Source organism: Eleutherodactylus coqui, chromosome 3 (genome assembly GCF_035609145.1).
Source record: "Eleutherodactylus coqui strain aEleCoq1 chromosome 3, aEleCoq1.hap1, whole genome shotgun sequence".
Classification (NCBI taxonomy): domain Eukaryota; kingdom Metazoa; phylum Chordata; class Amphibia; order Anura; family Eleutherodactylidae; genus Eleutherodactylus; species Eleutherodactylus coqui.
Window position 1 is genome coordinate 139,815,748 of NC_089839.1, and position 71,617 is coordinate 139,887,364.

Genomic DNA, 71,617 nt, shown 5'->3' on the forward strand with positions numbered 1-71,617 from the left:
CTACTCTGCTGGTTGAGTTAGGGCTGTTACCCAGTAGTGTTATTTTTAACGCTGTGATATCACTACATTTTTTTCAATGGGACTTTCTAATGTTAAAATCGCATCGCACAAAAATCGCAAGTTTGTGCATTTGCAATTTTTGTGCAATGCAATTTTAACATTAGAAAGTCCCAATGAAAAAAACACAGCGATATCGCAACGTTAAAAAACGCTAGTAAGTAAAAGCCCTTACTGTGTACATACATTACTTGTCCCATACTGATCCTGAGTTACATCCAGTATTATACTCCAGAGCTGCACTGACTACTCTGCTGGTGGAGTCACTGCGTACATACGTTATATATTCTGAATTACATGTTGTAACTGTAATAGAAGTGAATGGGGAATGTTTTTGGAACTGATTTCTCCATTCCCTTCTATTTGAGGGTCAATATCATGCAACTTTGCCAATCATCATGGGGGTGGGGCAGAATTCTGCACTTCCTGCCACTAATGTCCTGTAAGAGCACTACAGTCTGCCTCTTCCCAGTCAATTTTGTTAGGCTAGACTCCAGGCATGCAGGGGTAATTTTAGTATGTCCTGGTTTTGCCGTCTTTCCCCTCCTGCCAATTCAGCACATACTCAGCATAAAAGTTCCTACTTTATAATCAGACATAAAGTTTTTTGAAATAAAGTACGTGACACGGGGGGTGGGGGACACTTAATTGTAGCTGTGCTTGTCAGAGGCTTCCTTCCTTGCTAGCGGCTGCCCAGGCCTTTGCTTTCAGGTTAGAGCCAATTCCCCCCTGACTGACAGTAATGGCCTTTATGAAGGAAGATTACAGCCGACGCGCGGTCACACGGCACAGGTGACAGCGAGCTAGCCTCCTGCTCCACGAGGGGAAAGTGACAGGGTTGGACGAGGACCAATGCCTGCACAAAGGGGCAGCCTGTCCTCACACCTGCTTGGACGTAGCAGAGCGTGGATGTTAGGGCCGAAAGAATAGAGCAGAGGGGGGAGAAGACGAGCAATGACAGAAGCCCCGGAAAATAATTCTCGCTGAAAGAAACATGTCACAGGGAGATAGCCGGGCGACACTTCAAATAGAGGGGAGCGGCCGCTGTGACAGTGAGCATTCACTGCTGGGAACGTGCAGCTGCACAAGCCCACATGCCAGGAGTATGAAACGCTTTGATTTAGGGAGAGGATTCAGGTAGGAAAAAAATTATTGGAAGTTTGCGCATACTCTGCTAATAAATGACAATTTTATCCCTTTTAAATTGATATATTGTATCACATTTATATAGCAGAGTGCAGGTTATGGGTGTCCAGGAGGAGAAAGCATAGGCTTATTTTTCTTAGAAACAGCGCCACTCTTCTCCTTAGGCTGTGACTTGTACTGCAGCTATTCACTAGAATGCCAGACACAGCCCATGGACAAAATTGTTTCTGGAAAGTAGACACTCTTTTCTAATCTCGCTAATCTAAATAGCTGATCAGTGGGGGGTCTGACTGCTGGGACCCATACTGATCACAAGAACAGGGGTCTCGATTGTGTCCAAATTAACGGAGAGACAGCAATACGTACTGCTACTCCATTCATTCCAATGGGACTACTGGAGATAGCCAGGTGGTTAAAATCCAACAGTCCCATTGAAATGAATTGAGCAGCACTGCAGTGTAAATGTGTAACCATCCCTTTGTTGATGCAGAGACCTTTCGAACCCCTGTCTTAATGATCGATGGGGGTCCCAGCAGTTGGAACCCCACTGATCAACTAGTTATCCCCTATCTTGGAGTTAGGAGATAACTTCTATTGGTTAGACAACCATTATTATTATTATTATTATTATTATTAATAATAATAATAATAACCAAGATGGGAAATTGATGGTTAATGTATAGATAATTTTTCTCTCCATTCTCTCCATTTTCTTAGCCTTTGGCTTCACTTGTAACCACCCCGGCTATGGTCCAAAGGAATACACTGAATTGTATGCCTGCAGTGAACTTGAACTGTCACCATATAGGCACAATCATTCAGTAGTGCTTGAGAAAGTCCCCATGTAGCTAGAACTAAGCATAGGCCTATGCAGCGATTTTGGATGTGATAGGTGTCACAGGTGAAAGCAATATTGTGGTTGTAAAAAAATTCAACCTGGTTGGGTTTTTGCAACGGTAGTGTTGCAGTCACGCCAGCTAACAGGAGGCTTGCACCGCTACTTCATTGAGTTTAATGGCAGTGCAATAAGCTTATGCTACGCAGCAGTTTTGATCCCATGAATCCCGTAATAGCCAAAATTAGTGTACAATCCCAGGCCGGGTCTTGCTGTCTTGTGATTGTTTACGCCAGACAGCTGTGTAGAGAAAAGAGTTGGATATTTGCTCATTTGGAAAATGACACATGGAAATTACCACCACCGTTTGCTAGAAACCATGGGCTTTAGTCACACGGGCATTGCGATTTTTGGCCGCCCCGAATCGCAACCGAAAATCGCATGATCGAGGAAAAGCTGCGACTAAATCTTTCATTTTCTCACCCATTCAGTTGACTGGCTGCAGTGTATATACGCCGCAGCCTGGAATTCCGTCAGCCGGGGGAGATGCTAAACTCTCTTCCCCTCATTCCACCCTACCTTTGCAGGATGATTGTGGCAATAGAAGCTCCCATAGACTCCTATGGGAGTTGCCGGCAAAGGGAGGGCAAGGGAGGGAGAAGTAGAACGCTACTTGGAGGCATCCGGACTCAGGGTCAACTGAGATAAGTGTGAGAGTCTCTAGTTAGGAAAGAGTATGCTACTATTAATCTCCTGGACAACCTTCCAATTCCCACACACTTTGCAAAAGTTCTCGGTATCAAATTTGGCCAGGGGGATTCCCCATGTGAAATTAGGTAGACAGGCTGGATGGTGCCACTCAAAAGGTGAATCAGTGGAAGCGTTGGTACTTGACCCTTTAGGAAAGAGTTAGGCTTCCCACATGTAGGCGTTTACAGAAACGCAGCTTTTTTAACGTTGAGTTTACTGCGATTTCAGCAGCATTAGCATGCGTTTTGCCAGAGTTTTGGCAGCGATTTCAGCACAGCTGAAAATGCAGTCAAGGAAGCTGAAAAATAAAATAGCAATTCTCACCTAGCAGGCACCGTCCAGGTCCCTTAGCCAATTACAGCCAGCACTGGATGCACCAATCACAGCCATATATTGAATGACTGTGATTTGTTCATAGAGCGCTGCCTCTAATTTGCTGAGCCAGCGCTTCAGGAACCAATCAGAGCAACCTCTTACTGGAGAAGGGGTCTTCAAACCAGCAATAGATTCTCTGTTGGCGCTGACAAGTGCCCAGAAGCCTGCCCGGAGCTCAGGAAAACAGCTGCATAAACGATGAGCGATGAAGATCATCGCTCATCGTGCAGTTTAAACAGCCGCCGTTCAATAGCGAATGGGGGCTGTGTTATGTGAATGGAGAGGGGCAGGGGAGCGAGAGGAGAGAAATCTCCTGCACTGCCCCGCCCCCTGCTGGCCGCTCCATGTGCGAGCCAGCTGTGCTAGCTCCTGTGCAGGAGTGCGGGAGCGCGGGGATACAGGGACGAGTGTTGGGCATCGTTTGCCCGACACTCGTCCAGTGTAAATGGGCCTTTAGGCATAAATCAATAGTAAATTTGCCTAAATTGATTTGTGCCAAGAAGAGGGCAACTTACACCAGAATTCTTACGCAACTCCAACTATAAATTTGTGAACCCAGCCTTTAAGGTTGTCTCACTTCTAGCTGTTTTGCTGCAGGAAGCAGAAAGTTCCATACGCTGTGATGTCATTCAGTGAATGACAGTGATGTCATTCACTGAATGGCTGTGAATGATAGAGCGCAGGCTCTGATTGGCATTCAAACCTCCGTCAGCAGAAAAAAAGGAATATCGCAGCACAGAGAACATGGCAGCTTGCTGCAGCACCGGGGACCATCGCGAGGGGCTCAGACGCCGCAGGCCAGGCGAGTATTGATGTTTTTTTTAATGTACTTTAGCTAAGGCTTATTATCGAGGGAGGGCTTATATTGCAAGCCTCCCCAAAATCTGGGGTAGGGCTTACTTTCAGGGAAACATGGTAGAAGTAGGACAACCCCTGTAATGTGTTTTCTTTTCCCATATTCCCAGGAACATTTTTGTCCCTGGGATGGTATTTGCTACTGTAGCTTGACCCCATTTACTTCATTACTGCAGAACCATATGAAATAACATGGAGCTATTTGCTGTTTTTGGACTCTTTTTCTAATTCTGAACATCCTGTTTAATCTTCAGATATGTTCTTATGTATGTAACTGCTCTGGTTGGTTGTTTTTTTCCTTAATTACTGGGTTGATTTTAATTAGTAATCACAATTAGCAAGCGTCTCCATATTATTGGGCTTTTAGTTCTGCTGTTCAAAATCAGGCAGGCTAATGATAATTAAAGCTAAATTCCCCTACATACATGTGTGATACTGTCTGCTGAGCTGTGTATCTAAGCCTTTCATTTGTGATACTGTCTGCTGAGCTGTGTATCTAAGCCTATCATGTGCGATACTTTATGCAGAGCTGTGTATCTAAGCCTATCATGTGTGATACTGTCTGCTGAGCTGTGTATCTAAGCCTATCATGTGCGATACTTTATGCAGAGCTGTGTATCTAAGCCTATCATGTGTGATACTGTCTGCTGAGCTGTGTATCTAAGCCTATCATTTGTGATACTGTCTGCTGAGCTGTGTATTTAAGCTTTTCATATGCGATACTGTCTGCTGAACTGTATATCTAAGCCTATTATGTGTGATAATGTGTGCGGAGCTGTGTATCTAAGCATATTATTTGTGATACTGTCAGCTGAGCTGTGTATAAGCCTATTGTGTGTGATACTGTCTGCTGAGCTGTGTATCTAAGCCTATCATGTGTGATACTGTCTGCAGAGTGGTGTATCTAAGCCTATTATCTGCAATAATGTGAGCGGAGCTGTGTATCTAAGCATATCATATGTGATACTGTAGTGTCCCAGAATAACATCCTGGTCCCCTCCATAATTGTCATACATGTATTGTTTTATGTGGATGCACTGTGCAAAGCTGTCATGTCTATTTTCTGTATGTATGTTGCACATCTGCAGCGTCTGAAGGGTTAACTCCCTTAAAATCATTGCATGTCAGCTCTGTCTGCTGCTGAATGTATCTTTCCTACTGTGTCATATGGTACAAGATAGGTTATAAAAGTAAGTGTCTGAGAGCAGGGTTGGGTCTTCTTCATTTTGTATTGGAGAAGGGTTCCATCTTACCTGCTGCACGGTGCTAACACAGAGCCGCATGGGAGCACCATCAGCTTCCATTTTGGTGAAGATGGAGGAAGAGGAACGACTACCCGCAGCGTTTGGAGTATGGATGCACTAAGAGTGAGTGCTGTCCACAGTGAGAGAGAGCACAACATCCCAGTTTCACACAAACCAGGTACCCATTCACACTACAGGCATGTTCTTCCTGTGTGGCCATCTGTCAATAGGATCCCCACACAGAGGTACGCGATTCTGCCACCCACTCGGAGAATGTGCGGGGTGCTTCTAGGCTAAGCCTTCTTCTAAGTGATTTCTTGCCAGAGAGTATATGTGGAGAGGTTCTTGTCTTTTTACCTCCTCCGGAGTATATAAATATAATGTCCAGTAAAGTAAAGTTTCACCAGGCCTCAACCGTTCCTGGGGACCCGAGGTACGATACACTTGTCCAATGTTTGTTACTCCACCGCACAGTGTGGGAACTGTGATGTCACAACGTGATATTATAGACTTCCACAAGCATTTACCCTCATGTTAGCACTTGGGTACACCGTGGCAAAGACTAGGCCTCCGGCTATACACAAGTCCAGTGGTTTCTGTCCCTGTGAATTACAAGTTCTGGCGTCTCACATGTATATACTACTCTACGGCTACTACTCAGCCACCCCACTTCCTCTGCGCATTGCAATACCGCAGCTAAGCTGTGTATCTAAGCTTATCATGTCTGCTTCTTTATTGATACTGTCTGCTGAGCTGTGTATCTAAGTCTATTGTGTGTGATACTGTCTGCTGAGCTGTGTATCTAAGCCTATCTTGTGTGATACTGTCTGCTATGTCTGTTATGTTATCACATAACCCATAAAGATCAATAGGGCCCTGTCGCGAGTAATACGTGGTAAAATAAAACATGCTGCATTCTTTTTTGCGCATATTATACGTAATGAATATATGCAAGTGTGCATGGATCAATGAAAATAAATGTAATTCTCTCAATTCACCACGTACATTGCGTGCGTAATAAGCAATAAAATTACGCTGGGGGGAACCACCTAACAGACATCCAATAACTTAGAAACTAGTGAATAAAGTTGGTATCGCTGGGAGGAGCCTGAGAAGAAATCTTGGGGGTCAGGCTGCTTTCACATCTGCATTGGGGGGTCCGTTTTCCTGCACTATTCGGGAAGCAGGAGAGGGAAACCCCCAGCCGAACAAATCCAGCTTATGACGGAAGCGAACTTTGACTACCATGAGGCCTGTTCTGTTTCCCTCAGCAGCTCGGCCTGCAGTGTTATTTCTTCTGTATTTTGGGCTTGATCGGCAACGGAACGTCCGAACGAAGGTTCTAGCTCAGATGTGAAATGGCCTGAGATCTGCAGGTTGCCCCTGATGCCTCTCTTGGTAGATGGCTGCATATTTATGATGTGTCCCAGCGCCCCCTAGTGTCTTGTTTCAATAATGATGTAATGTAGGCCGCTGCAGTCCATTGTCACCTCCAGATCTCAGTGCCTGCAAGGAGGCAGCGAGCTTTTCTGTAACCGTCATCTGTGATGTTTAATGTTATCTTAGGAAGCGTTTAATGGAGATCATTACAAATAGCTGTTTCTGGGACAACACAGCGAGGTGCTTCTAGTGGCGTTGTTCAGACTTTATAGCCTGAAGGTAAAAGGTCACAGCCTCGCTTTAAATATTGAGCAGATTGGGCTGTGACCCACTGTAAGCAGACTGTGCACGCTGTTCTGTGGCCATTCTTGGTGCCCATCTTTTGTATATTTTTATGACCTCCCTGAAGAAACTCGTCACACTGAACAAGCAGTCCTGTGTGTGGCCACTAGGTTGTGGAGCAGAAGGAGCCGAGCAGATTGGTATATAGCTCTACAGGAAAAGAGTTAGTAGAACGTGTAATTTATTGCTGGTTCTGGGTTTAGGAGTCCAGTGGGCGGTCCTGTTAGTGATTGACAGCCTTTCCTGTATTGTTGTGCACATAGAAATAGCTGTAAATCACTGATAGCCCCGCCCACTGGACTCCTAAGAACAGTGATATAAATGAATAGAATTCAAGTGATACAGAATCGCTTCCCATAAATCTGTATGTCAGTCCGCTCAGATTGCATTTCGGCCATAATCCAATGACATATACGTCGTATGTAAGGCGCACATATATATGTCCCGTGTGCCAGTAAAACCCTCTAGTGGTAATAATTCTAAATTGCACTTAAGAAAGCATCCAGAAGGGGTAGACACAATATCAAGACTGAATTAGCAGCTGTTATAAAACTACAACTTCCAGCATGCAGCAGCGGATGGATTACCAAATCCGGAGGATCTTGTGTCAGAGGGAGAATTGTCCTCCACATCAGTCGAGCGGCCATTATTGGTACTTTTCCACCCCTGTATGTTGCAGGACTCTACACAAACACATCTGCCATTTTGGGGTCTTCATAGAAGATTACAACAGATATTAGGATATTGTTCTTGTAGTCTCAAGGCAATCATTCACAGCACAGTTTTAATATTCCAAGTGCAGAAGATAAAGTGAAAGCTGCACTCTGATTGGTTGCTGTGAGACAACAAGGACAGTTTTTGTATTAGACCGTTTCATAAATCTGCCTAAATTGGCTTTAACTACTTATTACTTATTGATACTTCTCGCACATATATAAGCCTGTCATGTGTGATACTGTCTGCTGAGCAGTGTATCTAAGCCTATCATGTGTGATACTGTCTGCTGAGCAGTGTATCTAAGCCTATCATGTGCGATACTGTCTGCTGAGCCGTGTATCTAAGCCTATCATGTGCAATACTGTCTGCTGAGTTGTGTATCTAAGCCTGTCATGTGTGATACGTTCTGCTGAGCTGTGTTTTTTTAAACCTATCATGTGTAATACCATGTGCTGAGCCGTATATCTAAGCCTATCGTGTGATACTGTCTGATGAGCTGTGTATCTAAGCCTTTCATATGCAATACTGTCTGCTGAGCTGTGTATCTAAGCCTATCGTGTGATACTGTCTGCTGAGTTGTATATCTTAGCCTGTCATGTGTGATACTGTGTGCTGACCTGTGTATCTAAACCTATTGTGTCTGATAAAAATCTGAATTGAGAGGGACCCCCAATCTTTGTCCATGAACAACAATCGCTTTAATCTTCGCTCTGCAGTAATGGTTTTTAGGTGGGTTTTGAAGGGTTAATCATGTTGCTGCCACAGGGGGGGTACGAGGCCACGCAGGATGACTACTGGTGCCCGCCTGACCCCTGGCATCTGACGGTATGAGAGGAGATTAGGCGATCCTGGGGATGCCGGTGCGGATTAGCCTTCCCTTCATCTACTGAACCAGCGGACACATATGAAGAAGCGACTTCGCTGACAGACGCCTCGCTGCAGATTTTGGGGACAGAATCCATCCTCACCCTCAATGTGCCATCAAAAAGACATTCTTAACTCCCCTTGATCAGTGTTTAATATGGGACAGCGCCCCGCCAGGCTCTATGCATTCCACATGTGACGGGAGAGGACGACGCTGCACAGAACTGTGTATTATCTGGGAATCCTCACCTCCCGTAGCTCAGAATAGTGTGGCCCCAAAATATAAAAGCAATAGTAAAATGGTGGCTACCAGAGGTCATCAGTCGTCTCATCCCTCATCCGGGTACACCAGTGTATTCCAAGGGCAGCACGCCATCCCACCGCAGTGATTATTGCTGGGTCGACCTGCCGGGCTTCTGCACATGACAGGTCGTCCCATGTAAAAGGGGCTTAAGTGATAAATGTCTTTAGTGGGAAACCCTCTAAGTAGTAACGAGCGAATAATGACCTTTAGCCGCCTGCTGGTCGTTCTGTGTACTGCAAACCTCCAACTCAGAGCTGGAACTTGAAGCTTCTGGGCCCCAACACCTGTAAAGTGGGCCCTTGCCTACCATGTTACTGCGGGCATCATTTACGTGGCTATTTCTTCCTCGCTCCATGAGAGCATGACGTCTGCGGAACCTGCAGCTGTAATACACGTTACTGTGTGGTAGCTCTTGTGTCACAATGGGAGGATACTGTGGTCTGCGCCTCGACTGAAAATCACGGCGAATGACTTCCGGTTTGTGGTGAATCTTTAACTGATGGAAGAAATCTGCAGAGCCGCCTGGAAAGCTGCCAGCGGCTCCAAAGTGAACTAGGCCGATATCCCACCTAGTTAATCTGCAACCATGTTCCATATAGAAACCAGGGTTAGAGGAAATGCTCTTACGCCCCGTACACTGGCGGAGCGCAGGTCCTCGATGCAGACATGAGGAACCCATCTGTAGTAATTGGGTATCCCGAGGATCTGTTGTATGAGGCTGCCAAACGTGGTTGAGTGTCGACGACTACAGAGGTCTTTGGGATGACACCATATGCCATACTTTTAGTAGGTTTGGTGCAAAATCTCCAGTTTTAGTCAAATTTTAGCAAATCTAGGCCAAGGACTCTGCCTTCTTATACCATGTGACACATCTTTAAAAAAGTTTTCCCCCCTACAGACAATGAGGAGTGACATGCTATGTCTGCTGCCAAGCTGTTTCCCACTCTTTGCTGTCAGCATCTACTTGTGTAGTCACCCAGAATGGTCATACATGCGCTCCTACAGTTCTGGGACAGGAGACCACGGGGCCTTGGAGATGTGCCTTTAATTGTGTTTTATATTGTAAGCATGTTGTTCTTGGCTCTATTCACTTCTGCGTCGGAGGCTCCATCCAGAGCCTCTGGCGCAGATTCGGCATGAAATACTGGACAAAAATGTTGTACATGTAGTACTTTTTCGCCAGTGAAAATGCCGGAATACTGCAGGAACCAAACGGACGCCCATTATTGTCAATGGAGTCTGTGCGGCACAGTATGATTCTGTTATGAGACGGATCCACTCATCCTAGCACAAATGTGAGTAGAGCCTTGAGGAGCTTTTACACGGAACGATTATTAATTTGACTGAGGGAACGATGACCGTTGAATGATGACAAAGTTCGCTCGTTCAGCCCGTTTATATGGACAGATAAATCGTTGGCTCACAAATTGTTCAATCATTCGCAGTCGCTGTACCAATGAATGAGAACCACAGAACAATTGATATTTAAATCGAACAATTAGCAAATGAGCCAAATTCATTGTTCATTGTCGGACGTGTTTACACTGAACAATTATAAATATTGTTCAAATTTGAACGATCCAGTGATTTTTTAAAAATGATAATCGTTCTATGTAAAAGCATCCTAACTCGTGCTGTACACTGCAATACTTTCACTTTCATAATGTGTTTGTGCCCAGACTTGAAGCTGGTAGTCTGAGGATGATAGAGCTCAGTATAGAGGGAGGTAGAGCAGCTCCAGCGTTTCAGCACTTTGCTATTCTCCCAACCAATCAGCCTTAAGGTAAGGGCAGGGTTTAACGTTATGTAAGTCCCTGTAATGCTCTAGAAGTTTGAGAAGAGAGATTAAATGTAGTGAAATGTCAGCAGATAGCTGGTACAGGGTCCCTGAGCAGTCATTTTCCCGCAAAGGTGCAAGAATTGGCCCATAGTGAAAAACCGAGACAAGCAGTATGGGATTCTACAAAAGGGCAGCAGTACTTCCAGCCACCACCTTCAAACCTGAATGTAAAAGATTGGATTGTAATGGAAGTTAACCCTTTACCACCTGGATGCTAAATAAATGTCAGTTGTTATGTTACCCTTCCTGACTCCTTGGACTATCTTCCACTGGAGGACACTTCACTACACCAGAGAGCAGAGAACAGCTTGTAACATCAAGTGCCTAACCTTTTTACTGTAGTGTCCCTCTCCCACCCAGCTACATTTATCATCATTGCAACCATGACACTAACCTCTCACTCTGGCACCCTACAGTTGTTAGGGATACATTGCCTAACAACCACAAACTTTACCATCAGCTTGTCAGGCAGCGTTTGGCAACAACCAGTCTGTCTTACGTCATTCAGGACAGAATTTTCACTGAACTGAAGGTAAGAAATGGGCGATGATGCTCGGTAAAAGTGCAACGGAATTCGGCTGAGGATTTTGATGCAGATATTCGTGTGGATTTCTGCAGATTTCCCCCCGTCATGCGAAGAGGTGACACCTGTGGTGAAAATCTGCAGCACGAATTGACATACTGTGGATATAAAATCCACACCGCAGGTCAATTTACGCTGCAGATTTTTTCCACAAGGTATGGATGGGATGTCTTAAAATTTGCTCATACTATGAGTGCTGCGGACCTTTCAGGGCTAATTCTACTGCGGAAAATCCACAGCATTTACGCAACGTGTGAGAGGCTCTACAGAAGATTTCACTCTTCAGATGTTGATCAGAATTTTGAAGAGGTGTCCCGGGCACCTCAGGCAGGGACTTCTTTATAATTACTGTAGGCAAGATGGTGGGGTGAGCCGATCCCATCACCAGAAAGCGCAAAGCAATGGCCCAACTAAAGTTTTTCTTTCAACAATAAATGGATACACCAGAAATACGGTTTGCAACACAGGTGCCCATTAAAAACCCCTTACAATTTAACGCAGGTTTTGGTGCATATTTTTTGCTGTGGGGAATCCACACCAAATCCACTATATATAAACACCCTTAAAGGGGTTGTTTCGCGGCAAACCTCAAAATCTTACCTTACCCCATTCCCCCTGTCACCCCCCGGGCATAAAATAGCAAATTAAAGCGGTTTTTAAACCGCTTGCTACTCACCGATCCGATGAAATAAGGACTTTAAAAAATCTTCTCCCAAAGATGGCCGCCGGTCCTTTCCCAGGGATGCACTGCGGTTTTCTCCCATGGTGCACCGCGGGTCTTCTCCCATGGTGCACCATGGGCTCTGTGCGTTCCATTGCCGATTCCAGCCTCCTGATTGGCTGGAATCGGCACACGTGATGGAGCGGAGCTACGATGACGACGCGGTGACCAGCTCTCCGGCACGAGCGGCCCCATTCACCAGGCAGAAGACCGGACAGCGCAAGCGTGTCTAAAAAAGCAAGAAGACATCAGAATTAGACGGATCCATGGCGACGGGGACGCTAGCAACGGAGCAGGTAAGTGAATAACTTCTGTATGGCTCATATTTAATGCACGATGTATATTACAAAGTGCATTAATATGGCCATACAGAAGTGTATAACCCCACTTGCTTTCGCGAGACAACCCCTTTAAGGTTCTTGGATTATTTGGCTGATTCTAAGGGCTCCTTCATACAGATGTATTTGCGCACGCAATTCAAAGTGAATACAACCCATACATTTCAATGGGTTCACTCACATTTTCCGAAATGCGTGCGCAAAAAATAGGACATGCTTTATTTTCCTGCGCAGCAAATGTCCCCATAGAAGTCTGCAATTCTGCTGAAAAAAAGAACATATCTGGACCTCCTTAGGCCAAATAGTTGTTTAAATTAGGTCATGTTGTGCGCAAATGAAAATACCCTGCGTGCGCAATAAGTACATTAAAATGTGCAGACACATGCGCAAAGCAACCTCGTTCATAACGCAACTACGCTGAGCTGAAGCGTGCGCATTTGTGCATTCGCCCATGTGAAGGAACCCTAAAGGTATCCATACACCTTCAATAGCTGTTGGCCGAACGCTTGTATCCCCCATCCAGCCATACACATGTACGTTCAGTCCAGCCCCTGTTCTTGTGTTTTACTTGGGGGTAGGAACGAAAGTGTTCACCAGACATTTTCTCCAGGGAGGATGAAAGGATCCCCTTGATTTGTCAGGTGAAAGTTCAGCCATTCGTTTATATGGGGGATAGCCATTGGACAAACCATAGCTCAGCTGACAGCCACTGAAGGTGTATGGGCGCCTTTAGACAATGCTCATCTGGAAATGCCAATTTCAGCGAGACTGAACGACTCATCTACATATGAGGGCCGTAAACTTCCCATTTACTATGAGGGTGTATTCACATGGGCGATTTTCCCATACAAGTTTGATTCTGGGATAGACAGAACTCTCCCTGGAAAAGAACTCATTCATTGGAATGGGTTAATTCACAAGAATGATTTTTCTCTCAGGCCGACCGTCCAAGTTGGAAAACTGCAGCATGTCCTATTTCTGTGCGATTCTCTTTCAAGAATCGTCCATTATTTTCTATGGGTGCATTAAAAAAAACGCATTGTTATTGCGTGGCATGTCATTCTCATACGATTCTGATGTGTTTTTGACACAGGTTTAGATTTTCGTGGGGGTCTGTGTACCCCAGTTCCTGTTGTTAACACTAATAAGTAGTCGACCCTTGGTGACAAATATGATCATTATGGGATTTGTGCCCACCTGGAACACTCATCTTTTGTACTTCTTTGTAAAGACACGATAACGTGATTTCTACAGCCCCCCATGAGCAGATGCTGGCCAGCAGCCCAACCAAACAGCCAGGGACTCTGGAAGTGCCACTGAGACGTTGGGGCCCGTCGCGCAGGACTCTGTATACATTACCGTCTTCAGAGAGGCTCACAGGACGGCCAGTAGTGAACAAGCCGGGATAATGCCCCATTGATGGATTAGATTGGAGGCCGAGGCATTTGCAGCTCTTAATATCGTACAGTAACCCTACTGTTCCATAATGCTTCCTGCTGCCGCGGGAATGACTCGGTCTTCACTGAAGACTTGAAAGATTTCCTAAAAACTGCCCAGACTGATGGAAGTTGCTTGGAGAAGGTGTCTGCTGAGAGAATTGAAAGGAAAGCCCCGGGGACGAGGCTGTGAGAACTGTGCGCTCTACTGTATCAGCTTCGACCGCACACCATTTACAGGGAAAGGCGGACACTTTTTCCAAAGTTGCTGAGGGCATAAAAAGCTGCAGGGGGTCGCAGTCGGGCTCCGATACCTGCTGGGGCCCCTCTATCAAATAAGAAAGCAGTACTACAAGCGTGTGATACACATTAGAGTCCATTTACAGCTTTGGGACTGAGCTGAGGTAACAATTAGATTTATTTCCATCAGACTGAAGGACCTATGCTCTTAAAGGCAATGATTTTTGCTTATTTTTGTATATTGACCAATAATCTAGAATAATCCAACCTCCACTGGAGGCTGGATTACATATATTACAGAATATATGCCAGGATTGTCACTGGCATATATTCTGCTCTTCTAAAATGGGCATAAAGGCGGCCACAGAAATGAAGCAGCTGCTTTCTGCAAGATTGCCATCTACCTAACGTGTACGTGGTGTCCCTGCTTCCCCCATTGCAGATGTTGGAGGATGTACATTGAGCGATGCGCTCCCGCTGACTAAGTCTGACCTTCATGCAGGCTGTTTAATATTCTGTTGGGGGCCAATTGATACTCTCTGTGGAAGGCCGGGACTCAGGATAGGTCATCAGTGGGGGTCTGGCCCTTCGGAACCCCCACGATTAGCCAACTGAAAAGGCCGCAGTCCTTGGGAGTGCAGTGTGCCCACTTCTCAGGCCTGAAAGCATTTCAGTCGTGTTCAAGAAAATGGCACTGAAGAGCTATACCAGGCAGAGCCACTATACAATGTGCGGTGCTGTGCCAGGCCGCTGCTCACCTGAGCACCATGGCCACTGCAAACAGCTGAGCTGAGCAGTGGACCCCTATCAATCTAACACTGATGACCTATCCTGAAGATAGGTCATCAATATTGAAGTCCAGAGAACCCCTTTAAGATTTCAACATGTTCAATAAATGTGAACATTCCACTTTGAGGTAACATTTTCCTGCACATGTTCGTAGTGTTATTATTCAGTTGTAGCCTCACCCGTCTGGAATCTCTGAACCAGCAGTGGCCCCTAGTGGATGTAACATGCACAGCGGACTGCTTTGGAAGGATGTCTGATACTTCTGGGTCCCACACTTACTGAATACATCTGGGTGCCCAGTGAATTAAAAGGTGGCTGTGGCTCCCCACATTGAAGTCCCAGAAGCAGCGAAGAAAGCTACAGTACATGAGGATAATACAGCTGAGCCTATAGAGAATCATAGCGATTCTCCACTCGCGGGATCTAAATCTCGGCATGCCGTGATTTGCCGCAATTCTCCGCCAGATAGGCTCAGCACAGAGAGCTGTCAGCTCTCACCTGCTCCCGGGTGGCGGCTCCCATGGCGGCGATCTGCCGCAGGATATCGCTACGCCCGTGGATAGGCAGCCTTAAGCTGCAGTTATCAGAATTTAGAGATATGCTTTACAGCCATAGGAGACAATGGACAGGAGGAGGAGAAGGTGATCTGTGACATCACCTATTGTGAATGGTGGATCCTGTGTTATCTATATTTAGGTGTCACCTCTCAGTGTAAAGGCCCATTTACACCTGACGAGTGTCAGTCAAACGGTGCCCGACACTTTCCCAGACATACTAGCTCCCGTGTACCTGCACGGGACCCAGTATCGTTAGCTCTCAGTGGGGCGGCTGCAGGAGATTTCTCTCCTCGCTCTCCCTCCCCCCTCGATTGACATAACATAGCGGATGTTCAGTACTGAACAGCTGCTATTTACACTGAGTGATCAGCTCATCGTCCATTGTTTATGCTGCATAAATGATGGATGATCAACTGATTGCTCAGTGTAAATAGCAGCCATTCAGTACTGAACAGCCGCTATGTGAAGTCAATGGAGAGGAGCGGGGGGAGAGCGAGGAGAAAAATCTCCTACAGCCTCCCCACTGTGAGACAGTGATACTAGCTCCCATGCAGGTTCACGGGTGCTAGCATGTGTAGAGACTGGTGTTGGGCATCGTTTGCCTGACACTCGTCTCATGTAAATGGACCATTATCTTGTCTGATGATAATGAGATGATGGCTGAGATGTTTCCTGTATAGATGAGGAAGTGTCAGGCTATTATTAGTCTTGGTGGTCAGTGTGCAGGGAGGCGGAGGAGGTGAGCTGTGACATCGCCCATTGTAAATGGTGGATTCTGTGTTATCTATATATAGGTGTCACCTCTCAGTGTAATACTGTCTGCGATAATAATGAGATGACAGCTCAGAAGTTTTCTCTACAGAATAGGAAGTTGCAGACTATTAGTAAGACTAATGGTCATTGTAAGAAATGCAGGATTTTAGGATTGCTCTTTTTAGAATCATAGAATGGTAGGGTTAGAAGGGACCTCCAGGGTCATCTGGTCCAACCCCCTGCTCAGTGCAGGATTCACTAAATCATCCCAGACAGATATTTGTCCAGCCTTTATTTGAACACTTCCATTGATTAAGAACTCACCACCTTTCGTGGCAACCTGTTCTACTCATTGATCACCCTCACTGTCAGAAAGTTTTATTCTAATATCTAATGTGTGTCTCCTCCCTTTCAGTTTCATCCCATTGCTTCCAGTCTTTCCTTGTGTAAATGAGAATAGGGCTGATCCCTCTGCACTCTGACAGCCGAATTTTAAATATAGATTATCACATTGAAAAAAAATCTCCAAAAATTCTTTCAAAAAATGTTTCATCTAAAAACTTGATTTATATAAGAGTTTGTTTTGATGACACCTTCCATTTAATATATTTCTAGCTGCAGCAAAGAAAAGAAAATTGTATTCATTATACACATTTCCAAGGGGAGAAAATCTTGGTTTGCTATAGCAGAAAAATGTATATATAATAAATTTTAGATTTACGAGAAAAAAAAGATATATTTATAATTTAAATAAATAATTTCAAAAATTTCCGAAATAATTTTGTAAAAATACATATATTTTTAAATCAAATTATAAAAAACTATAAATAAAAAAAATGGAGACTTTAAAAATGAGAAACTTGCAGGCACAATGACTTTGTTGCCCAACTTACAAAGTGTAATTTTTATTTAGAGGTGTGTCTGGCATTTAAAGGGTTCTTCTATTTATGATTCCGTTAAATGCCACGTTCCCCGCTCCTACATTTTTTAATGATGTATGGTTTGTATATTTGCGGTTGACCAAAGTACTGAAACATACGCCTGTAGACCGGAATTGAAGCAGATTCTGTATCCTGATGTGGTAAGAGCTCCATATCATGTGCCTGGGGAGGGCGATGGGTGACTGGAGTCTGTTGGTGATGAGACAAATGGCTTGTAGGTCTTTGCCAAGTGGAGGTTAGACAGGAGGAAGGGAACTTTTCTACTTATTCTGAGCCACCGGAAGGTATGGCCTGTCTTTAACGGAACTGTGATAAAACTGATCTTGTCTTGCACATGTGGAAATAAAAAAGCTTTAAGTTCAACTGTCAGGAAGAGAATGACTGCAAGCTAGCACATCACAGCAAAGACGTCCACTAGGTGCTGTCCCCAAATGTGTCACACTCAAGGAGAGAGCCAAGAGGCCCTATGGACTCTTTGATCTTGAAAAAGGTCGTATGTAAAGAGTCCAGCATCTGAGTGCGGCCCTAAAAGTCTACTGACTTTGTGGTGTAAATATGAACTACAGCTCTATAGACGTAATACATTTTAATTTCTTGTTTGGCCCTCGGTGAGCATTTTTGCTCAGTTTGGCCTTACAATAAGCCATCCCATGCAGACGTCTCCCAGCTTCCTGAGCTCAGTGCACACAGCAGGACAATCACTGGGGAAATTCACTAAACAAAACCGAAGCCTTTCCTCTTCAGAATCTACTTCCTCAAACTTATAGTTGGTCCGATGAGCAACATTAAAAGTGACCTACAGTAACTTGTTATCAGGTACTTAATAGCTGCAGATGAATGCAAACGTATCCAGTAGGCAAGCATAAGGGTAAAGCTCTTTATATCGCATCTACTCAAGGAAACCCAATTCATGTTTAATGGGTTTATCCCACAAAAAAAAATTTTCTATCAGCAGGAGAGATGATGAATGTCTGATAACTGAGAGGTCCACTGCACCCACTACAATGGGTGTCCTAAGCTCCTGTGCGCATGCACACTGCTGCTTGGGACTGACTGCGAGAGCTGAGCATAGTACTCGGCTATGTCCAGCAGACCCATAGTGGCCACCACTCCAGACTCCTCTGACACAGGGGCTAAGGACACCCATTGTGGTGATCTAACATGGACCCCCCCCAGGGATCACACATTTATAACCTATGCTGTGGATAGCTGATGCATGTTTTTGTGGGATTATCACATTAAAGGAATCTGGTGTACCGTAACAACAGACCCCTTTAATGTGGTTGTCTCATCCAGACTACTTTTTCTCATATGCTCTTTTAGGGCATATAGACTTCATAGAGGGGGTCCCTTCTTGAGACAGCCACCTCTGTTGGTCCGAGCATTGGCCGGTGAGTAATACTACATTTTCCTTTCAGTGGCTCATGTATGGCTTGTTGCAGCGGGTCTCTGTGAGAGAAGGACCTGCAGCAATCAGAAAAAGGGTTAGTGCTTCTCACAAGTTATTGGGAAGTTGGGAGTGTAGGTTTATGTAAATTATGACCACCATGTGACCATATCAGTGGTCAGGTGCCATCGATGTGGTCACATGGCACTTCTGACCCTCTGTAGTTTATGTACATCACTTGCTTGGCTCAGGAGCCCAGGGAGCAATATTGCTGCTCCATTTAGCTGATGCAGCTGCTAACCAACTTGTTTTACTGTAATGTACAAAGGTCTGTCATCTTGACAAATGCCCCTTAAAGTATCACATTGCAGGCATCTCTTCCAAGACGTATAGAAGCCGTATTTGGGTGGTAGGGTGCAGCTCCTCTAAAGGAGAATTCATGGAGCATTGCTGCCTTTTAGATATTTCACTATTTGGGTCTTCCATCCTGGAGCCTTAAGTCATGTGCCTCACTTTGCCTCCATCTTTGTTCTTGCTGTACCAGTATAGTCCTCTGTATTCCTCTGGTATTCATGGGGAAATCCACAAAGATCCCATGTACAGTAGTATTAATGGAGCTGTGCACCAAACGCCTGGAACGTGTCTTCAGTATCCCACAGATGATGTCACTAATGTCACCACAGCAGTAATTATCATGGGTGAGAGTTATCATATCATGACCCATTGAAGACTGGATTTGGGAACTAATATTAGCAGCAGTAATTCTGTTACAGTTGCTGTACAGAGATGCTTACACCAGACGGAGTGCTACATTGTGTCTGATGGCAGAGACGAGTGGAAGCGAGGGTTCCTACACATATTTCCAGGGTTTAAGGGACACCTTGTGGCTGAACTGTATATTGACTTACTGATCTTACAGACATAAAGTCTCCTTTGTCTCATTTTCTATTTCTTTATTTTCTATGTGAAATTTCTCCAGGTCTCTTTGCACAAAGTGATTGGTGACCCTGAGTACTGATAGCATGTAAATGGTCCAAGTTCTAAAATAATTCCACGCAGTCTACACGTGAAGCACGCTCATTCCTATGAAGCACAATGATTCCAACTTATGCTTTTATCTTTATAAGATAGCAGTTGGGTAAATCCATGTTCAGGCCACATAGGGATCATGTATGTGCAGATCAACAGCCCAACTTCCATGTTTCAACCCAGCACCAGCCTACTGTGAAGTCTGTAACTAAACTGGAGAATTTATGGTTTTCCTTGTAAAAGGATTTTCTAGGACTAAAATATTGATGAGCTGTTCTGAGGCTGATCCCATCACTAGAGGTCCACCACTTGTGCCCTCCGCCAATCAGCTGATAAAGAGCCCATGGTGCTCAAGTGAATGCTGTTGCCCCTTCTTAGGCCTGTGATGTCACGTTCAATCATCATATGGCCTGAGAGCAGCTCAGTCCTATTCAAGTGACTGGAATGAGCAGCTATACCAGGCACCACCACTACAACATGTACAGCACTGTGTCTGGTATGCAGTGAAGTTTTTACAGTGCTTATCAAAGGTGACTTTTTCAAACACCTTATCGGTGGGGGTCTCAAGCGGCAGACCCCCATTTATTGGATATTGATGACCTACCCTGAAATAACAATTTTAGTCCTGGAAAACCTCTTTAACATTTTTGAGGGGAACTTATCAGCATCTCTAACCTCGTGGATTAAGGGCCCCTACTGGGAAATAGCTACAAATCTGCCTCTTGATTAAAAAAGTGCCTGCTCTGGATGATGAGATCCCCGCAGTGTGTTCTGCTGCTGGGACTCCTGGCACCTAGCTTTGATCTATGAGGGTGGCGTCAGAGAGCAAGTATTCAGCTCCCCTGCAGCGCCACCACAGCAGAGATTAATCATTACAAGTTCCCATTGTAATCAATGGATGGTCCATGTGATGAATGGACAAATTAAGTCCTCCAGAGTGAGATCCACTCTTTGTAGCTGGTGTAATATATTGGTGAGGGTCCTGAATAGTGGACCCCCTCTACTATCGCGGAATACTTTAACAAGATGTTGAAAATGGGTTTTATAAACCATAAAACTCCTTTAATTGTGTCCAATATTCTGAAACCTTTCTTTTCGGGATTTTTGCCTTCTTACCTAAAATAAGTTTTTCTTCCTCTAATGAACAACTTGTTACTTCTTTAGTAAGTGATGAAAGCGGCTGTAACTTCTCTCGGCGTCCTGAAGTTTCCTGTTCGATGCTGTCAATAAAACAGATTGTGTGTATCGGCCCCAGAACGCTGGCAACCGCACATTTCCGGAAGAGCGTACTCTAACCCTCAGTCTCCGCTCAGACTTCATTATCAGCACCGTAGCAGATGCTTTGCCAGGATACTGTGGTAAAACTGTACACATATGGGTGACAATTTGGGGTTTTCTTCTGTGTCAACCTGGAAGACAAATGGGACTGGAAAAAAACTTTGCATGTCATTAATTTCCATTATTTATTTCTTCTATGAATGGAGAAGTTATTGCGTCCTACATAGAGATGGGCCCGGAGTTTCAAAGGAAATGACATGTTATAGACTGCTCCCATGGCCAGTGAGCAGCCCAACCAACATGATCTCCATTTGCCAGGACTACATCGCCCTCTGCAGAACAGCACAAGATATTACAAGAAAAGATATTGCAAAGAAAAAAGAATTCAAAGTGGATTCCTTTTTTTTTCCCACGGCAGATCCAGCTTTATGTATATTGGAAACTGCTTGTATTGGTTTGCCTAATATCGCTCTGCTCTCCTTTGCTTCACAATTAACTACAATCTATTATTCCCTGTTATGGACCATTTCAGGCTGCAGGGAGGCTCCCTGTAGTGTTCATTAATGGCACTGCTGACAGGAAGTCACTGGCTTATGTCATGTGTTGTCTTTAGCATTACTGTCCTTTACACTTTGCCTGTGACATAATAAAGGGAATACAAATGATATTGTCCTATTTTGGCAACCATCCTTTCCCTAATATTCTGCAAAAAAAGAAAGCTCAGTATTGCATTCTTTGCAGCCGTCCTCTTCCTCCGTGTCCTCAACCCTCCCTCCAGCTCAGATGTCTGCTGTGCTTGCAATGAACATCCTTCTTGACAAGGGCGTACTTACCAAGGCAGTAGCCCATGCAGCTGCTGAGGAGGCCCATTTAAGGTTGGCTTTTTGCCCATTTTAGTGTTGCAGCACAGGGCTGTGGTTGTAGACCTGCTGCAATGAGAGGCACCACGATCACAGGTGTGTGTTGGCTGGTGTCAAGCAGCTGGTGAAATGGGCCTAATTTATCTTGACATGGGAGTACCATGTCCACTATGCACCCCACTGCAAATTACCACACGTATTGGGGTATAGACTAGTTGGCTTTTTTTCTCCATGTTTTGGACAATACATAGGAAACCTGATTCCATTTTATGGCTAATGATCTCAGTTGTAAGCATTGTTGTCATAGTAACACATGTATAAGTAAATCCAAGCGTTAATTACTTCTGACATTTTTCTAGTTTTGATTTGATTCCATCTTGCAAATCAGCCTGGAATCTAGAGGAGGGATATGGTCATATCTGACAAAGTTGGGGTAGCCATGTTTGTTCTTCACTACCTATAAGGCCAGGCTCACGCAACCATAATGGTAAAACGCTGCATAAAATTGCAGCGTTTTACCATTGTGTGGGGCTGCGTATCACCTCGTTTGTGAACCCATATGGCAGCATATCGCGCACACACTCTTTCACTGGCTTCCTGGTTTCTTCTTTTTTAACTTTTAACTCATGTTTCCTAGCAATATGCATATAAAATGCTGCATATACAATGTAATTTGGTATATACAGTGTTTTCATAGAGAATAGGGCTGTATCACACTTAATACACAGTAAAATAGAACACGCTGGATTCTTTTTTACGCAGGTGTTATGCGCAATGAATATACGCAATTGTGAATGGATCAATGCAAATCAATGTACTTGCATTGACTAGTGTGAGCCGGCCTGAAGCTGTTAGCTCCACCCCTCTTGTGGGTCTCCATTGCTTGTCCATCGCTGCAGTACAATGTAGGATTACAGCCCCTGTTAGTGATTGTACTTTTCTACTTTGCCCATTAGATGGCAACAGACGGTCACTTATAGTCATGTTTGATCTCGGTCCGCTGCTTCCTGTCTGGTATATGAGAACCATATAATTGTAGCGCTCCCTGCACCTCTGAATTATATTTTTATTATTGCAAATGGTTAGAATTGACGCTATAGATCTTTGCTGGGTGACAAAACTAATCATAAAAAGATAACTTTTCAGATTCCATCAGCAGCAGAAGTGTTGGCAGAGAGGATGACTGTACTAGTGATAGAGCGGGGTCTCTATAGCAGCGGGGGGCCACACAGCTGATAGCACGACCTGTCTATCCGGCTACAAGTGTCCGTGGAGGCATGATATATACTGGGCTGGTGCTACATAAGTATCCAACAGTCAGTGATTTATTGCCGTTGTTGAGTTTGGATCTGCTGCACTTGAAGGATGTCAGAAGTATTCAGACTGCAGTCGTGTCCTGGTGCCTGAGGGGGACAAAAGATCTATCTGCTATATATGAAGACACCAGTGTTATACCCTGAACTGCCCCTTTATTAGAGTCCCCATCTAGTAGAGTGTTGGACTCCTGTGGACTTCCAACCTGTAGCAATTTAGCAATTCCACTAAGTGATGAAATTGTTCTGCAGGAATATCGGCCCCTGTGGACAGGAAGCTTCTTGTAGTTGACGCAGATTAGTTGGAGGTGCTGACATGTTCTGTCCAGCTGACAGGAAGGGGTCATCGATTCATGCTCCTTGAGACAAATTCTGGCTTCCCATTAGCACGGTGCAACAGAAATCTGGATCTATCTGACCAGTAGATGATTTTCCGATGCTCAGTGATACAAGTTTTGCGCTCTTTTGCCTGCTGGAGTCTGGTCTTTCTGTTTCTTTTACACACAATGGTGCTAGAGCTGGTCATCTGCTGTTATATCCCATGCATATTAATGAGCCGCGAGTTGTGCGTTCGGACACATTAGTTGGAGCACCAGCGTTGTCTTCAGCTGACTGTGCAGATCCTGTTGGTTCCTGACATCCTCCTCTGACCCCTTTCGAGGACTAGTTGTTCCTCCCCACAGGATCCCCTCTCGCTGGATGTTTTCCATTACACAAAAAAATCTCTTCTGATATAATGTGAACAGTTCTGATTGAAGTCTGCGATGGCTCCCGCCATGTCACAGAGGATATTATCAGAACCCTCCTGATATTGTGCTTTGTTACTGAAGTGACATCTTGGCTGAAGCTTAGTACAGATATGTCAGAAGACCTGAATCGCAACCTTCTCCTTTTGAATAGTTCAAAGTCCAGCTGATAACTTTGTCCTTCTCTGCAGATTTTAGGAAGAGTCGCTGCTGAACTGGGACAAGTCTTTGAAGCGCACGTGCTGCTCCTTCAGTCAGTCATCTTGTGAACTTTGTCTTTCATCTGACGGGAACTTCCTCAGAACTGACAAATCTTTCCTCCTGTTCTCTCCATCGTCTCCTCTCTGCTTTATGCTGTATTTGTTTCATGTTAGTAGGCACATAAGAGTGCGTTGACAGGTGCAGGGAGGCGAGTCAAATCTGGGGGGTCCTCCTATATGGACAGATGTGATGGACCATCGTACTGGCTTCGAAGGTCTCAAACCACTGACGAATATTTATGACTTGTTCACTATGCTTTCAGTTAACGGGTATGTAAACTTTTGCAATCATTTTTATAGCTCTGAGGAATGAAGCAACTTTTCAAACAGTCTAGATTTTAACTCTCTTATTGTTTATGTATACAGCTTCTATGCAGAGCTATGCTTCACCATGGAAACAGACTGCAAACAAGCCCAGTGTGTAGTCTGATTCTGTAGTCCTGTGTCAAGGTACCTCTACATGTGGTGATTATCACACAAATTCTCGCTGGAAACAGTGAATTCAGGCGATAATTGTTTGTGTACACGCGGCCGCCAATGGGCACTGAGTGAGAAATCACTCAGCAGAACTAAAGACCAAGTGCCTGCCGGCTGTGTAAACAGGTCTTGCTCAATGTTAAAAACGACTTCTGTTTGTTGTGAATGGAAGCAGGTGGGCCAGAACGATTCCGTCAGCTCCACGTCCAGTCATTGAAGGACTATCACTCCTGTGTAAAGATACCTCTAGGCTACTTCCTCTGCCCTTTCTTCTTTGATAGCCTGTAACCCATAGACAGCAGAAGAGGAGGAAGATGCAAGAGAGTGACATAACCTATAATGCCAAAGGTATGGACCTCAAATATGCAACTGGATAAATAGTATTTTGGTGTTACCTCATTCAGAAAATCCTATTATGGAATGGATGTCTTTCATTGGGGACCTCTTTCAATAAGCTGGAGCAGAGTGACTACAAAAAGCATCTTGCTCTCTGGAGCACCCAGCCTTTCCTTGATTAGAATTAGAGACCACTGATTTCATTGAGCACCAGGTGCAACACTTTTGTTCCCCTGTGGTGGCACTGCAGAAAAATTAAAGACTTGCGTATTACAGTTGATCAATGCAGGTCGCTGTGATCAGGGGACCCTTGTAATAAAAAGGGATTGTTCTCCAGTTATGGGACTTGCCTTTCTTGATTAAGATGCATTGGTCGGTTAGGAGATTCCTGTGAGAATGAAAGCGACATCATTCAGGGGTGAGACCTGTATCGGAGGCGTGACAGTTCTTGTTTACAGGTGTGAGAAAAAGCAATCTAAGGCCGCCTGCAGATGGGTGGAAATTCCGCGGCGGGATTTCCCACGGAATTTCCGCCCCTGGAAGCTGCCATAGGATTGCGTTAGCAAACACAATCCTAGGCAGACGGCCGCAGTTTGTCCGCGCGAAATCTCGCGTGGCAAACAAACCGCAGCACGGTCTATTTCTGTGCGGGGCTCTACGGGGCTCTGCTCCCCGTCTGCAGGCGGCCTTAATAAAGGTATCATGGATGGATGTCAGTGATGCACTGCCATCGCGGTCCTTCAATTACACACAGCTGAAGACATCACTTAGCAGTTTTGAGGGCATTTTTGGGAGTGTGAAGGGGGACAGAAGCTGGATGAGTTGGGCCATGGAACTGCCCATCGTCCGGTTCAGTGGTCATTTACATACTACATGAGACTCTCCCGACTCTATAATGGTAGTCAGAATAATTCTGGATCAGCATTTGAGTTTCTACCTGACTCCAAGACCCAGATCAATAACCGCGCTGGTTATTTAAGGCCTATATCCTGTAATATCGTAGCGCTCTAAAAAGATGTCTAGTCCCCTCTTAAACTCCTCCAATTTTACCATCACCACATCCTCAGGCAGAGTGTTCCACAGTCAAACTGCTCTTACAGTAAAAAACCCCCTTCTATCTTGGTGATGAAAACTTCTTTCCTCTAGCTATAGAGGATGCCCTCTTGTTACCGTCGCAGTCCTGGGTATAAACGAATCATGGGAGAGATCCTTGTATCGTCCCCTAATGTATTTATACATAGTTATTTGATCGCCCCTTAACTATCTTTTTTCTAGGGTAAATAACCCCAATTTTGATAGCCTCTCTTGGTGTTCCAGTCCTCTTATTCCATTTATTAGTTTAGCTACCCTTCTTTGGACCCCTTCAAGCACTGCTAATTCTTTCCTGAGCACCAGTGTCCAGAACAGTATTCCATGTGAGGCCTTATGAGTGCCTTATATAGTGGAAGAATAATGTTCTTGTCCCTCGCCTCTATACCTCTTTTAATGCACCCCAAGACTTTAATTGCTTTTGCAGCAGCTGATTGGCATTGATTGCTCCAGTAAAGTCTACAGTCTACTAGTATCCCTAAGTCTTTTTCCATATCACTTTTCCCTAGCAGTACCCCATTTAGTGTATATTGGTGACATCCGTTTCTCCTGCCCACGTGCATAACCTTACATTTATCAATATTGGACTTCATTGGCCATTTTTCTACCCTAAGCCCTCAGCTTATCTAGGTACTTTTGTAACCGTACATTGTCCTCTGTTGTATTAATTATGTTGTATAATTTAGCATCATCTGCAAATATTGATATTTTACTGTGCAGTCCCTCTATCAGGTCATTGATAAATATATTGAACAGAATGGGGCCTAATACTGAACCCTGTGGCACCCCACTAGCAACAGTGACCCAGAGTACAAACCATTTATTACGACCCTCTGCTTTCTATCTCTGAGCCAGTTCTTTACTCAGATACACGTTTTCACCCAGATTGAGCTGTCTCATTTTATATATCAACTCTTATGCGGCACAGTGTCAAATGCTTTAGCAAAATCCAGATATACGAGATCAATAGACTCTCCAAGGTCCAGCCTAGAACTAACTTCATTGTAGAAGCTGATCAAATTGGTCTGACATGATCCACGCCTCATCAATCCATGCTGATGAGGAGTTATTCTGTTGTTCTCCTTGAGGTATTCTGGGATGGCGTCTCTCAGAAACCCCCCGAATATTTTTCCAATTATTGAAGTGAGACTTACCGGCCTGTAGTTACCAGGCTATCTTTTAGACCCTTTTTCGTATATTGGAACCAATCCAGTGGTACAACCCCAGTCTCAATAGTGTCCATAAGAAATAGCGGTCAAGCTATCATGTCACTTAGTTCCCTTTGAATCCTTGGGTGTATTCCATCTGAGCCCGGAAATGTATTGATTTCGATCCTCTTTAACCGGCTCTGCACCTCCTCGTATTTTAGGAATGCAATATTTAGCAAGGGGGTGGGTTTTATTCCCCTGCATCTCGTGTGACATTTCTTTTTCATTTGTGAATACACTTGAGAAAAAAATCTTTAATAGATTTGCTTTCCCCTCATTATCTTCTATGGTTTCTCCTGCATTATTTGCTAAAAGGCCAGTGCTTTCAGTGCAAATCCTTTTACTGTTTATATAATTGAAGAATAGTTTAGGGTTATTTTTGTTCTTTCTGGCAATCAGTCTTTCTGCCTCCTTCTTGGCAGTTTTGATCTTTTCTTTACATAATTTGTTTTTTCCCCTGTATGATTTTAGGGCTTCTTCGCTGCCTTCTTGTTTTAGTAATTTATCCACATTAGTTTCCTTCTACTTGTAGTTCTTTTATTTTTAAAGGGTATGAACTGCACACATGAGGTAATTAGGAGGTTTTTAAACTTCTCCCATTTGTCGTCTGTACTGCTATTTTTGAGGATGTTGTCCCAATTAATGTTACCGATAGTAGTTCTGAGCTGATCAAATTTTGCTTTACTAACGATTAGTTTTTTTGTTGCTCCCTGATGAGGCTTCTTATTGAATGAAAGCTAGAAATTAATTATATTTTGCTCACTATTTCCCAAGTGTCCCTCAACCTGCACCTCTGTGATTCTCTCTGGTTTGTTAGTGAATACTAAGTCCAAAGTGGCCCTCCCTCTAGTTGGCTCCCACACAAGTTGGGTAAGATGGTTATCTTTAGTCGTTCTCAAGAACTTATCACCCCTGTGAGATTTGCAGGTTTCATATTCCCATATTATATATGGATATGTCTCCCATAATAATTACTTTGTTGCGGTTTGACGCCTCTTCTATTTGTCTTAATGATAAGTTTTCAGTTACATACACTACCGTTCAAAAGTTTGGGGTCACATTGAAATGTCCTTATTTTTGAAGAAAAAGCACTGTACTTTTCAATGAAGATAACTTTAAACTAGTCCTAACTTTAAACAAATGCACTCTATACATTGCTAATGTGGTAAATGACTATTCTAGCTGCAAATGCCTGGTTATTTGTGCAATATCTACAAAGGTGTATAGAGGCCCATTTCCAGCAACTATCACTCCAGTGTTCTAATGGTACAATGTGTTTGCTCATTGGCTCAGAAGGCTAATTGATGATTAGAAAACCCTTGTGCAATCATGTTCACACATCTGAAAACAGTCTAGCTCGTTACAGAAGCTACAAAACTGACCTTCCTGTGAGCAGATTGAGTTTCTGGAGCATCACATTTGTGGGGTCAATTGAACGCTCAAAATGGCCAGAAAAAGAGAACTGTCATCTGAAACTCGACAGTCTATTCTTGTTCTTAGAAATGAAGGCTATTCCATGCGAGAAATTGCTAAGAAATTGAAGATTTCCTACAACGGTGTGTACTACTCCCTTCAGAGGACAGCACAAACAGGCTCTAACCAGAGTAGAAAAAGAAGTGGGAGGCCGCGTTGCACAACTAAGCAAGAAGATAAGCACATTAGAGTCTCTAGTTTGAGAAACAGACGCCTCACAGGTACCCAACTGGCATCTTCATTAAATAGTACCCGCAAAACACCAGTGTCAACATCTACAGTGAAGAGGCGGCTGCGGGATTTTGGGCTTCAGGGCAGAGTGGCAAAGAAAAAGCCATATCTGAGACTGGCCAATAAAAGAAAAAGATTAAGATGGGCAAAAGAACACAGACATTGGACAGAGGAAGACTGGAAAAAAGTGTTGTGGACGGATGAATCCAAGTTTGAGGTGTTTGGATCACAAAGAAGAACGTTTGTGAGACGCAGAACAAATGAAAAGATGCTGGAAGAATGCCTGACGCCATCTGTTAAGCATGGTGGAGGTAATGTGATGGTCTGGGGTTGCTTTGGTGCTGGTAAGGTGGGAGATTTGTACAGGGTAAAAGGGATTCTGAATAAGGAAGGCTATCACTCCATTTTGCAACGCCATGCCATACCCAGTGGACAGCGCTTGATTGGAACCAATTTCATCCTACAACAGGACAATGACCCTAAACACACCTCCAAATTGTGCAAGAACTATTTACAGCAGAAGCAGGCAGCTGGTATTCTATCGGTAATGGAGTGGCCAGCGCAGTCACCAGATCTGAACCCCATTGAGCTGTTGTGGGAGCAGCTTGACCGTATGGTACGCCAGAAGTGCCCATCCAACCAATCCAACTTGTGGGAGATGCTTCTAGAAGCGTGGGGTGCAATTTCACAAGCTTACCTCAACAAATTAACAGCTAGAATGTCAAAGGTGTGCAATGCTGTAATTGCTGCAAAAGGAGGATTCTTTGACGAAAGAAAAGTTTGATGTAAAAACAATGTTATTTCAAATACAAATCATTATTTCTAACCTTGTCAATGTCTTGACTCTATTTTCTATTCATTTCACAACGCATGGTGGTGAATAAGTGTGACTTTTCATGGAAAACACAAAATTGTTTGGGTGACCCCAAACTTTTGAACGGTAGTGTATGTTATTTTTGGTGGCCTATAGAAAACCCATATCAGGATTTTGTTATTTTTTTTCTCTCTGTATTTCTACCCACAGAGATTCCACATGTTCATCTCCTACACCTATCTCTCGCTGGCACCAAGTCATGGGATTGCGGACCAGGAACTTTCCTTTTTGCTGAAGGAGCTCATAGAATGGTAGAGTTGGAAGGGACCTCCAGGGTCATCTGGTCCAACCCCCTGCTCAGTGCAGGATTCACTAAATCATCCCAGACAGATATTTGTCTAGCCTTTGTTTGAACACTTCCATTGAAGGAGAACTCACCACCTACCGTGGTAGCCTGTTCCACTCATTCATCACCCTCACTGACAGAAAGTTTTTTTTAATATCTAATTTGTGTCTCCTCCCTTTTAGTGTCATCCCATTGCTTCTAGTCTTTCTTGTGCAAATGAGAATAGGGCTGATCCCTCTGCCCTGTGACAGCCCTTCAGATATTTGTAGACCGCTATTAAGTCTCCTCTCAGCCTTATTTTTTGCAAGTTAAACATTCCCAGATCCTTTAACCGTTCCTCATAGGACATGATTTGCAGACCACTCATCATCTTGGTAACTACTTTCTGAACTTGCTCCAGTTTGTCTATGTCTTTTTTAAAGTGGGGTGCCCAGAACTGGACACAGTATTCCAGATGAGGTCTGACTAAGGAAGAGTAGAGGGGGATATTGACCTCACATGATCTAGACTTTATACTTCTCTTAATACATCCCAGAATTGTGTTTGCCTTTTTGGCTGCTGCATCACATTGTTGACTCATGTTCGGTCTATGATCTATTAGTATACCCAAGTCTTTTTCACATGAGCTGCTGCTTAGCCCAATTCATCCTATTCTGCATGTGCTGTTTTCATTTTTCTTGCCCAGATGTAGGACTTTACATTTCTCCTTGTTAAATACCATTCTGTTAGTTGCTGCCCACTGTTCAAGCTTTTCTAGATCTTTTTGAATTCTGTCCCTCTCTTCCTTAGTGTTAGTTATTCCTCCTAGCTTTGTGTCGTGGGCAAATTTGATAAGTTTCCCATCACTAGCCTCCTCCAGATCATTTATAAAAATGTTGAACAACACTGGGCCTAGGACAGAGCCTTGGGGTACTCCACTTGATACATTCTTCCACTTGGATGTGCAGCCATTTATGACCACTCTTTGAGTACGATCACGCAGCCAGTTGTAAATCCACCTAACAGTTGCCTTGTCAATCCCATATTTGGTCGTTTTTTCAATAGGTTTGGTATGAGATACTTTGTCAAATGCTTTACTAAAATCAAGATGTACTATATCTACCGCATTTTCTTGATCAACCCAGTGAGTGATTCTGTCATAGAAGGAAATTAGATTTGTCTGGCATGACTTGTTTGTTACAAACCCATGCTGGCTCTGGTTAATTACTTCATTTTTATCGAAGTACTTGGATACATGCTGTTTAATAATTTGTTCAAAGATATTTCCCAGTATAGAAGTCAGGCTCACAGGCCTGCAGGTTCCTGGATCCACCTTCTTCCCTTTTTTGAAGATAGGGACATTTGCCCTTTTCCAATCTCCTACACTTCTCCTGTTCTCCAGGAATTTTCAAAGATTATGGCGAGTGGTTCAACAATTACATCTGCTGCTTCCTTTAGTATCCTGGACCTTACTTTAGTATTCATCTGGACCTTGAGACTTGAATTCATTTAGGTTAGCTTTGTATTCCCTCACCACCTTTCTGCTTATAGATAGAATGCATTCTTTTGTTCCCCCAATAGCACAGGGAAGATCAGTTGATGTTCCCTCTACTTTCTGAGAGAAAACAGATACAAAATAGGAATTTAAAAGTTCGGCCTTCTCAACATCTTTCTTAACCAATTCACCATTTTTATCCTGTAAGCATCCAATAGCATCTTTGCCTTTTATTTTGATTTTAACATACTCCCCAAATCCTCTTTTACTGCTTTTGGCCTCTGTTGCAAGCCTCAATTCATTATTAGCTTTAGCTTTTCTGACACTTGCCCTACAGTTTCTGCAGACCACATTATATTCTTCTTTATATATTCCCCCTCTTCCCCTTTGATAAACATATTTTTCTTCTTTTTTAACATGTGTGCAAGTTCTGTGTTCATCCATCCTGGTCTCTTTAAATGCTTCCCATTCTTCATTCTTTTAGGGATGGTTAACGATTGTGCTTTGAGAATCTCATTTCGCAATATTTCCCAACTTTCCTGGACATTTCTATCCTTAAGAACATCAAGCCATTGGATTCTTCCTACCCTCTTTATGAGTACATTAAAATCTGCCTTTCTGAGGGGCGTGGCCTGGCTATGGAGGAGTGAGGACACGTTTCTCCTCGGCTCCGTCTTCATACCCAGAGAAAACCAACAAAAATGGCACACAAAAACAATAAAACGGGCAATAGGAGGAAGAAATCGCTGAGGAGCAACACCCACCTACCAGACGGCCCGACTCCAGCGGGCATCCAGCGGTTCTTCCCCGGCCAGAGGCGTCCCGAGGAAGAGGAATCCCAGCCTGGCATGGCGGCCGCGGCACACCAAGGCTCACCGCAGACGGCGCAGCGGGAGGACCCCCCACCACCTGCACGGAGCATGGCAGCGGCGGGAAACGGGGCGGCAGGAGAAGCAGAGAGCCGGGATCCCCCCCCTGCGCAGAGCGGGTCCCCTACGCCAGCGCTGCCGGCAGGGCAAGACTTAGCAGCGGGGACGCCGGCGGAGATCCCTCCGTGACACGGCTCCGTGACAGCGGAGGAGCTCCCGATGACGTGGGACGGTGCAGGGAGGAGGCGGATGCGCCCCTCGGCGCCGCCGGAGCGCCCAGCGGAGGTGAGCGGGGGCCCAGCGGAGGTGAGCGGGGAGCGGCGGTCTCATGGCCCCACGCCGTCCAAGATGGCGGCCGCAGCGGGGCACACGTGGGCAGAGGCTCCAGAGGAGAGCGGGAGCCAGAGCAGAGGGAGCGCTGAGGCATTCACGGACACCCCCAACAGAGATCCACAAACCCCAGTAGTAAGAGCTAATCCAGACTCCCCCAGTCATACTCAGAAAGCTCCTCCTGGCAGTAACATAAACATCCCTCTTGGAGGTACTGAGGTTGCTCTTACTGGCAGTAACAAGATTGCTCCTCCTGGCAGTAACAAGATTGCTCCTCTTGGCAGTAACAAGATTGCTCCTCATGGCAGTAACAAGATTGCTCCTCCTGGCAGTAACAAGATTGCTCCTCCTGGCAGTAACAAGATTGCTCCTCCTGGCAGTAACAAGATTGCTCCTCCTGGCAGTAACAAGATTGCTCCTCCTGGCAGTAACAAGATTGCTCCTCCTGGCAGTAACAAGATTGCTCCTCCTGGCAGTAACAAGATTGCTCCTCCTGGCAGTAACAAGATTGCTCCTCCCGGCAGTAACATGATCGCTCCTCCTGGCAGTAACATGATTGCTCCTCCTGGCAGTAACATGATTGCTCCTCCTGGCAGTAACATGATTGCTCCTCCTGGCAGTAACATAATTGCTCCTCTTGGCAGTAACATAATTGCTCCTCTTGGCAGTAACATAATTGCTCCTCCTGGCAGTAACAAGATCGCTCCTCCTGGCAGTAACATGATCGCTCCTCCTGGCAGTAACATAAACATCCCTCTTGGAGGTGCTGAGGTTGCTCTTCCTGGCAGTAACATGATTGCTCCTCCTGGCAGTAACATAATTGCTCCTCTTGGCAGTAACATGATCGCTCCTCCTGGCAGTAACATGATCGCTCTTCCTGGCAGTGACTTGATTGCGCCTCCTGGCAGTGACTTGATTGCGCCTCCTGGCAGTGACTTGATTGCGCCTCCTGGCAGTGACTTGATTGCGCCTCCTGGCAGTGACTTGATTGCGCCTCCTGGCAGTGACTTGATTGCGCCTCCTGGCAGTGACTTGATTGCGCCTCCTGGCAGTGACTTGATTGTGCCTCCTGGCAGTGACTTGATTGCGCCTCCTGGCAGTAATGAAAAGGCTTCTCCTGGCAGCAACACAACCACCCCACCCAGCATGATTGTAACTGCCCCACATGGTGGCAACTGGTTTGCTCCTCCCGGCAACATTATGAGCGCTCCTGCCGGCAATATCATGAGCATTCCTTCCTGCAGTAACACGAACGCCACTCCCGACAGGAGGAGGAGCGCTCCTCCAGGCAGCAAGACGAGCGTCCTCCCCGGCAGCAAGACGAGCGGCCCTCCAGGCAGTAACAACAGCGCTCCTCCCGGCAGTAACAACAGCGCTCCTCCCGGCAGTAACAACAGCGCTCCTCCCGGCAGTAACAAGAGCGCTCCCCCCGGCAGTAACAAGAGCGCTCCCCCCGGCAGTAACAAGAGCGCCCCCCCCGGCAGTAACAAGAGCACTCCCCCCGGCAGTAACAAGAGCGCTCCTCCACAGTCTGCCAACATAGACTGTACAAACACAGCTGCCTACCCACCATCTAGAGAGTCTGCAGGCACCTCGGCGCTCACAGACATTGGAGCCCTCAGCGCACATATACTGGCGATCCCAACAAAAGCAGACATGGAAGCGTATATTGCAAGGCTTGAAAATACTTACAAAACAGAAGTGGCAGCGGTGCGAGAAGAAGTGCAACAGGTAGATACGAGAGTCGCCACAGTGGAGACATCCCTGACAGAACTGGCGACCAAAGTGAACGCTCAAGAAGCCTTATTACAGACCCAAGCCCTCCAATTACAATACCTGACGGACTCGCTGGACGATGTGGAGAATAGAGGGAGAAGGAACAACATCAGAGTCCGGGGCATACCGGAAACAATAGAACCACAACACCTGGAAGACACTCTTCGCCACCTCTTTAACTTCATCCTAGAGGTCCCGCCGGACACCCCGCTGGAGCTGGATCGCGCTCACAGATCGCTAGGCCCTAGAGCAACAGACCCAGATCGGCCACGGGACATTATCTGCCGGGTCCATAAATATAGAGTGAAGGAAGCCATAATGAAGAGGGCATGGGAGACCGGCCCCATACAATTCCAAGGCAGGCCCGTACAGCTGCTCCCAGACCTATCACGACTCACTTTGATGAAGAGAAAATCCCTGCGCCCCCTATTGGATATCATGCGCCAGCACAATATGGCCTACACCTGGGGATTCCCCTTCCGTCTGCAAGTCCGACATGCGGGCCGCCTAATAGTACTGCGAAACCCAGAAGATCTTGCCAACTTCAGCGTGGCTTTGGACATTCCTATGCCGATTATTCAAGACTGGCCCTGTCTGCCCTTGCCTCCTGGGGGAGGGGCCCCACGACCACAAAGAGAGAATTGGGGAAGAAGAAGAGGGGACGGAACAGGCCGACGTCGCAGATCCCGTAGTCCCCTAGCCAGATAAAGGACACTCCTAAACCTATAAACCCTAGACCTCAAAGAGACAGGAGAATTGAAGAAACCCGTGACTCCACCTGAAATGGCGCATCTCCCACCGCCAAGCAAGCAGCATCCACAACGAGAGAAGAGTTCCAGATCGACCCTCACCTTGCCAGTCTTCTTTCTCCCTCCTCCCCTCCTTCCCCTCTCTCTCCTGCTCCTTTTTCTCCCATCCATATAGACTTTCCAATAGCAAGGAGCAGCGGCCTGCAATGTTCCTCACATCGTGGAGGGGATGGAGAATGGAGAAGGGAGGAACCCAGCACACAAGAGTTTCCAAGCCTCGACACCCAGCAACGGGAGGAGGAGAGAGACTTGGCATCACCACACCAGAAACCGGCGAGGGTAACGTCCGGATGGACAACCTACACAATGCACATACACAGATAGCGTTAGGCTTACTAGCGGTGGGAACACGTAGGCACAACAGAAATGATAGGTGGACATGGGGGTCGGTAGGCTAGATTTCTCAACCTGTTATAATAGTTAAATGTTCATGGTTATGTCCTCTGCCCATTAAAGCCATTTAGCTAGAAAATATAGTGCCATATACAGATAACTTCCCATAACATAACATTTCTCTGGGGTGAGGGAGAGCTCCGCCCACTAGAAAGCCCGCTACCCACTAGACCCCAGCGTCCATTAAAAACCGGACGCTAGCTAAATACAGAGCTGCCCTATACCCTCTCTTTAAGGTAGTTGTTCTCATCTGACATACTACCTCTACTAATCTTTCTTTCACCCTCTCCTCTTACTAATTCTTCCTCTACTTCGTAGGTACTAGTTGACCTCCTTATTTAGGAGCAAATCGTTGTTAAGTGTTTGTCTCGTCTTTTTGTTTGTTTTTCGGTTTTGTTTTGTACGACCCTTCCCCCTCCTTTCTTTAACAACATGGGACCACTCAAACTTAGTTCACTAAATATTCGGGGATTTAATGTTCCCCAGAAAAGATCACAGGTCTTATACCAGCTACACAAGCAGAGGGTCCAAGTGGCACTATTTCAAGAGACACATTTTAAAGTGGGACACGTCCCTGCCATACGGGATAGGTATTACTCGCATTGGTTCCACAGCGCCAACCCCGACAGCCGGGCGGGTGGGGTTTCCATCGCGATACATAGGTCCCTAGCTCACCACCTCATAGAAACCAAAACAGACCCTCAGGGACGATATGTCCTCATTAAAGTGAAAATAGGAACCACTAAAATCACAATCGCAAACTGGTATGCACCAAACCAACAGCAGGCAGTAGCTAACCAGGCCTTCTTGAAGGTAGTGGCAGAGTTCGCAGAGGGGGTTGTCGTGGCTGGAGGGGACTACAATATGACTTTAAACCCAGAAATAGACTCCTCGGCGAACAGAGGCAATGTTCCCCCTGGGCAACTACGGACCTTTAAGAACGCAGCGCATGCACTCCAGCTGGTGGATGTGTGGCGTATCCTGCATCCACAGGATAGGGACTACACCTTCTTCTCACATCCACATAATTCCTACAGTCGCATAGACTACTTTCTTATGGGACACCATGCCCTGTCATGGCAACCTACGGCCACAATAGGGGATATGGTGTGGTCGGACCACGCTCCTGTATTCCTGACCCTAACCTTACCAGATCAAACAGACCGCCAGTGGACGTGGAGGTTGAATGACAACCTCCTGAAAGATAGCGTATGTGAAGCAGAAGTTAAAGAACAGATTGAAACATTTCTTGCGACACATGCCACAGACACCACTTCAGCTCCTATACAATGGGAGGCACTGAAGTGCGTCCTGAGGGGTACTCTAATAAAACATGGCTCTCGGCTCAAAAAAGAAAGAACCACTACTATTACTAAACTCCTTAAACAGATCCACACCTTAGAGTCTGCGCATAAAAAAACCCTCTCGCCAGATACCCTGGCAGATCTGGTTCGGGTCAGGAAGGAGCTAAAATCAAAATTAGACCAGGCCTATACCCATCTAAGAAACCAACACAAGCGCTTTCACTATGAGTATTCTAATAAAGCGGGCAAACCCCTGTCCCGTCTGATCCACCCGAGGGCCACACAGACATTTATTCCACGAATCAAAAACGCGACGGGCACTGATACATATAATCCTACGGAAATCCTGGATATATTTCAGAAATACTATTCCCAGCTCTATAATCTTAAAGGACAATTCGCGGATATGAACGAAAATTTACTAAAAGACCGAATTTCCAAATATGTAGCAGAAACAGCCCTGCCGCTACTGGACCCCGACCACAGTGACGCATTGGAAAGGGATATCACAGCGGAGGAGATAGAGGAGGTTATCAAAAGCACCCCTGCGGGGAAGAGCCCAGGGCCCGACGGTTTTACCCCCGCCTTTTACAAATTTCTTAGACAGCAGCTCGCCCCTTTTCTAGCCAGGGCATTCTCTACGGTCTCCCAGGAGTCCCCTTTCCCGCAACAGGCCCTTGAGGCACATATAAGTGTAATTCCGAAACCAGGAACAGACCCCACAGTTTCCACTAACTATAGGCCGATCTCACTGATCAACGTGGACATAAAGATTTATGCCAAGGTCCTGGCCAACAGGCTTTCTCCGCATCTCCCGAGCATTGTACACACGGACCAGGTGGGCTTCGTCAGGGGGAGAGAAGCCAGAGATAATGTAATAAAAACCCTGCTCCTTGTGGCTAGGGCTCGAGACGGTGATGCCCCAATGTGTTTGTTGTCGGTAGATGCGGAGAAAGCCTTTGACAGAGTTCATTGGGGGTTTCTTGAGGCAGCCCTCAGGCAGATAGGGCTGGGTCCTAAATTTTTGTCCAGAACACTAGCTCTTTACACTTGCCCCACGGCCAGGGTTAGGATAAATGGCACACTATCCTCCCCCATCAACATCAGGAACGGGACCAGGCAGGGCTGCCCCCTGTCTCCTCTGCTGTACGTCTTAGTGATGGAGCATCTAGCAACAGCAATTAGAAATAATCCGAACATCAATGGACTGACAGTGGGAGGGACCCAGTATAAAGCGGCCTTATACGCCGACGACATACTGCTATATATCACACAACCCCGCATCACTCTGCCCTCCTTGATCGATGAATTCGAAAAATTTGGCCACCTATCTAATTTTAAAATAAACTATAGCAAAACTGAAGCACTAAATATATCCTTAGGCCCAGAAACAAAAAAACATATAATAGAACACTTTCCCTTTAAGTGGCAACAAGAGGCTATAAAGTATTTAGGAATACATATTCCATCGGATTACTCCAAACTGTTCTCCATGAACTACTCTACCCTACTGGATCGCACTCTTAAAGACCTGACCGCCTATTCCACCAGAGTTTTGTCATGGTTCGGGAGGATACAAACCATTAAAATGGATGTCCTACCCCGATTCTTATATATCTTCCAAGCTATCCCTATAACGGTACCCCAAATATTTTTTAACAAACTGAAGTCCGCACTTATCAGATTCGTGTGGGGGGGCAAAGACCACGAGTAAGCACGCGCACGTTATCGTACCCCAAATCAAAAGGAGGAACTGGTTTACCTGACTTCAAGAACTATCATACGGCGGCGATTCTTACACACCTGCTAGACTGGCACTATCACACCAACAACAAACAATGGATAGCACTGGAACAAACAGACAGTACAATCCCTCTGAGGCTACTCCCATGGGTAAAAAAAGAGGATAGGGCCCAAGCGATAGGTCCCAACTACTTCCTAAGGGGTACACTTAGACTATGGGATATACAAACACGTCAACAGATACTGTCCAGGGAACATAGCCCTTTGACGCCATTGTTTAATAACCCAGCTTTCCCACCGGGGAGGGAGCGAGAACGCTATTTGGGTTGGGAGAATCGGGAGGATACCAGGGTCCAGCAGGTTCTGGGTGGGCAATCAATTCCCACTCTGCAGGAACTCAAACACCGATTCGGAGACATTCGTGTCTCCTGGCTCGAGTATTTTCAGTTGCGCTCCTTCCTTACACCTTGGGAGGGAAGCGACACCCCGGGCCTGGAATTGACCCCCTTCGAGAGGTTGTTCGAGTTGCGGTCGCCTCCGGAGCACGTGCTATCACAAATATACGGCCTTCTGATGCATGAACTTAGTTGCACAAGCCCGGGTTTCAAGTGGGCTTGGGAGCAGGAATTAGGAGAGGAAATCACACAGAGCGACTGGGAAAAATCATTTATTTTCACACACAAACTAACCATGGCATGCGCTGCTCAAGAGAAAGGGTACAAGGTGTTGGCTAGATGGTACAGATACCCGACGCGACTACATGCGATATTCCCCTCGGTGTCGGACATGTGTTGGCGCTGTGGGACTGATAGAGGCACTCTGTTACATGTCTGGTGGGGTTGTGATAAACTGCGGCCCTTCTGGAACAGGGTGTTTGCCACATATAACTCAATGTGCAGAAAATCGATTAGCAATACGCCGCAGATAGCTCTCCTCTCCATCCTGCCGGGCCCCATTAGTGCACAAAAGGGAGACTTGCTCCGGTTTTGTATTGCAGCAGCCAGAGCAGTCATCCCTCGTCACTGGCGATCCACACAAGTTCCCTCAATGAGGGAGTGGCAGCAGGAGATGGCATACCTTAGCCAGATGGAGGAGCTATGTGCGGAGCACTCTCGAGAGCCCGAAAAACAAAAGGAGAATGTCAGAACCGGCAACTCTCGGGGCCGCCGTGCCCACACCACCGGTCCGGCCACCCGGGGTACAGGAGCACGGCGCAGAGGTACCCCGGTTCTTGTGATCTCCCCGGGCCGCTGTAAGACTGGTCGCCGCCGGGTTGCTAGGGAGGCAGCTGGTGCTTCTAGTCGCTTGACTACCAGGCTGGCTTCCCTGGTAACTGTCTGTGCAGTGAGACTGGGGGCGTGCCCCCAGCACCGCCCTGATTAGCCCTGCTGCTGTCAGGCTCCCCGCCCCAATCAGCTTCTGGGGCGGGAGCGCTGACAGCATTTAAATAGGTGTGTTTTCCTCTCAGGCCTTGCCAGTGTTAGTTTGGTCTTCCAGCTGCACCCGCGTATTCTTTTGACTCCTGTTTGTGACCCCGGCTTTCTTGACCTCTGCTTTTGGACCTTGACTACGTTTTGCCTGACCCCCCTGTACTGCGTACCCTCCTGTTGCCGACCCGGATTGTCTGACCGTTCTACCGTTGTTTGTCTTCAGTGTCTGTTTGTCTTCCCGTGTCCCGCTTCCCTAGTGAGGGTAGGGACCGCCGCCCAGTTGTCGCCCTGGGGGTTAGCCCAGGGGGGCAAGTAGGCAGGGACAGGGGTTGCGGGATATATCAGGGACCCCCATATCCCGGACACTGTCCTGACAGTAACACTGGCCGAAGGTAGGTCAGACTCGTGCATCCGCCCGGCTACTTTGAATCCCTCGATGGAGGCCGTGGCTGCGTTAGCGAACCAGGTCCAGGTCCTTACTAACCTGGTCCAGGACCTAACCGCCCGCATGCAGCTACAGGAACAAGTGGCGGCTGCGGGTCCCATGCAGCCCCCTTCCGCTCCCGGGACTATGTCAGAACCCCGAGCCACGCTGCCGGACTGCTTCTCTGGAGAGAGAGGTCAGTTCTTTGCATTTAGAGAGAGCTGCAAGCTCTACTTTGATCTCCGACCCCACTCCTCTGGTACTGAATATCAGAAAGTGGGAATTGTAATTACCCGCCTGAGGGGGGACCCCCAAAATTGGGCTTTCTCGCTACCAGCAGGCTCTCCAGCCCGACTATCCCTTGACGCTTTTTTTTCCGCCCTGGGTCAAATTTATGACGAACCCGACCGGGCGGGCTACGCAGTCTCCAAACTTCTGGCCCTGCGCCAGGGTTGTAAAATGGCGGAGGACTACTGTTCCCAATTCCGTCAACATTGTACGGAATCCGGGTGGAACGATGCCGCCCTAAAAGACTTATTTTTGACCGGTCTGTCTGAGGGTCTCAAGGACCTACTTGTGGCCCACCCAGAGCCTAGAACCCTGGAGCAAGCCATGACGCTTGCTATTCGGGCCGACCGACGTTTGAGGGGCCGACACGCCGCTCGGGCCACTCCACTCCCCACGCCCACTTCTTCTACTGACCTGACTCTCTCACTTCCCACCACCGAGCCCATGGAACTGGGAGCCATGAACCCCAAGCAGCGACGGGAATATCGCCTGAAGAAGAATCTTTGCTTCTACTGTGGGGAGCCGGGTCACCGCATTGCCACCTGCACTAAGAAGCCACGGCAGGAAAACTCCCGCTCCTAGGCAGTTGTCGGGAGGACTGTCTAGGAGCTAAGGTACTCCCTGTGTTATCCAAAATGTTATTGCCTTGCACCCTAGAATTTCATGCTTTCCACCGTACTGGGCAAGCCTTTGTTGATTCTGGGGCTGCGGCGAATTTCGTTAACTTTAATTTCGTTGCTCAACTGTCCGGGGTTTTTTTACGTTTAGAGACCCCGATTCTGGTTTCAGGAGTGGACTCCACCCCATTGCAAGCAGGGGTGGTTCATCTGGTTACCCCTGAAGTAAGGTTTACGATAGGAGCCTTACACGTGGAAACCTGCACCTTTCTAGTGATGAGAGATTTGTCTGTGGACGTCGTCCTAGGCCTCCCCTGGCTCCGGGAGCACAACCCGGTAGTAAATTGGGACACGTTGGAACTGGTAAAGTGGGGTCCCCGCTGTGCCAACCACCTTTGTGCGGTGAAGGTGGGAATCTCCACCTGCGAGGGGACCCCCCTACCAGATTACCTCTCCGAGTTTTCTGACGTGTTCTCCAAACAATTATCTGAAGCTCTGCCCCCTCATAGGGAATGGGACTGTAAAATAGACTTGATTCCTGGGGCCAAACTTCCTAAGGGCCGCATTTATAACGTTACGGTTCCTGAGAGAGAATCCATGAGGGACTATATCCAGGACAGCCTGGCCAAGGGGCACATCCGGCCCTCAGAATCCCCGGTGGGTGCCGGGTTTTTCTTCGTTGAGAAGAAGGATGGGGGCCTCCGGCCCTGTATTGACTATAGAGAGCTAAACAAAATCACAGTACGAAACCAGTATGCCCTTCCACTCATTCCTGACCTCCTCAACCAGGTCGCTGGTGCCCGATGGTTTTCTAAACTTGATCTCAGGGGAGCATACAACCTCATCCGCATTCGGGAGGGGGATGAGTGGAAAACCGCCTTCAATACGCCCCTCGGGCATTTTGAATACCTAGTTATGCCTTTTGGATTGTGTAACGCCCCCGCCATTTTTCAGGGGTACATGAACTCAGTGTTTCAGGATATCATGGGGGTGTTCGTGGTTGTATATCTAGACGACATTTTGATTTTTTCCTCCGACTTGCCAAGTCACCATACTCACGTTCAGACTGTACTAGCTCGACTCAGACATAACAAGCTGTTTGCTAAACTCGAGAAATGTGTGTTCGGGGTACAAAAGATATCATTTTTGGGGTATATCATCACGCCATGCGACTTCCAGATGGATCCTGAAAAGGTGAAAGCCATCACGGAGTGGGCCCAGCCAGGGTCGTTGAAAGCCCTTCAACGCTTCCTCGGCTTCGCCAACTACTATCGCAAATTCATCAAAGACTTCTCCGTGGTGGCTAAACCTCTAACGGACCTCACCAGAAAGGGGGCAGATGTGAGGACCTGGTCTTCTGAGGCTCTGAGGGCCTTCGATACCCTAAAGGCGGCGTTCTCTTCTGCACCTGTCCTAGTACAACCAGATCTGTCCAGCCCTTTTTTGGTGGAAGTAGATGCCTCTGAGTTTGGTGTGGGAGCGGTACTGTCCCAAGGTCCCTCCACTCTCACCAACCTTAGACCGTGTGCCTATTTTTCTAGGAAGTTTTCTCCCACCGAACGGAACTATGATATAGGCAACCGGGAATTGCTGGCGATTAAGTGGGCTTTCGAAGAGTGGAGGCATTTTTTGGAAGGAGCCCATCACCAGATCACGGTACTCACAGACCATAAAAACCTCACCTATCTAGATTCCGCTAAGAGGTTAAATGCTCGGCAAGCCCGCTGGGCCTTGTTCTTCTCTCGGTTCAATTTTGTGGTTACCTATAGACCCGGTTCTAAGAATGTCAAGGCTGATGCCCTGTCTAGGAGCTTTGGTTCTCCGGAACCTGCCGAGCCGGAGCCTGAGAGCATTCTCTCCCCTGGGGTGGTCCTCGCTGCTGTCTCCTCCGACCTTTCACCTCTCATTCACGCCGCTCAACAATCTGCTCCTGAAGCCCTTCCGGAAGGCAAATTATTTGTCCCATCGTCACTGAGATTGAAAGTGTTAGAGGAGACACACGCTTCTGTCCTAGCTGGACACCCCGGCATCAGGGGTACGCTGGAGTTAGTATCCAGACTCTATTGGTGGCCGCACATGGCCAAGGAGGTACGGGTATTTGTGTCCGCGTGCCCGGTTTGCGCAAGGGGGAAGAATCTCAGGAGACGTCCTGAGGGTCCTCTTCTTCCCTTGCCCATTCCGTCCAGGCCATGGTCCCATTTGTCCATGGATTTTATTACTGATCTGCCATCCTCGCTGGGGAATACGGTCATCTGGGTAATAGTAGACCGTTTCTCTAAAATGTCACATTTTGTTCCGCTTTGCAAGTTGCCTAACGCCAAACTTCTGTCTGAAATGTTCATCAAGGAGATTGTTCGGTTACATGGGATCCCCGAGGACATTGTGTCAGATAGAGGGGTTCAGTTCGTCGCTCGCTTCTGGCGAGCCTTCTGTAAAAATCTAAACGTAAATTTGTCCTTCTCCTCCGCTTTCCATCCCGAGAGTAACGGACAAACGGAACGAATGAACCAAGAACTTATCCAGTATCTGCGACTGTTTGTCTCTGATAACCAGTATCAGTGGGCCAACTACTTACCTCTCGCCGAATTTGCTATCAACAACCATGTTAACTCGTCGACCCAATTGTCACCTTTTTTTTGTAACTATGGGTTTCATCCCCGGTTCTCGCTTTCCACTCCTGTGGTCTCGAACAATCCGGCCGCCGACATATCCTCTGAGGAACTGTGCACAGTTTGGGCCCAGGTTCGTAAGAACCTTCAGGGTTCCCAAGAGAAACTGCGTAAATACGCAAATAAAAGATGTACCATCTCTGCACCTTTTGTAGTCGGGGAGCAAGTTTTGTTGTCCTCCAAGAATCTGAGACTCAAGGTTCCCTCCCTGAAACTTGCTCCTCGGTTCATTGGCCCATTTACTGTTTCTCAGGTCATCAACCCGGTGTCATATAAGTTGGCACTTCCTGACCCCTGGAAGGTCCACAAGGTGTTTCACAAAAGCTTACTTAAGAAGTATGTGACTCCAGTTCTACCCACCCAGAACCCGCCTCCTCCTTCTCTGGTACAGGGGGAACTGGAGTATGAAGTAGAAAGGCTGGTGGATGCCCGACGGGTTAGAGGTGTGCTGCAGTACCTGGTCCACTGGAGAGGATTTGGCCCTGAGGATAGGACGTGGGTCCCTGCCAGGGACGTTCATGCGCCACGCCTAGTCCAGGCATTCCACAGGGCTTTCCCGCTTAAGCCCGCACCTGGCCATGGGGGTCCGGTGTCCCCCCGTAGAAGGGGGGGTACTGTCAGAACCGGCAACTCTCGGGGCCGCCGTGCCCACACCACCGGTCCGGCCACCCGGGGTACAGGAGCACGGCGCAGAGGTACCCCGGTTCTTGTGATCTCCCCGGGCCGCTGTAAGACTGGTCGCCGCCGGGTTGCTAGGGAGGCAGCTGGTGCTTCTAGTCGCTTGACTACCAGGCTGGCTTCCCTGGTAACTGTCTGTGCAGTGAGACTGGGGGCGTGCCCCCAGCACCGCCCTGATTAGCCCTGCTGCTGTCAGGCTCCCCGCCCCAATCAGCTTCTGGGGCGGGAGCGCTGACAGCATTTAAATAGGTGTGTTTTCCTCTCAGGCCTTGCCAGTGTTAGTTTGGTCTTCCAGCTGCACCCGCGTATTCTTTTGACTCCTGTTTGTGACCCCGGCTTTCTTGACCTCTGCTTTTGGACCTTGACTACGTTTTGCCTGACCCCCCTGTACTGCGTACCCTCCTGTTGCCGACCCGGATTGTCTGACCGTTCTACCGTTGTTTGTCTTCAGTGTCTGTTTGTCTTCCCGTGTCCCGCTTCCCTAGTGAGGGTAGGGACCGCCGCCCAGTTGTCGCCCTGGGGGTTAGCCCAGGGGGGCAAGTAGGCAGGGACAGGGGTTGCGGGATATATCAGGGACCCCCATATCCCGGACACTGTCCTGACAGAGAAATACAGAAAGACCTGGCAGCCCTGGATTATGTTCGAGTCCTCAGCAGAGTTTGCCAGCTTGTTCTACTAAACGTACTCACGAGCCCTGTAGGGGCCGTAGGGCCTTTGAAGTTGGGGACCGACTGGAAGACTCTCAGGGTGCTCCCGCCCCCCCCCCCCCTCCCCCCCCTTTTTTTTTTTTTTTTGTGTTGTTGTTGTTGTTGTTGTTCGTTCTTTTATTTTATGTGTGAGTGTATGTGTGGTTCTGTCTGTGTAGAGGTGTTCAGGGAGCTATAGTCAAAGTACCTTGTCTTCCTGCGCTATCTAATTAACTTGCTCAGATCGTTTCTATATCTTCCCCCCCCCCCCTCTTTTTCTCTTCCTTCTTTCCTCAAATGAAAAGGATTCCCACCACATAAACCATAATATTCATCACGACATAGACCCCACCTTTACCGTCAGTTAAATATGCGTTGATATAGTAAAAGAACAGTGGATTGGGGGCAAGGGGGTCCGGGGATCATCTATGGGCTAGACGAATTGACTGTTTTATTTGTTGTTTACAAGAAGATGTGCCCAATTGTTGTACAATATGAACCATAGGCCCTGCGAGGCCTATTTCCATTTTCCTTTTTATTGTTTTTCTTTTCTTTTTCTTACTGATAATTCCTAATGTTTGTAAAATATTCTGAAAACTTAATAAAAAGAGATTAAACATAAAATCTGCCTTTCTGAAATCTAACCTTGAGGTCTGAGTCTTCTCAGGTCTTCCTCTTCTTGTTATCCAAAATTCAAGGATAGCATGATCATTGCCTCCCATAGACACAGCCACCCATATTTCTTCAACCATTCCCAACCTGTTGGTAAGAATTAGATCCAAGATAGCAGATCCCCTTGTTTTCTCTTCTACCTTTTGGAAGATAAAGTTGTCAGCAAGAGAGGATAAGAATTTGTTGGATCCATTACTTTTACCTGAGAGAGATTCCCAATAAATGTATGGATAGTTAAAATCTCCCATGATCACTATGTCATGCTTTTTTGAGAGATTGGCCATCTGATGTAGAAAGAGTAAATCAATATCCTCTCCTAGCCTCGGAATTAAGTACGATTTAACATATAGACACACCCCTCACCCTTTCTAGTTCCATCAGTTTCTTCTGAAGAGATTATTGCCCTGTAAATTCCCGACACAGTCGCATTTATCATGAATGGACATTGTGCAATGTTTAATATCCCCTGTGGGGGCGCTACAGGGAAAGTGAACAGCTACTGCCAAGTTTCCCCAGAGATCACTGCTGATCACTGAGGGTTCTAGCAGAGAGGGACCCTTTATACAAGTAGGGATTGTCCAAAGTAGAAGATCCCTTTAAATTGTATATTTTCTTTACATCAAATGATCTCTGTTGGTGATATAGCTCAGTATCCAACATAACTGCAAGTCAGGTAACTGTGATGGCAGTGATGTTACTATGAAGGACCAGTGGCAGAAAGTCGCCATCATTGTAGACAGAATGTCAGCATGCCAATGCTACAGAATATGGAAAAGGTGATCTAGGAAATTAGTTTCTTAAAATCAAGACTTTGATGGTGGTGATGTGAGGTTGCAGCGCCGTCTACAGCTGTCTCATTAGGAGTGCTGTTCCTGTGGAATTAGGGAAGGCTCAAGTGTCCTGTATGTATCCCAGGTTTTTCCTGACTCAGTGAAGTTGATTGTCATGGCCAACTGAGCTGACGGTAGGTCATCCATAATTGTAAGCATTACAGTATTTCAGGTGCATCTGTATACTACTAGTTTATGTAAGCAGCACATGGGTAGTAATAGATAAATCGGTATTGTCGACTGTGTAATACACCAGAAATATTTAAAATCTGTATAATTAAAGAGGTTCTTGCATCTTATACCGCACACCGCTAGAATGTACCATCACTTTATGAATGAGAGGACCTAACCCCTGGACCCCACACAGACCCTGGGATACCCCGAATGAAATAATTATCTTGTCCAGAATACAAAACTTCACTTAAAAAGATAAGGACGGTTACCAATGTAAACTAATGAAAGCCAGGAACTGATTGCCTTCTGTGCCATGCCTCCTACATGCTGGCTGCCGCACATGGTATATGATGCACCATACATGCTGCTAGGTACTTGACTGTGTGGCTGAGTAATAGCTGAAATCTAATGTACCCGACAGTTTTCAGGGTATAAACACTCACTAGCTCCTATATTAGAGCCCCCTGGCTCCTTTAGTAGAGGCCCCCGATTTCTTTATTAGTGCCCTACGTCTACTTTATTAGTGCCCTCCGGCTCCTGTATTAGAGCCCCCATCCGCTTTATTAGAGCCCTTCAGCTCCTTTATTAGAGTCCCCCACGGCTCCTTTATTAGTGCCCTCCGGCTTCTGTATTAGAGCCCCCATCGGCTTTTTTAGAGCCCTCCAGCTTCTTTATTAGAGTCCTCCCCCCCCCCCCGGCTGCTTTATTAGTGCCCTCCAGCTCCTGTATTAGAACCCCCATCCACTTTATTAGAGCCCTCCCGCTCCTTTATTAGAGTCCCCCCCCCCCCCCCCCCGGCTCCTTAATTAGTGCCCTCTGACTCCTTTACTAGAGGTTGTGGCTCCTTTATTAGAGCCCCCTAGCTCCTTTATTAAAGCCCTATGGCTACTTTATTAGAGGCCCCCGTTTCTTTATTAGTGCCCCCCGGCTCCTTTATTAGTGGCCTCTGGATCCTTTATTAGAGGCCTCTGGCTCCTTTATTAGAGACCTTCGGATCCTTTATTAGAGGCCTCTGAATCCTTTATTAGAGCCCTCCAGCTCCTTTATTAGAGGCCCCTGGCTTGTCTATTACAGTCAGGCCCTATGACGGACAGCTGGTTGCCACTATAGTTCCAATCTGAAAATTGAAGGGGTTAACCTTTTTTTAAAAAAGAGTGGCCTCTATTTATCAATATCAGTTTATTGATTGTCTGACTCTTTGCATCCCTGCAGATGAAATCATGGAAAAGACACACCTCCTTCACTGTTTACCAGGCACAGCTCTGTACTTTTTGTAGTGGCTATGCCTTGTATTGCAGTTTACTACAGCTTCATTTCATTCACGTGAATTGACCCCCACAATCTTATATTGATGACTTATCCTGACGAGAGGCCATCAATTTTAAAGAACTGGATAAACCCTTTTGGATTATGGAGGATATGATATATCTTCTACATTCCATACTGTAGATGATGAGTCTGTGTTTTTCTGTGTCCATAAATAATATAGCTCTAATGCTGGGCTCATACGGCCATAAGCGTAAGACTCTGTGGGGCTCCTGCACCGTTTTACAGCTGTGAACCCGGCCATGGCCCTGCCTTCTGCTGCATATGGCAGTGTACTCACTCAGGCGGTCTTGCGCAGTAAACCTTTGTTTATATTCCCTTTGCAGTTGCTTAGCAATGATGCATATAACCACAGCCCATACGTAATATAATGGCATACGGACTACTGGTATAAATGCGAGAATAGAGAATAATGGGCTCTATCTCACATACACACGCAGCAAAATAGAACATGCTGCATTCTATTTTGCAATTGCAGATTACGCAATTCCGACACGCCAATGTATGTGGAACTGTGTAAACCAATGTAATTGATTGCCTGAGAGCTTCCGTGTATCGCATGGGCGTACAGAGCCTGCGTAATACACAATTCCAATACTGTGAGCCCGGTTCATATCTGCACCGGAATCTCCTTCCGGAGGTTTTGTCGCAGATCCGGCACAAAATACCGGAAATGCTTTTCCTTCTGGTAAAATGCTGGGCAACTGAAAGGAAACCAAACAGACCTTGTTATAGTCAGTGTGCTCTGTTCAGCGTTGTTTAGTTCCGTCATAAGTTGGACCCCTCGGTCAGGGCTTTCCCCTCTCCTGCTCCCCGAATTGAGCAGGAAAACAGGACAATGCCGCAGATGTGAAAGCAGCCTAAGTATGTATTTTACAGTAAGCTACTCTAACCGCTTGCATTGCATTATAACCCCACCCCCGTTATCCAGCGCAGCGCGCGCTGTTATACCAGCTTTCCGAGGAGATAGTGATGATACCTGCATTACTCCCTGAACTTGGGAATCCACCTTCCCAGTCTTCACAGGCAAACAGCACACAATATAATAGACAGAGGCCAGTCACCTAGACATAACTAAGACGGCCCCTCAATGGGCTGCAAGATGCTAATCTTAGTTTCAAGTGTTCTTTATTTGAGACTTTTCCAGTCCCTCCTCTCCCCTCATGCTAGCTGCCCCCCCAGCCCCCAGCCCCCTCCTCTCTGGTACATGCCTCGCACACACTATCTTCACTTGCTTTGAAGCACTTTCAGAGGATTTCCCAGCCGGTGAAGGGTTGCACACAGAGGAACATTGCCTAACCTGTAAAAATCTGAAAATAATTTGCACAGGTTATTTTTTCCAGTCCTTGCATACAGGAAACAGTCCTAAAGCACTGGCAAAGTGAATTGTTCCATCCCAGAAGATGCTTTGGATTGTAGTCCTATTATTGCTGCCAGATTTCAAGGCAGCTGGCAATCCTGACTGCAGTGACAGAAGAGATGACCCAGCCTGCTTCGAGCATCTTGTAGCCATGCCACCTGTTGAAGCCAACTGTGATGGACCTCACGGATGCAGGCTGCATTTCCTTTTTCCAGATGAGCAACCTACTCCTGAAGAACTTAAAGAGATCCATCAGGAAGGTAACCAGGAGTTCAAACAAACCCTCAAACTGTCTACAACTGAAGGGAACACCAAGCCTCAAAATCCAAAGCCCAAGAGTATAGGTGAGAGGGTGACTTTCTTGGAGTCAAATCTGCAGTCTATGACATCTCTATTCCACAAGTTACAGGAGGACAGCAAGATGAATTTCAGCAAGATAGAAGATCGACTCAATTCACTGGTGATGCTTCTCTTGGGGATCTTGTCTGGATGCGAACTGCCCTGCAATGAGTCTGTCCAAAAACTCTCTGCCTTAGGTGAGTCCTTGGAAATTGGTTCCGTCTCTTAGTGACATACATTGGTGTCCTTGACATAACAAGATAGTAATAATTACATTTTACTAATGAAAATGCTAAAGATGTAGGAAACAAACCTTCACAAATGAGTTACATGTACTGATCGCATAGAAGTAAGGAGTTGTAGTAATAGGACCTCCAGAGCATTAAAGAGGATTTCTCTGCAAATACCAAGGTACAAAATATCCTGAATGTGATAATGGGGTGAGGGGGCAAGTATAGAATAGATGTCTTATTCAGTCAATTGGAGGAGCCCAGGCTATTGGGTGTATATACCATAGAAGCATACTATGAGGCTCGTGGAAAGAGGAGGCCCTGAGATGTTTGGTTCCATCCTCTTTTTTACTGATTGGTTGTAGCCAATGCATGACTCTTCTCCAGAGGAATTGCTCAAAAACAAGGTGCTTGGGAAATGTCTTAAAGGGAGGGGAAATCAAAAATCCAAAAATGTAGCACCTTAATAAGTTGCCCCAGTCTCTTCTGTGTACACCAATGCCATGAAGCCTCATGTCAGTCTGACTACTAGGCTGTTGTCCACTGATCGAGGTATCTATAACTTTCCATATACAGTGAGAAGTCTGGCCCACACTGTCCTTGATGAGATTTCACCCTCCTCTCAGGCGTCCCACTTTGCTGAGTTGCTGCCACTCTAGTGTATTTCCTATCCTAGAAGAGAGAATCTCCTTAACCACAAGATTTTCCTATGTCTTGTGCCAGTGTTCTAAAACCTGTGGTTTTCCAGCTTTTGTGAAGCTGCAACTCCCACCATGTCTCGACAGCCTCAGGATTTCAAATGATGATGGGAGTTGTAGTTTTACAACAGCTGGAGAGCTACAGGTTGGGGGACACTGTCTTGTGCAATATCAAACACTGCTGCTTGCTGCCCATGCAAAATCTCATCATCACCCTTCATAATCTGTCAGTTTATTAACATTTATATAACTAGATTCACCGGATGTTCACTACGTGAACATAAAATGGTTGGAAAAATGGTTATTCTAAATCTCCCTCCCCTCTCTTTCTCTCCATGCCGCTTCTCTTTCCCTCCTCTCTCTCCATGCTACTTCTCTCTCTCCATCCCGCTTCTTTCTCTCTCTCCCTCTCTCTCCATGCCGCTTCTCTCTCCCTATCCCCCCTCCATGCCACTTCTGTCTCCCTCCTTGCCGCTTCTCTCTCTATGCCACTTCTCTCTCCCTCTTCCCCCTCTTTTCCTCTCTCTATGCCGCTTCTCTCTTACTCTCTCCCAATAGCACTCCTCTCACCACTCTTCCTCTCTCTCTATGATGCTACTCTCTCCCTTTCCCCCTCTCAACCCCATGCCGCTTCTCTCTCCCTCTCTCTCCTCTTCATGCTGCCTCTCTCTCCCTATCCCCCCTCTCTCACTCACTCTCACTCTCTTTCACCATGCTGCTTTGCTATCTCTATCTCTCTAGCCGCTTCTGCTGTTCGTCTCTCTCGCCACTTCACCTCTTCGCTGTCCACTGCTTCCTATTAATGTCACTTAGCAACGCTTCACTCTCTCCAGCGCCTGAAGCGCAGCAGCGGAGTGCCCATAGATTTAACATTGTAATTTTCAACTCTCCTGACACCTGAAAGAATGTTTTAAACTCAAATTTTATGATTTTATGGCAGTGGTGAACATGTACCTAATCTGATAACATCAAAATCGTCCACCAAATGTCAGGCAAAGCGGTCAAAGTGTGGTGCAAGAAAAAGCCGGTAGGCTTTTTTTTATAGTAGATACTCTATTGAATAGCACTGTTTCCTTCAGCAAAACAAAGTTTGAATTTTTTTTTCCAGTTCAATATCTTCCCAATAATGAACTCTTCTTCCAGATATTTCCTATAATACGTTTTCATGTGAAGTTAGTTTTGCTGCAGATGATTCTTATGAAAGAAATGTGTTCTCAGTGATTGTGGTGACATAAATTGTAGCAGATTATAGATTTACATAACCGAAGTTGTCAACTTTAGTCCAGCGAAATACTGACAAAAAGCAAAAACATTGGTCCAAGACTTCGAAGTTACTTTAGACCATAGATCATTGGAGACATCAACTCAGTGGTCTCCAACCTGTGGCACCCCAACTGTTGCAAGACTACAACTCCCAGCATCGCTTGACAGCCTGTGTATGGGCTTTTTGTAGTAGGTATATTGACTTTTTGGCTTATCTGTTTAAAAGGAGAATGCATGAAAATCACGAACTGTAGCAAAATAATACAATTTTTGGTCTGGTAGGTGTATCCATGTAGGTTAATAGTAGTAGCCTCTCACACAGGGCAGAAAGATTACAAAGTTTGCCTCTCACTCAGGAAGACCCTGCACATCTGTACATTACACACAATGCTGTGTTGGCGCTGTGGTTCTTCTACAAATTACAACTGATCTTAGGGGGTCTCAGCTGCAGGATATGGTGTGATCAGCTAAGCGTTAAAAGACCCTTCTCATATCAAGGGAATGTTCTCAGTGAACAACCCCTTTAAAGTAGATTAATGTTAACACAATTTTATGAAAGGGTTTTACCACCTCTCTAAAGGGGTTGTACCAAGATGGCATTCCCTGTTTATATGCCCTATTAGGGCATACAAATATCATAAAGTGGGGTCCATCTTCCATGGCTGGAACAGAGTGCATCTCTGTAAGAATGACTCTGGTCCAGATTGTCAAAGTGCCTGTAAACAGCTTTTAAAGATGTTTCATCTCTTCCCAGTTGGACGCCCGTCACTACCGCAGAGGAAGGGATGGATTTCTGCTTGCTGGGCATTAGATTCCGGTAGATGGTGTATATGTCAGCGTAGGCTCTTATACAGAAACTGATGACTTAATGTACAGTGTATCTGTTCTCTTGTCTGTCACTCTTCCGTTATATACATTAGTAATGATCTGTATTTAATGAGTTAACCCTTTCCTGCCCCACCATCTCCATCTTAAGTCTTACTGAATCGTTTTATTGTTGGGAACGACAGTTACCTTGAATCCCCTCTGAATGTCTTTGGAGTTTCTATGACATCAACTGCTGTGAACTTTGAGTTCTGAACCCCCTTTGAATGGTAGGATTTAATATTAAAGAGTTTAGAAAGAGAACGAGGCCAAAAGAGGAAGTGAAGGCTGGAAAGTTCTGCATCATCAAGGCAATTGTTTAGGCAACAGTTCAAATAAGTTATTGAAGCAGTGGGTCTACCAACCCTGTGTGTTTCATCCTAAGAGAGGGTGGAACGTGGCAGAGATACGCTCTACAAATTATACACTATTGTATGCAATGGACATTATTTGCTGGATTATCAGTATCATTCCGAACTCAGCACATTATAGTTGAAAAAGATGCCAAAATGGTCTCTGCATTGATTCAGGGATCTGACTTGAGACCTCGGAAACATTTCCTGGAAGCTATCTTGATCAGACATTAGGAATCTTAAAGGGGTTTTCTGGACAAACACTATTGATGACCTGTCATCAGGAAAGAACATTAATAGTTGATCGGCTGGGGTCCACCACTCAGGAATACGGCTGATCAACTGATTGGGCAACGACTGTCAGCACTGCTATTTCTTCCTGTAAATTACGGCGAAATACCGGACTTCAGGGGGAGGGGATCAGACTGAACAAGTGGGAGAAAGCCTGGACCACCCATCGGACGCTTCATACCTTATTTGTATACCACAAAACAAAGATTTGGGGGCCTAGGGAGTGATGTGAGTTAAAAAAAAAAGAAAGTATCATCATACTTATGCCCCACCTATGGATGGCATCGGTTTATGGGGGACCATGAGCGCAACACTTTACTGCGACACAGTTGTGTATGGGGCAGTTATCAGAAATGTCCCTCACTGCTCTTAGCAGCTATTCATCAGCTCAGGAGAAAGACAATATCAAATCTGTGCTCCATCCTGATAGAAGAGACATTCCGAAGCATAGCATGAATCTGCTGGGCCCCAAGCAAGATCTGTAAGAGGGCCCCAACCTATCACGTGCCAGTTCTTAAACGCAGAAGAGCCTTTGGGCGCTCGAAGATCACATATGCAGCTGCCACTTCTGCACCAACTTTTTTCATTGCCATGTAACTTGCAAAGGTTCACTGCGCGATTGCTGATGATGTAATATTACAATGTGGTGCTAGTTCTGGACACTGTATCGTTATATTCACCTCTTGCAGTATCTTCTGTAGCTGAATGGATGATTGAGGCTCTCCACAATACGTTAGTTCCAGGTTCCGCTCCCAGGGTCTTGACTGTCCACCCCACTTCTTGTTTCCAGTTTGGAGGTGGAAGCCTTTCATGTCTTCCCTCTAATGATTTCTCAGTATAATTAATGACTCTTCCAGAATCTCACAGAAGCCGCTCGCTTTGTCTCCTCAAAGGCATCAGAGTCCATTGTGTTGCATCTATGTATGTATAGTGCTGGTAATTGGCTGCGCTTGACGTTGACGTTGGGAACGAGCAGAACATAATGCCGCTATTGCTAAACTACACTTCCCATAGTGCTTCAGGATATCAGTAATGAACAAAAAACACTGATGGTGTAGAATGTTGGATGACAAAGTTATTACATGAAGTCCTTTTATGTCCTGTTATAAGTGTTGGGTGATAAGTAGCAAAGTGCCCGCCATTAGTTATCTCTCAGCATCCCCAGGATTTGGCCTCTACCTTATTGTGTTCCGGTAGATTGTCATCCAGAAAAATTTAACAGCTGTTAATTACAGGGCCTGTTCATCACACAGGAGGGTTAGTGCCGACTACAAACTTATCAGGTAATAATAAGTACGTAGCAAATCAGAGAGCATTACAAAAGGCAGTTCAACAGAAGTGTTATTTGACAAGCTTTGCTTTTTAATCTATCTATCCATCTATCTAATCTATCCACTCATCTATCTCTTCTATCCATCCATCCATCTAATCTAATCTATCCATCCATCTATCTATCCAATCTATCTATCTCATATCTATCGTTTTGGCATTGTTCGTGTCACATCTATTAAGATAAAAACACCAACAAGATGAAGTGGGGGTAGGAGTTGGGATAATGTGCGAGTTACTGAGGTGGAAGGAGAATAAAATATAAACAAAAGGGAAATTAGCAATGTGCGGCTCATTTAATTTTGTCTCATCTTTGATGATCTGACAAGCCCCTCTGTGCGTAGACATCCTCTAAAGTTGGAAGAGTTTTGCCACCAGCTTTGTGATGTGACCGTCCCGGCTCCCAGCGCCTCCACTGAACAAAGCCAAGCGCGCCCCCTCTGCTCCCCCCACACAATTCCCACTCTGTCTTTAGCTTAGCGCTGTGCATTTGCCAGCTCAGTATTATTAAGAGGGCATATGTATAGGGAACATACGTGTCATTACATCCATATATAATGTAGCCCCTTCACAACCTGCAATTTCCACTAGAAAACTGGTATATTTCTAATAGTAAATTGACTCCAGTGTTCCACATTGCAAAACATAATAAATGAGTCTATACTCGCTTCTCCTGCCTCTCCGCAGCTCCAGTCTCTGCTGTGACACTGGATGGCAGCCTGTGTACAGCCAATCACAGACCCCAGTGTTAGAGCACCTGTAAACTGACTTGGCGCGGAGTACAAAGGTGAGGCGCTGGAGCTGCAAGGACGCTGGAGAGGTGAGTAGAGGCTTATTTATTGTTTTGTTATGAGGAACAGTAATTAAAGAAGAAATCAAACAACCCCTTCAATGTAAGACAATGTTATGGAATAGCACACTTCTGGGTTGCAGTTGCTTATACTGTTGTACTGTGTCCTTTGTTGTTGTCTTCACTCAAAAAGTCTTTATTGTAGAAAGTCGACGCCTTAGGACCCTTGAGACAAAGGAGGAAATGCCACATGTGATGAAGAGTATTGGAACCATGGGATCAGCAGGTAAGAGTACATCCTTGAAAGTGATGGGAAAGTGGGTGTAGCTTCAGAGTTGCGTTAAGTGCAACTCATTTACTAAAGATTTTCTGGTAATTTATATGATTGTTTTACCAAAGTATAAAACTATTGCAAAAGTAGCTCAGTACCTAATCCCAATCTGGTTTATTCTGAATGTCTCTGAGTGACCAATCTACTCTTGATGATGTTTTGTGAGGATTAGTCATCAATAGTGTTCACCCAGAAAACCCCTTTAATTCATATTAAAACTGCATTTCCTGTTCTCCCTTGTTCCAACTTGGTTTATAATTTCACACCTGAATGTCTCTTCATTTCTCTTCTCTTTCTTATTGGCAGTTGAATCTTCGGAAAAACCAGAGAGACTGTTTCCCCGAGACTGTGCGGATATCTACAAACAGGGAATCCGAGATAATGGGATCTACACCATACAGCCTATTGCAATGAGACAGCCTTTTGAGGTACAGCAACTCTTTTCTCTTCTATAAACTTGGTGATTGTTGCTCAGTCTGTTGGATGTCGTGTGGATCTTTAATACAAGTATTTGCTTTATTCCTCTTGCTTATACTATCAAAAAATGTTAAAGATCCCACATTATGTGTTGGTGAAAAGTTTAGTCCTGCTGAGTTTGTTGTAGTTTGAAGCATCAATTATGAAACTAAGCCTAATGCCAAGTTCCAGATACACTGAATGGCCGTTTTATTAGAGCCCCCAGTCCTCTCACAATTGACGCTGTATGGAAATTGTCCTCGCGACCTCGGAGTGCAGCATAAAATCACATGACAAGTTTTCCATGGATTAGTTTCATTGGATGGGAAAATCTAGCGATCTGAGTAACTTTCAACTAGGCTTGGTCATCGGTCCTAGACTAGGGGCCTCACTGCCAGCCGCGGGGAAAAAGGTTTCTTGTGTAATTGTGTGGAAAGTATACCGAGATTAGCGTGATCAAAGAAAACATCCAGTGAAGGGGGATCCTGTCGATGAAAACAACTCACAACTGAAAGGGGACAGGGGAGGATGCCAGGAATCATTCGACCAACAAGTGCGGCACTGTCAACCAAATGCAACGCTAGTGCTCCAACTAACGTGTCCGAACGCACAACTCAACACACAACATTTCTTAGCATGGATGGGGTATAACAGCAGGCGGACCAGTTCCAGCGCCATTGTGTCTAAGAGAAACAGAAAGACTAAACTCCAATGGGCAAAAGAGCGAAAACTTGCATCACTGAGCAGCGGAAAATCAACTGCTGGTCAGATGGATCCAGATTTTTGTTGCACCGTGCTGATGGGAGGTCAGAATTTGGTGCAAGCAGCACAAATCGTTTACCCCTTCCTGTCAGCTGGTAAGAACACATCAGCACCTCCATCTAATCTGCGGCAACTACAAAAAGCTTCCTGTACACAGGGGCCGACATTCCTGCAGAACGATTTTATCACCTCGTAGAATTTTTGCAGTTCTGAAGGCCGAAGGAGTCCAACGCGCTGCTAGATGGGGGTCTAATAAAGGGGTTATTTAGTTTAGATAACCTAAACCTGGTGTCAGTATGAAGTAATTTGGTTCTGATCTTGATGCTGAGATTTAGTAATGCTATAATATATCTGCTTGCTGGAATTAACAACTCAAAATATTTTTGTAAAAACCCATTTAGGCTTACTGTGATATGGTCACCGATGGAGGAGGATGGACGGTTTTCCAGAGGCGACAAGATGGCGCTGTAGACTTCAACCGCACTTGGCAAGATTATAAACAAGGTTTTGGCAGCCTGCAAGGGGAGCACTGGTTGGGTAATGAACACTTGCACAGTCTCACAAGGCTAGGACAACACACCCTACGCATCGAACTGGAAGATTGGTACGGTGTGAAGCGTCATGCCAACTACAGGAAGTTCAAAGTTGCTAGTGAGCAAAATAAGTACAGACTGACTGCCAGGGAATATTACGGCAATGCCGGGAATGCCCTTAGTTACAGCCGAAACTACAACCATGATCATAAATACTTCACAACATATGACAGTGACAATGATAATTATCCATCAGGCAACTGCGGCACGTATTATGGTTCCGGCTGGTGGTTCGACACGTGCTTGGCAGCCAATCTGAATGGAAAGTATCACAAAGGGCGATACAGCGGGGTGACTAATGGCATTTACTGGGGCACCTGGTACATTCTCACTGACAAAAGGACCAACCAGAAATATTCCTTCAAGAAAGTGGAGATAAAATCAAGAATACTCAACTTCTAAAACTCTTGTGAAAGGATTTAACATTTCTCATTCCCCTAAGACTATAAGAATAGTGGCATTCAGGTAAGAACGACTAAATACAGGAGAGACTGCTTTTACAAACACTTTTTTTGTATTTCTGCCACCAACATAGGACATTACATTTGTAAAATGATTTTTATGGATTTTGAATGATAGATCAATAAATTATTGATGGTTAGCGAGGAAGCGATAACTGAAGACAGAGGATGCTTCAGATAATGGTGGCCGGTGTGTGACTGAGGCATTACTGTGAGAGTGGCCATCCTTGAATACCCTTTTTGATGATCTAAACATGTTAAAACTTCCATGCTGGTTCATTTTTTAGCATGTCTTCATGGCGGATACAGCTCTATTTTTCTGATACAGAGCTCCAGATCTGCATAGGCATAGTGGCAGATTTACTAACATTGGCATTGAATAGGCTGGTCTTAAACAAAAGTAAACAAAAGTAAATGACACCAAATTTAATAAGAAGTGTCTTAAAAAATTTGACGTAGAGTACTTGAGAGCAGGTTTGCAATTTATTAGCTGTCAAAACCTTGCCTCGATTTATAATCACTTATGAAGAAGTCCCACATACTGCCTGTCCATCGCTGCTGGTTATCAATGCGGTGGACGGTTCGGGATCCTAACACTGAAAGCTGCCACGGCAAGGGATGTCTAAACCTGAAGGGATCTGACATAACCAGCACTGCAGCCTACATTCCTGCAGGTGTGCAGTCGCCATAGCTTTTAGTTCCTTCTCCGCAGTGTCAGAATCCCAAACCATCCACCCCTGAACTATTTTCTTCTGATACCTTATTTACAGGTCCAAAGATGGAACTTAGAGAAACTGTTAGGTAGGTAATAAGGATGAGCGAGTATACTCGCTAAGGCACTACTCGCTCGAGTAATGTGCCTTAGATGAGTATCTCCCTGCTCGTCCAGAAAGATTCGGGGACCGCCGCGGCTGACAGGTGAGTCGCGGAGGGGAGCAGGGGAGAGCGGGCGGGAGAGAGGGAGAGAGAGATCTCTCCTCCGTTCCTCCCCGCTCTCCCCCGCAGCTCCCTGCCCCGCGGCGGCACCCGAATCTTTAAGGACGAGCAGGGAGATACTCGTCTAAGGCACATTACTCGAGCGAGTAGTGCCTTAGCGAGTATACTCGCTCATCCTTAGTAGGTAAACTATGTGGTGGTGGCTGTTGTAAGATGGCCAGACAGTTAGCAGGGTTAAAACAGGCAATAGTGGCAGGGGAGAGGGTCAACAGATATACAGGGGTGGGGTAGATAAGGAACCCACTGTGAGCCTGTGGCCAAGTTTGGTGTTTGGTGCAACTAATGTCCGAGCATAGGCAAACCAATGTGAAGGAGACCACGGGTAAAACAAGATGGATGTCACGGGTGGCTCTGTGATCTCTCCCGACAATGGCGGCAAAGGGCCTGGCTCGGTCGCGTGCAGTGGCACAAGGTTTGCTCAGGGTAGCAATTATCAAATGGTAGTTTGTCATGTGACACCAGTACCTCTTCCTTAATAGACTCTAGTTGTTAATCAAGAAAATAACTGACACAAGTCCTCATAGCTTTGTTTGCAAACTGGAGGTACACAGTTTTACAAATATCTGAAGTAAACATATTTGTAACTCTTGTACAGTTCACAGTAATGCAGAGGTTTTGCTTTGCACTGAAATAACTTTGCTCCAAGTATCACGATAACACAATACAGATTTAACTTCAACGCTCTCTCTCTCTTTGCATTTATAGCTAATCAGAAATAATTCCCACAGTCTTAGTTATCTGAGGGTTATTTTCTAAAGGATTCCTATGCAGTTGGTGAAGTTACTTAGAAGTGGGCCACTTTCACTTTCCCTAGCTTTACATGTAACAAGGGCTCGTGCAACTCACTGTTGTGTAGTTGGGTCCCAATCTGTTCTCCTCCACACTGCGCTTGCTTTAGAAGTTAGAAAAACCCTTGCTTTTCCACTCTGGACACCGTTAATCCTCTGCAGCACTGCTGTACACCTCCTCTCATGTGCCCTGATGACGACAACCTCCTCACCACTGCTCCCATTTCTCCTTCACTTTCTGTCCTTTTTCCCGCACTCTCTCAAAACTCCAACTCACATCCTGCCTCGCCCTGCTCATTTTCCCGCTTTTGAATCTCACCCTTTCCCCTCTACCAATCAGGGATTGCAAGAGAAGCAGCCAATCAGCCGCAAGCTGTTGCCGGGCAGCTAGCCCAAGCCTGTGAAGAAAGTGGAAAGACACGTACGGCACCTTCTATGTCTCCGCAGGAGCACATAGACAGGTGCTTTAGGACTGGTGACTGTGTGGCTACCTTGGAGGACCCCCTGGGCCACTACACTCGGGATCAAATTTTATCACATATCTCAGGAATTTAAATGCTGGTCGGTTTGGTTATTTTATTGGTCTTGAGAAAATCTAGAGAGGCCCCTTTAAGACTCAATGAACAGCATACAATACAGTTTGTATATATTTACTAGAGGTCATTAACCTAATAATGACTGGTATTCCGTCTCTCTCACTACAATAGTAATAAAAACACAAGGATAAGAACAACAAGTGAGAACTCTATAAAGGTGATTACAATGCTCCACAGCATAGGAAACTATTTCCTTTTCTAGATGTTGTCCAAAAGTCATGGGATAGGAGCTAATATCATGTAGGACCCCCTCTAGCCTGGCGAAGTGCAGAAGCTCCACATGACATCAATTCCTTAAGTGAATGGAAGACATCTGGAGGAATGTTAAGCCATCTGGATAGCCCACAGAGCTCCATGGTGTTTGTCAGCGCAGTATTTTGGATGCAAATGAATCTCTCCACCACATCCCCTAAATGCTCAATTGGGCTTATATTGGGTGAACGTGCAGGCTGCGCCATTTATACGAACTTTCCAGAATGCTTCTGCAACCAATTCAGGACAACTGGGGCACGATCACATGGTGCATTATCCTGCTGGAATGCCCCATCATGGTGGAGATACATGAAATCTATAAAGGGCTGCAAATGGTCACCTAGCAGTGAAACATAGCCGGAACCAGTCAATAATGTATTTAGGCAGAGCAGTGGAGCCAACCCATGCCATGAGACTACACCGCACACCAGTATGGAGCCACTATCAGCCTGCACAGTGCCTTGTTGACAACTGGGGTCCATGGCTTCATGGGGTCTGCGCCACACATGAACCATCCCATCAGCCCAAAACAATTGGTACTGTGACTCATCAGAACACGCCACATTTTGTCAGTCCTTTAGGGTCCACTTAGTAACCTCACGAGCCCAGGTGAGGTCCCGTGCCCGGTGTCGTGGTGTACCCATGAAAGCTAAAAAACTCTGCACTGAGTTGTGCAGGATCTGTGTGTGCGGCTTCCTGCACTGAATGTGGATGTGATTTCTGTTGCTTGTCTGGTATTCTAGCCAGATGATGCCGCTCGCCACCATTAAGCACCCATGGCCGGCCACTGCACTGTTCACTGTGGGTGATAATGCCTTCAATGACGTTTTTCTGGTACACACATGATCGAAGAATCTTACATCCCTGCACAATTTCGGAAATAGAATGTCCTGCCCATCTGGCTCCCACTATTGTTCGATCTCTGATAATTCCCACCGCCTTGCCATAGGCACGCTGCGCAGTGGTCAGCATCACTTGCAAGACAACATCTCACAGCTTAGGGCTTTCTCAAGACGTCACCTGAGGTAACGCCACTTCAAAATTTACATCTTGCTATCCCAGGACTTTTGGCATTCAGTTTATATGGGAAAAAAAAAGATCTCAGTAGGAAATAGTTTTCAGGTGAGTTTTTCTGGTAAATATTTTAATACTCATAAATGTTGTTTTAAAAGACTGAATGCAAGGGAGCGACAATGCAGCCACATTAGAGCCTATGAACTAAAGGAGGATCACCTGCGATGTTCAGAGGGAGCAGTTGTTACCTAATGCAAAAAGCAGAGGGCCGCTCTCTAGCAATGGGTTAAGGCAAAAATATCCTTCATTTAAAAAATCAATTCAATCACAGAAAACCCCTTTAAGGTTGTCTGAGAGATGAGGAGCAGAATTAATGTGCAGAGGAAAGAGCCACGAGGCAGCTGCAGAGAAGTGAGAGACGGAGGACTTGGAGGAAGATCTGCAGCTGACAGTATACGGACCTTTCTATGTTCTAAGCTGGTTAAGACGGTCATATTAAGTTCTGCTATGGGGCCCCTTTACATTATTTGCCCCACCTTCGGTCTATGAGCCACATGCTCTTCGTAAGTGCAGGTGTACACGGCCACGTTTGATATGCATTGCTCTTACTAGAACATATGGCCATCATAGCGGAGGGTCTCCTGCTCCAGACCCCTCTATTAGCCAGACAAAGCTACTATTTAAAGTTGCAATACAATCCTGCATTTGCCACTTACACCATAGTTATAATTGTATTATATGACTTCAAAGACGGGAGGCATCATCAAATACAACAATCCGCTCCCCCTAAATCTGTCTATACTTAGATGAGACGGGAATTACTGCTGGTCGCCACCATATGATCAGGGCTGGAAGCAGCTGCGTGGACATCGCTTCAATGGGATAAAAATGGAGGCGCATCTTTGCTGGTAGGTTCTTAAATTATCTCCAGAACGTGATAGATATCTGCTGTTTTGCCGTTTGGTCTGGTACCAAAAATAGACGAGACATAAAAAAATTGCATCCTTGTTGTCTCGTTCAGGTTGATTAACGTAATTTGCAGATATGATACTTCAGCTCGTGAAAGCATTCAAAACGTCACTTAGTTTCATAGGTGGAGGGTCGGCTGGGCACAACGGAGACCAAGACGCTGCGCTTGTTAGTCAACACTTGTGAAGAAGAGAAAGTGGATACCAAGAATGAAAGGGACAATATGAATGTTTCCCTTATAAAGCTCTCCACCCCTACAGTGAACCTGGCTGTATGTATATATAGAAGAGAGCAGCGGGGAAGCGCTGGGGGAATATACTCTTGGAGGTAACATGTGGGACCAGACAGAGTGGCTGCCACACTCACAGCAGCAGAGGGGAAAGTGCTGGGGAACACACTGCTGGAGGTGACATCTGGGGACACCTGGGGAGCCTGTGACACAGCAGCAGTGGGGAAGGGCCAGCCACCAGAGTGCAGCAGCGTGAATTAAACAAACTCCCCAGGGAGCCTGGGACAGTGAAAGCTGCTTCAGCAAAATTACATCTGGGGGAGCCTGCCTGACTGTCAGCAGCGTGGGGGAGAACTGTTGGCCAGGAACTGGAACGGAAGGACGATACTGACCTTCCAGGACCTGCAGGGGAGCCATCTCATCAGCCAATGACGTACCGGGGGCATCACCGGGCTGTCAGTGTGCTCTCTAGCACTCCTTCCTGGTGGAGTCAAGATACACCAGTACCGAGTACATCATCACATATATATATGATTAAATGTTGTTAAGAGTGCTATTACACAAATGTTAACAGTTTTAGCTTCTCTGTAAGCGCCCTCCCCATGCACTAACATAACAACTAGGCTTATATTCGCCCTCCCCACTATTTTCCACAGCACTGCTCGGTCCTCCACTCCGGTATTTGTTTACTTTCTGTCTTCCCGTCCGGTTTACAGGACGTCACAGGCGCTGCAGCTATGGACAAAGCTCAGAGATCGAGCGCTGAGGTCTTCTCTCCCATTGGGCTTCTATTACAGAGAGCAACGGACGTCCAGACCATAAATGGGAGGACAAAGTGTAATAGAAGTGCGGTGGTCCCCTTTCCTCCCATCCACTGATGATGACGTTCAGACCCGCTGGAATGATCAGCTGATGGACCGGGATCCCGAGTGGCAGATCCCCGTTAGTCAACTACTGATGATCTATCCAAAGGAATATTCCTTTAAGAATTCTGTGTTATAGTTAAGAGTACATCGGTACTGGTGTATCTTGACGCCACCGGAAGCTAAGGGTTTGATAGGGCTTAGATGCAAGAACGCCCCTGTCACACCCCTAGCTCTCGATTGTCGTACTTTAGTAAAATCCTAGCAGTACTGTGCGTAGAAATTTTTGCCTGCCCTGCAGGGTGACAACCTAGGGATTATTGTCCTAACAGGACAGTAATCCCTTACCCTAATCCTCCAGGGCAGGCAAAAATCTCTACACAGGAGGCAGCAATATGTTGCAGTGGTCCCCCTTCCATCTACCCTCCGCAACCTGCGTCCCCCTTCCATCTGCTCTCCGCAAGCAGCTCGTTTCGGACACAAGGGAGACGGACAACGAGGAGCAGCAGCAACGTCAAAGGACTGGAGTGCACTCTGCTGGCGCAGCATACACTGCATGTCCTGCCGCTGCTGCTCGTAACAGAAGGGAGCAGCGGGGAAGCGCCGGGGGAACATACTCTTGGAGGTAACATGTGGGACCGGCCAGAGTGGCTGCCACACTCACAGCAGCAGCGGGGAAAGTGCTGGGGAACACACTGCTAGAGGTGACATCTGGGGACACCTGGGGAGCCTGTGACACTCACAGCAGCAGTGGGGAAGGGCCAGCCACCAGAGTGCAGCAGCGTGAATTAAACAAACTCCCCAGGGAGCCTGGGACAGTGAAAGCTGCTTCAGCAAAATTACATCTGGGGGAGCCTGCCTGACTGTCAGCAGCGTGGGGGAGAACTGTTGGCCAGGAACTGGAATGGAAGGACGATACTGACCTTTCAGGACCTGCAGGGGAGCCATCTCATCAGGCAATGACATACAAGGGGCATCACCGGGCTGTCAGTGTGCTCTCTAGCACTCCTTCCTGGTGGAGTCAAGATACACCAGTACTGAGTACATCATCGCATCTGACATGTTTAATAAATGTTTGTACTCCCCATGAAATAAATAGAAAGAAATGGGGCTCATCTCTGTATTTTGACATTGTCCAGTCAGACATCGTCTGAGTATGTAGGGACACATGCTATTGACAATGGTATATATCAATGTATTCATATATTTCTAGGAGAAATCACAGAGGAATAGCTTTCTACTACTTGTTAATAGAAGGGACTGCACTAGAGATGCCCATTGATCAGAATTACTGCTGGATGGAAGTTTATCGTACTATTGTACCTTGTCACCACCAGGAAGCTAGCTGTAACATCAAAGCATTTAGGGTTAATAATCTAACCCTAACCCTCCAGGCCAGGCAAAAATCACTACAGACGCTGCTGATATCACTGACTCCGGAGCAGCCGCCCCCCTTCCATCTCCCCTGGGCAACCGCTAGCAGCCATCTCCGCTCACAGTGTGATCATGGCGGTGCTGGAGGAATCCCCCTGCAGTGAGGCAGTGCCTCTTCTCCCTCACTTCTCCGTGCGGTGACTTCTTAGCACCCGGTGTGCCAGCTCTCTGCTCCATCCCGCCCGCCACCTGTATGCCACTGACGGGTGGGTGCCCCGCTCACTTAGTGTTCCACCCTGCCTGTGGCTCTCCTGCCGCTGCTGCCTCTGGCTCCCAGTCTTGCCACTGTCATCCCCGACAGACTGGTGTGTCAGAACGGCACTTGGGGGATTAAACATGCCCCTAGCAAATCATAAGCTGGGGGCGTTACTAAATTTGAAGAGTGCTGTATTCTGTCACCACCCCTAACTTCCGGTGGTGACAAGGTACAATAGTACCGAAGTCTAGAACCTGTAAAGGATTTGCTAGAAAGACATGACTGTACATTAAATGACCCACATCTAGTAGAGCGTTGGACTCCTTTAGTCATTTAGATCTCCAGCAATTCATCAAAGTGTAGATTACACTCAGTGATGAAATCGTTCTGCAGGAATATCGGCCCCTGTGGACAGGAAGTTTCTTGTTCTTACCTCAGATTAGATGGAGGTGCTGACATGTTCTGACCAGCTGACATGAAGGGGTCGTTAATTCATGCTGCTTGTGGCAAATTCTGACCTCCCATCAGCACGGTGCAACAGAAATCTGGATCCATGCGACCAGGAGATGTTTTTCCGCTGCTTGGCGATACAACTTTTGCACTCGATTGCTCGCTGGAGTCTCGTCTTTCTGTTTCTCTTAGACACAATAGCACTGGAACTGTTTGCCTCCTGTTATAGCCCATCCGTGCTAAGGAATGGTGAGCTGAGTTTTCAGACACGTTAGTTGGAGCTCCAGCATTGTATTCCATTGACTGTGTAGCGCTTGTTGGTCAGAACGATTCCTATCATCCTCCTCTGACCCCTTTCAGTGACGAGTTGTTTCCGTTCACAGGATCCCCTTTCACTAGATGTTTTCTTTGATCACGCCATTCTCTGTATACATTCCACAACGCTGTACGAGAAAAACCCCCATGGCTGGCACTGAGGTGACGGCTAGTCTAGCACCGATGACCAGGACTTGTTGGAAGTCACTCAGATCGGTGGGTTTTCCCATCTAATGTGGATTCACACTGAAACTGATCCACGGAAAACTTGTCACGTGATTTTATACTGCACTCCGGGGTCACAGGGAGAATTTCCATACAAGGAAGCGCCAGTTGTGAAAGGGTTGGAGTTTTTAATAAAGTGGCCATTCAGTGTGTGATGAGTACTTGGCTCTGAGGCAAACTAGCTGAGAGTGTAGCGGCACATTTATCTGAGAATGGCGTTTTACATGTCTGTCTTAGATAAGTTACGACAGCATAAGATGCGTCAGATAGAATAGGATGGCGCCTATTACTTTATTTGGACAGCTGTGTACCACTTTCTGAAATCTAATTGCTCTAAATGTTTCTGGTGTAAATTATAGTGAATATGATGGGTTGTGGAAAGCCCCACCCCCTCCTGAAAAGTCCTGCACACGTTTTTTTAAAACAAAAATGGCGAGGGCAGTGTAAAAGCTGAAACGTCACAAACTTTTTCACAAGCAGGGCTTGCACAATAATTTGTGACATTTAATGACAGAATTCTGGCATAAATGCATTTATGAATTCCCCCCATGTTGTTCTTCTTATGTCCGCCCGCATAGCAGCAAGGGGTTTGCATTAACCCCGCCGGTTGCCCTCTGCTTGTTCTATGTAGACCTGCACTAGAAGCTGGAAGTCACCCTTTACCGGATGAGTCTTTTTTAGCACAGTGAAATGTGTCACAAGTAGGGTTAAGTCATTTGCAGAACTCGCAGAGCCCTAATCCTGGCACCCCTCACAGCAGACAAGCTGCATCTAATTATAGGAGGGGAGATAATCATGAACTTCAAAAGAGATTCCCGAACTGAAGGAACGGTGGAAGGTTTTGTGATGTTTTCCCCTAAACTGTTTTCATTTTCCTTCCTTAACGGGTCGGTTCATGTCATGGCCACCTGAATCAAGGTGAGAAAGGGGCTTTGAACTGCTCCGTGTGCCAGGACACCAGCCACCCCGCCCATCATCTCAGCCCCAGAGCTCTTTGATGGACGGAATAATTAGCACATTGGGTAGAGGCCTCTGAACTTCAAATTACAGCCTTGTGTTCCAGGGGCTGAGGTAGCTCCGCTGGCATCGGCACATCCCTTCTGCAAAGCTACACACAATGCCAAATTGATTTCCAGCTATGTAATTGTTTATAAGCTCAGAAGAACCAAAATATCTACCGATGGAGAAAAAGTACAGGATATTAACAAAGTGCAATGAAAACTGCGGCCTCTGATGTTCTTCTCCATCTCTGGTCTAAGTAATGTAATAATGTAAGCGTTCAGGATGCGGTAGCTGGCACTGATATTGGAGAACTATGGCTGGCACTGATATGCATAGAGGCACAACCTGAAGCTCTTGGACCCCAAACCAACCATATTCCATTTATAATATTCATGTCTTCATATATGGCAAATGGGCTCTTGGGACCCCTCAGGCACGAGGGCCGCAAGTATCTGCACACACTATAGCTTTGTTCGTGATTGTGGCGGTCACCGTTACAGAGGTATTACACAGGTGTTCAGCCTACTGGTTGACTTTATGCCAATATTTTGTGCTAAATTCTGGCATACCTTGTCACATCCCTTCTGGCTAAGCCACACCCTTCTGACTAAGCCACGCCCTTGTCGACAGAGACATAGAAAGTGTTTAAAAAACAAATGTGTACGCCACTTTTTTTTTTTCACAAATTGAGCCAGAATTCTGGTGCATTTATTTTAGTCTCATCCAATGTGTACTGAGCAGGCGGCTGGTACGGCTTCACACCAGCGTTTGCTTTCCATTTTTCTGCTTATGGGAGAAAGAAAACTGAATTTCTGCTGAAACAGATCAGCCCTCTAACGAAATCAACTTGACTATAATGGAACCTGTCCCGCTTCCCTCATGCCCTCCAACATTTTCCTGGATATGCAGTATTTATGCCAGATCTTGGCTGCGAGTTCCGAGCACACGCGTGTCCATAGCCAAACAGGCGCTTCACCACAAACACTTTTTAGACAGGAATTTAAAGGAGAAATGCACTTGTGTAACTGAAAATGAATGAAGAGTTCCCCTTTCACGCTTGTCTGAGTCCCGGAGCGGCCAGACTATTCCACACCAATCATCTCTTTTCATAAATTGGAAATCAATTGCAGTGCTGTTATAAGAGGTGCTGAAAGTGCCAAAAACTACTGCAGGGCACCAATGAATAAATTTTCTTGTTTTACATTTATACTCGGACGAATTGTTCCGGATGTTCTGTGAGCCTGATGTAGATTTACGGTATGGTGACAGGTTCACCTTTAAGGGATTGTCCACTTACAAAATGACTTTTTAACCCAATAGAGACACAAGATGTACAGTTACATCCTGCACATTCGGGGTTTTATGGAGGGGGATCGCGGAACTATCTCACTCCATACAATGCGGGTTTATTACAGCCGACACCCGCCCACAACAGCTCCGATAAGCTGCGTCGCTCATCTGAGCAGTTATCCGGTGGTCAATTCTGACAGCGGCATTTAAATACTCTGATCGATTTTCAGGGGTTCCACACGTTGGCAGAAAAAAAATAAAGAACGACAGAATTGTGCTTTTTGGTCACCCTGTCTCCAAGAAAAAATGTGATAAAGTTATCATGTCATTTTTGTAGCAGTTTGTGCACCGTAGAAACAAGACGCACCCAAATATGGCGGAATTTCATTTTTTTTCCATTTCACTCCACTAAGAATTTTTCTGAAAGTTTTTCAGTACATTATATGGTACATTAAGTAGTACCATTGAAAAATAAAACTCGTCCCACAAAAAACAACGAGCCGTCAGACAGCTACGACAATGGGTAAATAAAAGAGTTATGATTTTTTAATAGGGGAGAGAAGAAAACGAAAATGGGGGGAAAAAGGGCCGTGTGCTTAAGGGGTTAAAATAAGATGTAAATGATTTAAAACAATCAAAGAAACCCTGGTCTCAGCCCCAGGTTCAAGCACTGCAGCCCTGCAGTCCTCCCAGTTTGTGTTGACAGCGGTAGTCAGGTGACCACTGCCTGCCAATCAGAGGCTGCATTGTCACCGCTCGATCACATGGTATCAGTGCTCACAACATGGGCTCCATGATGCCAGGAGTTTGGAAGGGTGATGTTGCAGCCTCTGATTGGCAGGCGGCAGTCACCTGACTTCTGAAACAACACAGACCAGGGGGATTAGGGAGCTGCAGGTCCAAGAAAGGTTAAGTACTGTTTCTTTTATTGTTTTAAATCATTTAGATCTAATTTTAAAAAGTCATTTTGTAACCTGAAAACCCTTTTAAGAATCAGTTCCAATATTAAGAAATGTTTCACTTCTCTCCCACTCCGAGTATCAATATAGTGAGAAAACTTGTCAGTCAGGCTGCTTTCACACGGGCGACAAAATCTCATGATTTTCTCGCGATGCGACAGTGCTACAAATCGCATGTATGTGAAGCCCATGCTTTCTTATGGGTTCCTTCACATTAGTGATGTTTTATAAGCTGCTACATTACACGAAAAAAGAAACGCGGCATGCTGAATATTTCCGCAATTTGCGATGTTTTGTAGCCCACGTTTCCCTATGGAGCCTTCCTTTGTGTTGCAATGCACAACATAGCAGTTTTCATGTGGTGCGATGCAGCTTTAACAGTAGGAAGTCCCACTGTTTCCCCTAAAACATTGATTAGCTGAGCCCCACCATGGCTCATCCAAACAATGCAGCGCTGGATGAACCAATCACAGCCATTCAGATAAAGTTTTGTTTTTAGTTTAAATGCAGCTAGAGCTTATTTTCAGGGTAGGGCTTATATTTCAACTCCCACCCCTGAAAGTACAAGGAAAAGAGCTCTACAAAGTCCATGATTTTGTAGTCTGACAAAATCGCAATATCGCTGCGAGAAAATGCAGCGATATCGCATAGAAATCGCAGGAACATTGCTGCGATTTTCTCATGGCGATATTGCTGTCGTCTGTGTGAAAGAGGCCTAAGAGAAACCCAGCAGGATCGCAGTATGGAGAACACCAGCACAGGGAGTGGCTGCGTCTTGCTAAATATCCTTCCATTGCATGTCCAAGCAATTTGCTTCCATTGCGGAGGAGATCAACTTTGGTGGCAAGCGGCAGTCTCTTGGTGGGCGAGAAAATTACTGTAGAAGCCCGAGCAATGAACGGCAGCCACTCAGCACAAAGCGGGCGATTAACCAGAGCAGGAGGATGAATAGGACTCAGCGGGGCGCTGACAAATCTGTCACTGGCTGCAGAGGGAAGGTGGCCTGTATGTCATTATTTGCCAGCAGCTGCGTGCTATCCCAGCCGCAACTGATATAATAATCTCCTTCCGTTATACGAGGAACAGATTATTATTTTTTTTAAATAGGTTTTGTGTAACACCTTGTGCCCTGAATATACACCTCTCCTGCCTCAGGATACGGAGCATTTACTGCACCCTAGGCGGGGTGTTTTCCTTTATTCTTTGCCGCTCAGGGGCTGCCAAGCAGATTTTAGCATGGGGGACAAGCACAGCATTGGCCCATGAGTAAAAGCCCACCCTAAGGCCACATTCAGTGGACATTGCATGGTCTGTGATCTGGGCAAGAAGGACATGCTGCAATTGTTTTCACACAGATCATTAGTCTGTGTGAAAACTCCCACCTAAGAATAACCCCATAGACTATAATGTGTCCGTGAGCTCTTCATGAAATACACAGACAGCACACAGGTGGAATATTCACCTGTATAAACAGGCCATAGGGGTGGAAAAACACGGTGCAGCTGGCCTCACA

The 71,617-nt window shown here is 46.1% G+C and overlaps 1 protein-coding gene across 1 annotated transcript; it reads left to right on the plus strand.

The window, feature by feature from the left end:
• Positions 1–49,677: 49,677 nt before the first annotated feature.
• Positions 49,678–58,639, plus strand: LOC136619821 (fibrinogen-like protein 1). The gene is made up of 4 exons (XM_066594563.1): positions 49,678–50,302; positions 56,129–56,209; positions 56,561–56,682; positions 57,874–58,639. The coding sequence occupies exons 1-4, from the start codon at positions 49,810–49,812 to the stop codon at positions 58,465–58,467; spliced, it is 1,290 nt and encodes a 429-aa protein (XP_066450660.1). The 5' UTR covers positions 49,678–49,809; the 3' UTR covers positions 58,468–58,639.
• The last annotated feature ends 12,978 nt before the right edge of the window (positions 58,640–71,617 follow it).

Excerpts from the sequence above, each read along its gene's own strand:
- LOC136619821 (XM_066594563.1), top strand. The coding sequence starts at position 49,810 with ATGCTTTGGATTGTAGTCCTATTATTGCTGCCAGATTTCAAGGCAGCT. Across the intron at positions 50,303-56,128 it reads CCAAAAACTCTCTGCCTTAG|AAAGTCGACGCCTTAGGACC; the intron begins GTGAGTCCTTGG and ends TCTTTATTGTAG. Across the intron at positions 56,210-56,560 it reads TGGAACCATGGGATCAGCAG|TTGAATCTTCGGAAAAACCA; the intron begins GTAAGAGTACAT and ends TCTTATTGGCAG.